Below are 72,089 nucleotides of genomic sequence, written 5' to 3' on the forward strand. Positions count from 1 at the left end.
AAAGCACATGAACATTTTTTGGGTAGATAGACAAAATGACAAAATCATTATAAACGTACACATATAAATGAAGGTGTCGAGATTCGAATCATAACGTCCAATCTATTAATTTCGTCATTTTTGTCTACACAATTAAGAGCAATTCTCTACAAAATTTCGCTCTAACTTCAATTGGACTTTCCATTAGTAGACATTTGGGTTGGTCTCGCAAATCCGTCCTAATGATGGTCTCGCAAATTAGTCTGTCCTAACGATATCAATGCTTTATTTATAAAAAAACATTGTCATGTTAAATATACATTTCCTTACGCAATATTGAGAGGAAATAATCTTCTAGTACTAACCATCAGAAACCCAAAAATATTTGGACACCTAAGGATCAAATTGTTATAATCTAAAATAAAATAAAAATTTGTCAACAACGTTGAGATATCTGCTCTTTTTTTTTAATAGGTCTCAAACTTGTGAAAATGGTAACGAGGTGAGAAACACAACTTATTTTGGTCCCTTAGATTTTTCACTAAAAGCATGTTTTGATTATCCTGGGTATTCAATTTGTCCTTGTTGAATATGATATATGTTTGACAGGAGTGGATCCTTTCATGTGACACGAGGATTGACTAAAATCTCCACCATTCATAGCAAATGAAAGAGAAAACTTGTTTCGTAAAAAGTGAATTTTAATGATTGAGATCTAAACACATGATAAAACACAAGGAAATTTTTTTTAATCATAATGATGTGGGAACAAACTTTCCCACGTCAAACACATTTCAAAAGTGGATGTTTACCAAACAAAATGTAAAACTATAAAAGTTGACATGTGGATCGAAGAAATAACAAAACTATTAAAGGAAATTCTATGGTGCAGTCACCTAAATGACTTTTTCAAAAAAGTCAAACATTTTAAATCAGTTTGCACAAAAACCGGCTTAAAAAGTCTAAGATAATGGAATTTATTAAAGGTCCATCAGGAAATCTTATTTTACAGCACTTTATTTTATGTCCAAATTATCAAGATATTACACTAGTAAAAGCACAAATTAGATGGTGTGAACAAACGGCTGATTATTTTTTACAAAAATATTTATATGAAAGCCAAGATACTGAAGATCATTTTTTATATAATGAATATAAAGAATTAGCTAAAGATTTAAAGGATAAACTTAAAGAATTAGCTAGATAGTTTTATAAAATGAGTGAAGAAAACAATACACTCACAACTAGAGTCAAAACTTTGCTTGACGAAACCAAGAAATTAAATGAGAGATTTGAAAAACAAATTTCTTTTCTTGAAACCTTACCTCAAATCTTTAAACAAAATAGTTTATTCACAAAAGATTATGAGCAAGGATTAGAAAGGACCCATGAAACTTGGGTAAATATGGAAAAAGATTTTCCGTGTTACAACAAAAATGAGAACCATAAATATCCTCATATATATCATTCTTTTAACCCTCAGTTAAACAATATCACTGACATGATTAATTATCTGATAAAAAATTGTTGTAAACAACATCTTTCTCTTCAAGAGGGGGGGAAGAATAAGGAAAAAATCGAAAAAACTTTATTTACTAACTATAAAAAATGAGTATAGAAGAAAACATAGAGTATCAACTCGAAAAATTAGACCAACTTATGGCTACTTTAGACATAAGTGAAAAAGATTCCATTAAGGAAGAACCTGAACCTAAAGATCTAGAAGATTTTGTCTACGACTTTAGTTCTGATGATGAATCCAAAGACGATGGAAATTTCGTTAAAATAGAACAATTAGAAATGGGCGAAAGCTCAGGAACAAAAAGAGGACCCTCTTATAATTGGAATACAGATTTCCATAGAGAATTTTCCCAAGCTAAATACCAAAGAATTCCTATGAGTTATATTCCTAAACATAGTGTAAATGATGGAAGTGGAATTCTAAATATTGATTGTGTTGACAATCTTGTTCAAGCCATAAGGAACTGGTATAATAAAAATACTATCCAAATACAGTTAGATAGTGATTTAAAAAATCTAACTCCAAAACAGATTTTTAATTATCTTTTGTGCAGAACAGAGGGTAATGCATATAAATTTCTAGCTGAAAAACCTGACGAAGAACAAACTGCAGAAAATAGTATGGGAATGATCAATAAGGTCTTTGAATGGCTTTTAAATGAATTCAAAGGTTGGCAAGATACGATAGATTCAAATATCGCCTTTAATACTGAAAAATTATGGAGAATAATGAATTTATCCATATGTAATCCCTGTTATATAGAAAATTATATTTGTGAATTCTCACAATTATATTATGATTTAAATAAGGAAACCAGAGATGGTCAAAAGGTGGTTGAATTATTTTACCAAAAATTACCTATGGCAATGTCCCAAATAATTCAAACCGAATTTAATAATGCAGTTTCCTCAGAAAAGGTTAAAAATACTTTAGGAGCTAGAATTTCTATTCTTAGAAATTGGATGCAAGAACAGTGCCTAAAGAAACAATCAAAACGAGATGCACGAATAGGACTGTGTTGCGATAAAATCCAAGGGAAAATTGGAGCATATGGTTGTGAAAAAAATAGGAGAAAAAGAAAATATCCTAGAAGAAAGAAATTTAAAAAATTTTCCTATGATAAAAAGAAAAATAGGAAGAAAAGATTCTATAGAAGAAAAAGGGAGTACCCTAGAAAAAATAAAACCTGTCCTAAAGGTAAAAAATCGTGTACATGTTGGTTATGCCATGAAACAGGACATTATGCTAATGAATGTCCAAAGAAAGTTTCTAAAGAAAAGAAACAAGTTCTAAACATGATCTATAGAATAGGTTATGAACCAGTAGAATCAGATTCAGATTCTGATTGGGAGCAACAAAGTTTCTATGAACTTTGTACAGATTCCGAAGATGAGAAAAACCAAGATTTTGAGTAAAGGAAACCCTAGTGCTACCTTTATCAAAGTAAAACTTCGCAAGAAGGAAATTTTAGCCTATTTAGATACAGGTGCAACATTATGTTTTGGAAACGAAACATATCAAGAAATTGGGAAGAGTTAGAAAAACCCAAAGAAATAATTGTTGCAGATAAGTCAAAACATCAAATATGGTTTGTTTTGAGAAACATTTCAATTACCATAGAAGGCTATGAATTTTTCATACCAACAATTTATCTTCATGATTCAGGATTAGATTTAATCATTGGAAATAACTTTTTAAAGTTATATGCACCGTTTGTGCAAAATGTCAAAACTATTTCTTTGCTTTGGAAAAATTTAGCAAACCCCAAAGAAAAGACAAAAGTTATAACAACAAAAATTATAACTAGAAATGAGATTATTCAATTAATTTTTGAAAATCTTATAAACCTAAAGAGTATTTGGGAGGAAGGAAAATTCTTTCTAAATCTTGAAGAAATAGAACAAAAACTTGATACTGTATGTTCAGAAGACCCTTTGGATAATCTGAAAAATACAAATCATGAACTTGTCACTATTAAAGCCAGACATTTAATCAAGATTGGCATTTCAAATCATTCATATCCAACAAATGATGATAGAGATGTAGATCCAAGACCAGAATGTTTTCTGCATCAAATGGAAAAATTCTATGATACTCTCATCAGATTTGGATCAAAATTACCTAACTTCAGGGTAATCACGGCAAAAGAAAGTTTTCTAGTCTATAGTGACTCAAGAAAACAAGCTAGAGAAGAACACCTTCAACAAATACTAAAGTTCGAAGAAAACTTTAGTGGGCTTGAAGCAGACTTGGGCCATCTACCCGACCCAATTCAACAGGAGTGCTGCCGACACTTTCAAAAATACAAAGGACACCAATGCAAGTGGTGTGCAAAAGACACGAATAACGTGGCCGATAAAGAATCGTTGTATGATAGTGACGTATCACCAAACAACGAAGAAAATGTAGAAAGTTAGTGGGCATGGGACCCATTTAGAGATAAGCCTTATCCCTAAGGCAATTATGTAACATATTTTTCTACGTTTTCTTTTTCTTTTTGTCTTGTCATTTCTTTTTCGTGTGCTGTAAAGGAAAGAGACGTTGTGCCAACTATGAAGGCCAACTTGTGAGTCTCTCATCCTATAAATAAGGGCCTCGAAGCTCATTTGTAACCACCATGAATTGAAGCAATATAAGTTATATCAGTTTGATATGAGCTTGCCTCTTAGTTTTAAGAACTAGTGGTCCTATAGTGGTAAAACACTATAGCTGAGAATTCTTGAGGTAATACTCTGGAGGAATTCGCCCTGAGTTGGGAAAAACTCAACACAAGCAGAAAAAACTGCTGAAGAAATCAAATTGCTGAAGCAAAAATCAACCATATTTCTGAAGAAATAATCAGGTATGAATTTATTGCATATTATTATAAAACATGACTGAAATTTCATACTTTGAAGGAACATCTAGTTATTATGCTGATAGCATAATAGATAATAAAATAGAAGAAGCAGATTTGTCTTTAACTGCTGAAGAAAATTTTAAAAGAAAATTTAGTAAATTGAGAGAATTTCTTTCAAGAAAAAATATTCTGAAATTTGGAATAGTAACAGGGGAAGAAGCAATTCCTATTGAAACAGTAAATGGAAGAATAGCTATATCCACTATAAACAAAGAACAAATCATAAAGAGACTTGAAACGTTTTCTGAAAACGAAAGAAAAAAGATTGGTTATATTCATATATCAACCATTCAATTTTTAATCAAAAGTACCTTCATGAAAGGTATTAATTCATCTTTAGAAATAGCTCTAGAAGACTCTAGGATTCTAGATAAGAAACATGCAATGATTGCAAAAGGAAAATGTAATCTAAAAGATGGAAAGATAAAATTTGATATAAATTTACAAATAGGATTATCCTTAAAATATATAGATCTAGATAGATCCATAGTTTTTCATTATAAAATGGAAAATTCAAAATTCATGAAGGAAGGTAATCATCCTTTTACAATTTATTATAGAATTAATTATGCTTTGAGTAATTCACACCATATCATAGAATTCTTAGGAAAAGACACAATTCATATCGATGAGTTGTTTAAACCATTAGTTACTTTGGAATCACCAATATATAAAAATTTCGCAAGAAATAGCTTTTCTTTAATAGAAGCAGAAAAGAATCTGTTTGAAGAAACAGAAAAACCATTGCTTAAAAGCCAAAGCCTTCGAATAGCATCACCTAATCTAAAAGATTTTAATAAATCATCAAGATCTCAAAATATATTTGAAGACGAAGTCTCATCCTCAAATAATACTTCATTCGAACCTCCTAGGAAGGATTTCGAAATTAACAGAGAAAAAGAGCTCAAAGATCTTCATGATTCTATAAAAACTTTATCGATACAGGTTAATAAAATAAACCAAAAACTATAAGTCAAAATGCCTGGATTAAATCTAAAAACAGAGTTACAACTCTATGAGAAAAAATTAGAAGAAATAATTTCTGAAATAAATTTTCAAAATAAAAGAATTATGTTAAAACAAATTCTTTTTGCTGCACAAGATTTAATACTCTACCATGTAGATTCTATTTCTAATTTATTAAAAGAAATAGAAGAATTGGATACTCTTACAAGTATTCAGCAAGAAAAAGAAAAAATGCTTTTAGAACCCTTTCAAGGTTTAGCAAAAATCGAACAAATGTTAGAACAAGTTCGAAAAAACTCCGATGACGAATCTACCCAAATTCGTAAATAAATATGCCTGGTTTAACATTAAAAGAAGAATTAAGGTTATTTAAAACTAGGTTACAATACTTAGTAAGTGATATAGATTGGTATTATGATCTAATAACATTCAAACAAATAATATATAAAGCTCAATCTTTGATGAAAACACATATAGATCTAATTGAAGATCTAGAAAATGAAATTGAAGAAAATTCCGTCAACAACTCTATCCAAAAAATAGAAATTCAAAGAAAAAGAGCAAAAATACTTCTACAACCTTTTCAAGGTTTAGATAACATCGAGAAACTTCTAAAAGAAGCTCGAGAAAAACCCGCAAAAAACCCCACATCAAATCTGGTATCAGAGCCAGGAACACAATCCTAAGGGATAAAAATGAAAATAAAAATAAAAAAGAAATTAAAAATATCTTTTTTCCAAAAACAAATGCTTTTTAAAATCGCTTTTCCAATTAACCGATTTAAAAAGACATCCACGTGGCACTCTTCTATTAAGCCACATAAGCGACTTTTTCAAAAAAGTCACAAAAGTAACTTCACCATAGCAGTCCCCAACTATTAAATCTTAAGGTTTATGTTCAAAAGAAAAACAAAGAATGCAGCAAGTATCTCCTACTAATCGATCATTTACTCATGAATTAGTAATCTAATTTCCTGTATTAAGACAACAAATATCTTTTTTTACCAAACCAAATAGAAGCAAGAAATAATAAGACGCAACCTAAGACCGTGCCTCCAACTGTGGCCCAAAATTGACGAGGTTGTCCATCGAAGAGATCAATATGAATATTCATGCCGAACAATCCAACAACCACAATACCTGCATTCACTATCATGTTTATTGTGTTGAATATTATTGATACTTGTAGAAGCTGATTTTGCTTATCATCTAACATTATGTTGATGTAGTCCTCTGTATTATCCACATACTCACTCAACTTAACAAAGAACAAAAACCAATATCAGTGAATATCCCATGCAAGCTTAAAATGAATAAAAGAGTTCAAATGAAATAAATACATACACTGGATAATTTTTGCAAGATTCCATTTATCTGTGCAAAATATGCTTCTAAAAGCATCTCCAATTCTTTAACATCAAGCTTAGGACCATATGATTTGTCTTTAATCGAACCTGATTCATCACTAAAATTAAGGAACAAACTGTGAGCATGACTCATATAATTGCTGCTATACATGCAGAACTATGTTTCAAAAATAGAGCTGTTATATATTAATCGACTAATGTTAATAGTTTTTTTCGCAAGAAGCAAAAAGGATACATCATTAACAAAATTATAAGCATAAGACACTAATGGTACCAAAAGCCAATGACAACCAAGTGAAATCCAAAAAACTAGTGTTAATATATAGTTTGTACTACCTTTCGTCTCTATCTTCATCAGATGTTGAATTGTACCCTTCTTTTGCTGATGTTTGCTCTGATAATCGAGCATCAAGTTTTTGTGTCAAGTACATTTCAGCCATGTCATTATCATCATCCAACAAATTTTCTAGTTGATCTGCGACCTGTTAAACCCAAGAATGTTAGTATCCATTTTTAGTTTTTAAAGAACAAGAAATTTTTTTATAACAATCGAAAGTCATGAGCATATATACTCCAGTTGACAGCAAAAGATATTTTCACACATCTATTATGAGATTGTTTGTAACAAAAGCAACTTAATATTCAGGGGAGGAGCCATAAATTTTACATTGTAAGGGCTAAATATAAGTCCACATTCAAATACAATATTATGTACATCATTCATGACTGGCTTAGCAACACTCTCACCGACTTTCATAATCCTGGCCTCTGACACCATATTATGTACACCGTTCATTCCTTTTAAGCTATGTTGCTAATCTCAAATACGTACAATTTGCATAAGTGTAGTAGATTAATGAACATAAATGGAAGGTATGAAAAACGGATTTAGATCATCTCCTTTACTATTTTTCTACATCTCTCTCTTAACTCTTTATCTCTCTCTTAATCTCACTCCCTCTCTTTATAAAAATTAATCAAATTGTCAAGAGAGATAGTAAGATAAAGAGTTAGGAGAGATATGTGTAGAGAATAGTGAATGAGAGGATCCAATTTGATGAAAAGCATGTCAAAAGGAAGTCATGCATAAATTATTAGCCGTGAATAATCCGACTTTACATTGTCTTGTCCCATTTAGATAGTTCGGTTGGTGAACTAAGAAACACTAAAGGAATTTTAAGGAGGTGAAGGGTTTAGTCTCTAAAATTAACATAAGTACTAACTAACTTACAAACATTTTTCCTATTCAAAACTTTGAAAACCAAAACCTAGCTTTATTTACACTATCAGGTATTACAAGTTAGAATTGTAACCAAAAGGGTGCATTAGATGATGAGACATAACAAGAGATCAAACAAAGAGTGAACACATAAATGATGACTATATATTTACCTTCTGTACACGACCAAAAAGTGAAACCAAACGATTCTTGATTTGCCTTACACGTTCAAGGTTGAGAGTACTAATTCGAGAGGTCAATTCATCCAAAGCTGGATAAGCCTCTTTTTCTAGCCCTTGAGTCTGATATAATATAAACACAACACAAATCATATATAGACCTCATAAGTCATAATTAATAAGCATATAGAATAGAATGTGTTCCCATAATTCGACTGTAATTCATACATACAATACATTTATATCACATACCTCAGATTCAAGGCACGTACAAGTAGATTCAATACAAGCCTCAAGAGCTTTAAACTCAAAAGGTAATTGCTTAGGAGCCGACACAATGCCTGCAATGGCGGCGTTTGGTGAACCGGCCTCAAAAATTCCCTCAGATGCATTGTTAGGAGGAGAATCATCGAACAAAGGTTTCGCTTCATAATCACCATCCACATTATCGCTAGGCATTTGGATATTATTAGAACGAGGAAGGCGCGCTTGAAGATCTTGAAGGAAACGAAGAAAGAAAGGGTTTGTGGAATTAATCATAAGCACTTCATTGGAAGTGATAATTGCTTGAATGTGTTCTAAGTTAACAACAATAGCTTTTTCTCGTCCTAAGATAGAAGAAGGGTTAGAGAGTTTTGGATCAAGAGCTCTAAGGTCACGCGTAGGTAACCCTGTACGTTGCATGATGGAGTGTTTGTCAATATCTTCAACGCGTGATTCACCTGTCTCTGATACTACCATCCAACTCTTCACTACCATTCCATTACCCTTTCGTCGACACCCTCCTCTCATCGCCGTCGTCACCACCATTGTTGCTGCTTTTCCCTTCTCTTCTCTTCTCTTCTTCCAATTAATTAATATAGTGATTCCATTAATTCAATATATGTAGTCTAACTCTAATTAATTTTGATGAATAATAATAATAACTAGGTCTTTCTAATGTCCATAAATATTTACTGGTTCAGTTATAACAACACCAGAACTTCTCTTGATCCGTTTGATTTGATGATAAGAGATTAAAATCCCACCAAATTCGGTACGATCTGTTTATTGTGTAACAGATTTGTTCTTTTTATGTTTTGTTTGAATAAGTAACATATTTCTGTTTTTCGGCAAAAAATAATTGTAACAGATCAATATCTTTGCCCAAAAAAATATGTTACTAGCAGAAATAGGATAATAGAATAATTTCTCCTTAAAAAAAAAAAAAAACAGAATAATTTCTGGTTTGTTTGAATCTATACTTCCCTTTCAGTTCTTTTGGGCTGACTTTTCTTTTTAAAAAAATGTCATCATTTTTTCAATACAAATAACAATAACACATGTAACAAATACATAAGAATAAATTTAAATATTAAAATAAAAGCTTAACAAACACAATTGTCCATAAAAATTAAAATTATATTTTCTTTTAATCAAATTAAAATTATAATATAACAATAGTATCTTTTTTACAACAATAGTATTTTTTTTTTTGAGAGGTTACAACAATAGTATCTAACAATATAAAAAGTATAATATAAATTCTTATTTTTTGTTTTCTTCCAACTTTCAAAGATATTAACTTTCATTTTTATTTCCTTCCAACTTTGGACCTTCTAATTTTTTTTATAGTGCACTGTTACATGCAATAGAGCTTTTAATGTATATCGATCACATCTTTTAATCAATCAAAATATCACTACCTCTATGCTTTCTACTTTGTTTATCACCGCAATTGATTTTGACAATGAAAAATATTAACAAATGTCCTAAAACAAATATTAAAAAAAATAGTTCTAAAAAAATAGTTTTAAAACTTGTGTAATCAAGCTTTTAAAAGTGGAAATAATATTTTTTTTGTTTCTTTAACTAATGTCCATATAGGAGGAAATGTGACAATCATCATAAAAAACAATTATAGAACTGTCCTAACATATGGGAAATGGAAAAACAGTCGATGCCTGAGAACACGTAGATCCCTAGTCTAGGGTTACTGTTTTGGAGCTATGTGACACTGCAAAAGAGCCATTATTAAAAGCATAGACATTTGGAAAGCTTCTTTTGATCCCATACAGGGGTAAGGCATCCCATTTTGTCTTGAAAATTATTATGATATATGGGGACAAACCAAAACAAGTTGCTAAGTGTTGAGTATGATTCATATTCATCGATAAGTAGGCAGACGTTCATGCCTTGTGGAACAACCGCCTTCAGGTTTAGTCAATTATATGTTGGGTTATGATAGCAACGTTGCGTATGATGGCCGTGGTGCTTTTGCATTGCGGCGATTTAGGGTCAATTTTGTAATCTGAATTGTATTATTTGAACACTTTTATACTTTGAAACCCAAAAAATTGCATAACTGAAAAAACTACAACAATCTCATATCCTCTTAAATCATTTTTACTAGCTTTTCTTTTGACATCCTGCACAGTTATCAGTTAATTGCTTTACTAACTATAATAGTACAGTATATATAATACAACTTTTGGGGTATCTTACTTACAATCTCTGAACTAAATCAGAAAAACACTAACAATTTGTCAAAAAGATTTAGGTAAAGGTCTGTTTTCTAAGAATGACTTGAATAAAACGAGTGATCTTTCAGGTTGTGAGAAAGGAGCTTCATGGGAGGCACCTCTGATGGTGGCAAATGTGAGAGTATTTCCATATACTTGAGTCCATCCACCAACCTAAAGCAAAAAGATTGATAAACTTAAATTAGTTTATGATGTGCATATATTATCTAAGTTTGATTATGTTTTGATCTGAAGTGCTTTAGCTTCATGATAAAAGCTGTCTACAACTATTGTGCATAGATGCACGCATATATATGACAGTCGTAGCCTGTTTGAATTGATTTATTTGAGCTTATATATCGATATAAGCACTTGAGAGACTATTTCAGAGACGATATCGAAACTACTCATGACATGTTCATAAGCAGTTTTTAGCATATTTTCACAAACTCTCCTGGATAGCTGTAAGTATTTATATGATAAAATTTATATTATAAGCGCTTAAATTAAATTGTTGTTCCAAACATGCAAGATGTTAACTGTTAAGTAGTATTTATTATATACCTGATGACCTTCAAACCATACCCTGTAAGGAATTGTTGTTTTAAGTGCTAATTGTCTTGCTAGCTTGTGAACCAAGGTTCGGCTACCAGTGAGTGGAATTACTGAATCTTGATCTCCACTATAGTGAGAACAAAACAAAGTAAAATTAGTTATAGCATATATATTTCCGTCAACGAGGAAATGGAATGATTTAATTCTGGTTACCTATAAATTAATACCCTAACTCCAGCTTTTATGATTGATCCAACAACATGGAGTGTAGGTACTTCCAGGTTGAGCATATTGTAGTCCAAGATGCTGTTACCAACATAATGTAGCACAGTTATTACTGTTTGGTTAATTACAATTGTTGATCCTATTTGGATTGCGTTATCTACCGGCATATGCACTTATGAGATTGTTTGAGAGAGTTTATGGAAACAACTTGTGAAATATTTGTAAGTTGTTTGAAAGATTATTTCCATAAGCTCTTCTAGGTAGCTTTATGAAAACAATTTTACTTTATTTTATCTTTTGTTGTAGAAATAACTTATATATAGGCACTTATATCATTATATGATAAATGTTATTGCTATAAGCGCTTAATTCAATTGTTTATCCAAACAGACCTATATATAGTGTGTATTTGTTTTAGGATAGAAGAATATACTTGCTGCACACATCCCACTTTGGAACTCCAACAAGCTCGGCATGAAGCGCCTTTTGTACATCGCGTCTGTTTAAGTAATTTGTAACTTCGTCATCTACACATACATCTATACTCTCATTTGCATGCTGTTTGGAAAAATGAAAGAATTTCTCAAATCACAATGATCAAGCCAATTTGAAAACGCAATATCAAAATTAAGAGGTAACTTGGTAAAAGAAGTTGCATGAAAGAATCTCCAAAAGACAATACTTACATGGTTTTGAGGACAAATAACTTTGGATTGTGAAAGCACTGAGGAAATGCATACATCAAGGGTAACATCATATTTGTCCACAAACTTGCTGGTTTCTCTGCTTACTTGGGTCATAACCTTTGAACAAAGCGGGGAAATGGAGTTTCTATAGTACTCACTTACATACTGCGAATAATTGCAGCCTGCGGTGAACATTTTGTAAGTTGAATCTGATATCAATCCATGAGACCAGAAGAACTCAGCCCTTGAATTGAAGTCAGTGGCATATTCTAGAAGTGGATTTCCCAACTGCAATAAAAGAGACCACGTCGACATTAGCAATGTCTTTGGATTCCTGCAGTCAGTACCATTTGATCTAGATCGGACAATCTAGATTTTAACCTCGATATATTAGTTTTAAAAAAAATAATCAAAATCTGCATTGAAACTGGACCGTCCGATCTCAATCCAACAGTCACCAATACGCTGACTACGTGAACGCGTGAGATTATGCCCGGTTCATGCAATCCAAATACCTAAGAAAGAAGCATCAAAACATGGTTGATACATAAACGGTATAGTACTTACTGCTATGCCTTTTAGATTGAATATCTTTTCCTTTTTGTTGATTCCAATCATGAGATTTGCTAATTGTGGAATGTAATGCCCTAATGTTTATTGACAATTATGTGTGAGAAAACAAATAATATTGATGTCTGTATGTTAACCTGCTTTTGAAATTGAATTAATCTAGAAATGATGTGACACACTTACCTGCATAACTTTCTCCTGTCAAAAACAAATCTCTGTGTTTGTATTGGGGGAACTTGTTGAACCAATGTAGCAAGAACACAAGGTTGTCCCTAGCTAAAAGAAATCAAATTCAATAATTAATGTCTAATATTTGATTATTCCAAGATTGATATATCAAAACCATACCAAAATATAATCAAATGGAACATATCATATCTCTAAAGTTATGTTGCATTTTTTTTAGCTTAAACTTTTCTATTGTCTCAACTTTTTAAAAGCCTAAACATCATAAAGAGGAAATTATTTATCTCAAAAGATGAAATAAAAAAAAAACACAAAGGTCTAAAGTGATTGTTAATAATAGTATTAATGCAAGATCAATTACCTGTCACCTCATCATTCACTTTCATATTGGAGAAACTACCTTTAGCATAAGAAAACCCCACTCCAACTGGTGTCTCCAAATACAACATGTTTGCCTCTACATCACAAAGTAACTAAGTTTATATCATAATGGTAAATTCTTGGAAATCTAATGCAATGATCAATACAGTACCTCTATTCCAACTATGCTCATTTTTAATCAGAACTTCTCCATTGGGTCTGAAAGGTCCATTCTCCGAGAATGCACCTACTCCAAGAGAAGAACAACCTGGTCCTGTACAAAACAAAAATAAGCTTGCACATTTGAACTAAGAATTTATAAGTGTAGTGTAGTTGTGGCAAGTGAGAGATTGGGGACCTCCATTGAGCCAAAGGACTAAAGGTTTTGAAGATGGATCAGTTTGTGATTCAACAAAATAGTAAAAGAGATATCTGTGTTTTTTTTCATCCACTGTAACATATCCTGAGAAGTGTTGAAAGCCTATTTGGGGTTGTCCAGGAAGCTTATGAATTCTATCTGCATGAGAAGAGAGACAGAAGATTTCCATGGAAGAACTCAGCTGAAGCAACACCACAGTCATTGCCATGGCTTTCCATCTTTGCCAGCACATCTTTTTAGCACAAAAACTAATGAGAGTAGGACTTGGGAAAAGTTGTATCAGAGAGAGAGAGAGTGAGTGAGAGAGAGAGAAAGAGGTGGGATGTGTTTAAAATACACAATATTACTGGATACATAAATAGGGTTAATTTAAATGTGGTCCACTGAGTGGTCCAAGGCTCAATATTTCATTTTTTGACTATTTTGATTGTTTTGCAAGCCGGTGTTTAAGAGTCTCACATTTGATAAGATACAGTATTAAGAAGGTCTTTATAAGTGGCGGATAGTCCTCACCTTATAAGTCGGTTTTCTAGGAGTTGAGTTAGACCCAATCCAAATTCGAAGATGGTATCCAACCCAACATCACTTTTATTAACCTGCAATCAGGTCATTGCTATCGGACGACTCATGTCACACTCTAAATATATAAATTTTGAACGTGAGTAAGGTGTGTTAAGAGTTTCATATTAGATTATATATGGCTTGAAAATATGTTCACAGTGGTGGGTAGTCCTCACCTTACACACCGATTTTTAGGTTGAGTTAGGCTCAACCAAAATTCAAATACTAGAAAATGGATTTTAAAGAGATGTGAGTGAGGGATACATAATAAGTGTATTGGTTCTGTCTAAACCCTGCACTGCAGCAAAAGGAAAAATGTACACATAGTTGGAGCCTCTTAATGCATGAATCTGAGTAAGCATGTAAGTTTTCTGCCATTAATTGTTCAAAAAAAAGTTTTCTGCCATTAAAAAAAATTAGTGTTTTGAGAATTACAGTGTGTACATGTTGTTTTCTTTCCTTTTTTGTATTTCTCATTATAAAGTATCATATGCATCAACCACAAATACCCTGTAACTTTTTTTTGACAAATTTGGATCCTTACATCCGTTGCACGCTAGATGTAGAGTCGTTTGAATTTAAGAGGAAAATTTTCTCTCTAAATCTTACGGTTCTACAAACTGCTTCATTGTGCAATAGTTCTAGATGATCTCTACACTTACTTTTTTGACTACACCAATTGGGTAGTGTCCCTTTCAAGGTAAATGAATAAAAATGAGTAAGGTTTTGTTTGATAAAATTGTCTCATTTCTGTGTACTTTGCTGAGCTCTGAGAGAATATGAGCATATCATAGCATCCTGGGGTGGGGGATATTGCAGGGTGAAAACAGATATACACAGCTCCTTTTTTGTTTTTATCAAAAAGTTGTTTGATTGATTCTTGATCAACAAAAGTACATGCAAAACTTATTCATCCAAAAAGTAGTTACATCATGGAAATTCCAAGGAAAATAGACTAATAGAGCAATCTTACTTCTGTAGTAATCTAGAGTTATCAAGTACATCATTGATCATAAAAATTAATCATTAATAAAATTAGATGATGAGTCATATATTCTTGATATAGTTACAATGGGAATGACCTAGTTCCATTTGTTCCGCTGAGAAAAGGCTTTCCCTTATAATGACAATGTTACACATTTGGTTCCTTTTATTTTTCAAACTCTTTTTGTCCTCGTTATGGAAAGCAATTATTCTAGGCTCATACCCCCCACCTTTATCATCCATCACTTTTATTTTTCATGTACAAACTCACATGCTAGCCTATAGGGAACCACATGTTCCCATTGTGCCTCAAACCCTTCCATGCTAGGCTAGCCTTTCATTGTTGGGGTGTGGCGGGTCCTTCATCCATTCACCATATTTCAATTGTACATACAAGCTGTGTTAAATTTGTATGCTAGCAATGCAATAGTTCAATTTATGGATGCTTATGTTTTGGCAAACATATCTGAGTGAATATGAATGGACCCTATCCAAGTACAGTTGAAAGGAAAAAAATTGTCTAATCTAATCATCATATAATTGCTTGAAAGTCTAATCAACATTGCGCTGTTATATCTTTGGAATATAGTCTCGGCATATAATGAATTCACGCAATCATTCATTGGCTCAAGATCGAACGGTTTAAATTTCTAATTTTGGATTTTTGAAAAGAAAAAATCAATAATTGAATCTAACTGTCACCAATGCATTGATTGAGTGAGAATATATGAATATCTCAACTGATGGGAATCCATTTTCTTAGGAATTTTTTTAGAAGGGGAAATTCCATTAAGCTTAGGAAATAATTTAAGGAATAGCAGTGTGAACAAACAAACTAGAAAAGGACAAATATAATGTGGTGGATGGGGGTGTGATTTTGTAATATATGCGGTTGAAGTTCAATCAAATCAACGGAAGGAAGTGGTAAACGAGAAGAAATGGCCCCTACCTTAAAAGCTTTTACAAAAGGCTTCAGATTTTTCATCATTAGCTGTACCACTTTCACTTCCATTCATCTATATTATTTACAACTCGTAAAAAAAATCTATTTTATTACTAAAATAAAATTATTTTTGTACACTCGTTATTCAATCAACATTATGAGAGATAGAGATAGAAAATGATGTGATAGAAGGAAAGAAATAGAGAGAAAATAAGATGTATAAATATAAAGATTGTTGCCCAAATTTTCTCTTCACTCTAACATAAATAAAAAATTATCTTTGAACACTTGTACACAAGTATGTACACTTTGAGAGAGAAAGAAATAGAGAAAGTGATACATGATGGATTGATAATGTGATAGGAAGATAGAGATATCAAAAAAATGAGATGTAGAATAAATGTAGGGTGTACAATTTTGAGTTTTTTTTACTCATAGTTTTCTTGAGTTAGTTTGCTGGTTCTCCTCTTTTGGCAAATTAACTGCGAATTTTGGTGAACCAATTCGTAAAAGTGCTTGTAAACCGGTTTAGCGAAATATGTTACTACACTACATATTGAAACTCTAGTCTCAAGCACATCAAGAAATACTTTTATGGTTGCAACCTAAAATCAAAATAATTTAGACACACACGTAATAATATATATTATTTAATTATTTGAAAAATATTTTACATTTATGGTTGGTTGTGACCACACAAGTGTTCCGCAGACACATCTGTGCTCATATATATCATTACATGGAACAAACACTTACTACGACCAAACTCAAGTTTCATTCTTCATGCGTGTCATGGCATGCCTGAAGTATATCTATAGGGTTTAATTTGAAAAAATTGATACTTATACATGTATTCAATCAAATTGTATCATGTTTATGGAGATAATCTAGGAGTAATAGTTGATTTCATGTTTATGAATTATATGACCGCGATATGTATCAGAAGCATTATTCACTGGCAAGAAATCCAAGAAACATTAACAGGGAAAGTGTGAACGTGATCTTTATGAGTAATTTCTCAACACGGGTGCGGTGCTATGATCCACTTTCAGCTTCGAAAAACCTCTAGGCTGCTTTCTCCACTCCTTTGTCTTTTTGTTCAGACATATATTCATCTTAGAAATGACTGATTTACTCAATTTTATTTCCTTGCTAACAACATGGTATGACGTAAGTGGCGTTAGCAAATTCTAATTCAATTTACAAAAATGCGCTAATTGCTAGATCAGACGTCGTAATTAGAGTTCGATACGGGCTCCTCCCTCTTACTTCTTTTAACAGACACCATGTACCTATATTCTATGGGATCTTTAACAAACTTGAGCATCAATCAGTTACCTCACCCTTACCTGGCTTATGTATGCTCTTTGGTGTGATCAAACTTTCTAAAAACCACATTAGGCACAAGGATGGAACATTGCCATAATCTTGGCCTAAAAAGCAAATAACATGCTTATCTTATCTTGAGTCCAATAAATATATATATATATATATATATATATATATATATATATATATATATATATATATATATATATAAAACATTTTCTCTCACCATGCTTGCAACAAATAGCAATTTAACCAAGTTACAATGGAAAAAATATATTAAAACACCTTCCAAAAGAATACGCATAAGCACAAATAAGAGGCCAAAAATAAATTTACTGATGATTATCCCTAACTCAGTTCACAATGTATTTTCCGTAGAGCTTCCATTGGGTTCACCTCTTAAGCTTAATCTTTCTTTTGAATCAGTTTCTCTATCAAATCAGCTGCTTGTTGAATGGTTGTGATGTCTTCAGCATTATCATCCTCAATATTAAGGTTAAACTCTTCCTCTAAACCCATCACTATTTCCACCTGCCACATTAATTAAGAATCAATCAATTCAATAATACCCATAGCTCTAGCATAAACAACACAAACATCTAAGAAACATTGTTTCAAGTAATCAACCAAATGCACCATCAAAATCAAAACCAATAATGTTCATTCAGGTGTCAGCTCAGTGATAGGAACTTGACCTTATAACCAACGGAGTACAATATTTTTTTTTAAATAAATAAATAATCAAAACTAACAATGTTTGATTGATTACAACTGATTTTCTTACAGTGTCAAGAGAATCAGCACCAAGTTCTGAAAATTTAGTTTCTGGAGTAAGCTTGGTTTCAGGAGTCAAAGCAAGTTGTTTTCTCACAATTTTGCTCACTTTCTCCACTGTCTCAGGTTGTGCCTGAATCTTTTAAAAAAAAATTCAAAGTTGTTATTGTTCCTTGCAAGTTTTTTAAAAGTCAAAATGAATTTCAAAGGGAATCAAACTTACTGCACAAATGCGGAAACGAGAAGATCTCAAAGAAGGAAAACTTCTCTTTGTACATCCCACAGAAATTGCACCAAAACTTGAAGTTCTGAAAGAAACCTGCATGTATGTTTTAACCACTCAAATTAAAATTTTCACTTCTTCCTCACCTCATAAAAAAAGTATTAAAACCGTTGTTCATAAGTTATTTTCATAAGCTATATAAGATAACTTGTGAAAACAACTTATATGAATTTTTTTTGACTTATTTTTTCTTTTGTTGTAAAAATAGCTAATACATAAGCACCTATACGATAATTGTTGTTTATCCAAATAGAAAAACAACAAAACACAAAAGTGAACTTAAGATTTAGTCTTGAACCAAAACCTTAACATATTAATGTGTATGTTCTCTTACTATGCTCTGAACCTACCAATGTAACTATGCTATATACTTCAATTTCCAACACCTAAATTATCAATTGGACACTCCTTCACGTCCGTGCGTTTAATTTGCACGTGTGCAAAACAAAAAATTCACTATAGAGAAATTTCCAAAAGTGGTTTATTTTTCGGAGAAAACTTTAACCAAGTCATTTCATGCATTTAATATATATACCAAAAGCATAGTAACATTTTTTTTTTTCAAAGAACATTGCATATAATAAATGTGGAAAAGATGAACATTGCAAGTTCAAACCTGCGCCACAACATATCAAATGTCAAACATAGCATTTCTAATGACATGAACCTATTGAAGTGTAAATACAAAAATAAATAAGAAGTAAGTATATGCATTAAGAGTGGAAGATGAAAATCTGAACCTGGTTAGTCCTTGTAGAGAAATTGAAAGAGGGTTGAAAGGTAAGAGAGGTGGTTGAAAGAGAGGCCATTGTATTGAAGCTTAGGAAGAAGATAGAATAGTAAGTGATATGGATTGGGTTGATTAAACGGTAGTAGTAGTAGTAGTAAGGTAGATAAGTGTGTTATCTAGCTGGTGCTTAGTTGGAAAGTAAAGCCATGTCAGGAACAAAATTGGCTTATTATGGGGTGATGTATGTATGAATGAGTGGTGAACATTGCTCCTTGGAAGGTAACTATCTATCCAATCATGATCATCATGCTAATGCACATTTTCAATGCACATATGTGCAATTATCTTTTTTTTCAAAAATATATAGATTAAGAATGTTAATTAATGTATGAACAAATAAATGTAAAAATTTTATAAAGTCATCTTTATTAGCTATTGACTATTAATAATTCTAATATTCTACAACTAATGAGGTTCTTTTCGTATTCGAGACGCTCTCTTGTGAGGTTTTGAATATCCTTGTTATGATATTTTTTAGGCTTGTATGCCTAAAAATATTTGTAAATTTATGTAGTTCTCCTTTTTTTTTTTTTTGGGTTTTGTTCTCTTTTATTAATTTTTTTTAATAAATGTATAGCATAGTGTGATAGTGTGATATGATGACTTAAAAGTAATGAACACAATATTAACGATAAATTAATTAGTGAATAATTTATCAAAATTGTTTCTAACCATGTAAAAGGTTCTAAAACATGTCCATGAGATTATGAATATTTTAAAATGGTGTTTGATTACGTCAAATATTACTCAATTTCACCCTTCTCAACGTTCATTGATTAATGTCGTATTTCCCTTACCATCAATTTAGTCCCTATAATATACAACTTGTTACCAATTATATCCCGAACCTTTACCTTTAGTCAAGTATAATTTACCTAAGCAGGGCTACAACTAAATTGATTATTTTTAGTCAAGTATAATTTACCATGAAGTACATATATGGATTGAAGGTGTGTTCTATCAAAAAAAAAGTTTTGAAGGTGGTGCATTAACTGACATGTAAATTGGAAGCGTTACATAGTCAAATGGTAAACGAAAATAATGGACACGATCTCATATACCTCTCTACTCTTGAATTAATTTTTCTCTTCTCCTAACTCTCTCCCTTCATTTTCATTCATATACTCACACGTACACTCAATTTCCAACAACACTACCATTCCCATAATTTCCTAACCACAAACATTCCCATTTTGTCGCAAATTAATATATTACTACTTAATTCTCTTCCACTCTAACAACCATTTTCTGCCTTTTAATTTCTTTCCTAGAGACATAAACACTAAAACACACTCACACATAATAAAACAATGGCTTTGTTTGACCAATCATCTCGTCACTCTCTTGTCCCTGGATATCTTTACTCATCAAATGCACTCTCATCCCATTTGGATACTTTTTCAATCAACAACAGCAACATTAACCATGCTGGGTTGCCAACATCATCATCACATTCTTCATCACCACGACCACATGACTATACTAGGAAAAATGTTCCTATGATCCCTTCACCAAACGAGGGAATCCGCATGTTTTCTCCTGCTTACTATGCCGCATGCAGTGCTGGTGGCGTTTTCAGCTGCGGTCTTACACACATGGCTGTCACTCCTCTTGATCTCGTCAAGTGCAACATGCAGGTATGTATGCAATATTACAATTGTCTAAATGATCGTTAATGATTATTTTACAATCGTCCATATGATATTTGAACTGCGTCCCTCTATCTTAGGTCACACTCTGCTGGCACCTCGCACATAAAACACAAGATATTCATACATTATAACAATAATAATAACATTAAGCTTAGCTAAATTCAATTTAATTTTTTATTATTTCAAAATTTGATATACCACGTATGGTGTTTCAAATGAAATTCTAAATTTATTTGGTTCATCATTTGATAAAATTTATTTTATTTATAACACGATTTGATATCACTCAACACAAAATCATATAATTTGCAAAAATGGGGAAGGAATGAATGTGTATATGAGGAAAACAAGCATACAAAATAATTTGAGTTGTTATTTTCAGATTGACCCTGCAAAGTATAAGAGCATCAGTTCAGGATTTGGAGTTTTACTTAAGGAGCAGGGTGTTAGAGGTTTCTTCAAAGGCTGGGTGCCAACTTTGCTTGGTTACAGTGCTCAAGGAGCATGCAAGTTTGGATTTTATGAGTTCTTCAAAAAGTATTACTCAGATCTTGCAGGACCAGAGAATGCAGTCAAGTACAAAACTTTCATATATCTTGCTGGTTCTGCTTCAGCAGAAGTTATTGCTGATTGTGCACTTTGTCCTATGGAGGCCGTCAAAGTTCGTGTACAAACTCAGCCTGGCTTTGCTCGTGGTTTGTCTGATGGATTACCCAAGTTTGTCAAGGCTGATGGTGTTTCCGGGTACTTTTTTTTATCCATAATGTTAATCGCTTCTAGTCTTTTGTTGCTTCTTATCGTACATAAGATATGTAGCATCGACACCTCAAATGGATGGTGTGTATGTCTGTGTCGGTGCTTCATAGTAAATTAATAGTTTAAGATTTTGTACCCTCCAAATTTGATCAGAATTTCATATGATGTGCAGGTTGTATAAAGGACTTGTTCCTCTTTGGGGCCGTCAGATACCATGTAAGTCTCTTAAATCATGTCCACACTTTTATAACTGACTATAAGTTAACTAAATGGTTGGACACAAGTGGCTAACTAATGAGCTCCGGTTAAGGTTGAATCGATCGGGAGTACTTGAATTTGAACCATGGCTGGAACAATCCGAGGTTATGGTTAACTTACCTCTCGGCCAAACTTCATATTACTAAGGTCCGCTCTCTTGAAAAACAGAGAGTTAAGACAAAAAAACATTAGATCTAAGTTGTTAGATAAAGACTCGTTAATAGTTTAACTTTAGCAGTATTCTCTTGTTAAATAAAGACTCGTTAAAAACAGTTGTCTAGAAAGGTGAAGAAGGTACCTAGCAAAGACGTGAAAGAATGCATAAGGCATTAATTTGAATTGTGTTTGATTATCTTTGCTTTATTGTAAGGAAAGAGGACAACTAATAGTAAGTTTTTCTGTTTGTTTTTTGTGTACATACACATTACATATTCTGTTGCATTAAAAATTTCATGCTTCTTGTATTATGTAATTTTAAGTTGCATTCTATTTTGTATATATCTTTTACCTTTTTTTTGTTTTTCTCTGCTCTTCCCCCTTACACATACTTTTTGCCTTGTAACAGACACAATGATGAAATTTGCTTCGTTTGAGACTATTGTGGAGATGATCTACAAACACGCCATTCCAACCCCCAAAGATCAATGCAGCAAAAATAAGCAGCTTGGAGTGAGTTTTGCAGCAGGATATATTGCAGGTGTACTGTGTGCAATTGTTTCACACCCTGCTGATAACCTCGTTTCTTTCCTCAACAATGCCAAGGGAGCCACCGTTGGCGATGTGAGTTCATGCATGCTTGAATTCATACATACATATAGATAGGAGTAAAAACAGCATCCACCATGTTATGCTGTTCTTTTGTGTAATATTTGCTTACTTGTCTTTTCACTATTTAATTTGCAGGCAGTGAAGAAGATTGGGGTAGTTGGTCTTTTCACTCGTGGTCTTCCTCTTCGTATAGTTATGATTGGAACACTAACCGGTGCTCAATGGGGTCTCTATGATTCTTTCAAAGTATTTGTAGGGCTGTAAGTACCTGCTCTTATCTCCTATACCCTACTTCAATTACTTTCATCTTGCGTAGCACCTACACCTTAGATTAAAGACGTGTGAGACACTAACACGATACTGACACATGGAGTCACATTCAATCACTTCTAGTTTTTTAAATTATTTTTAGTGTCTGCGTGTTAGCCAGAGTCGTATCTAGTGTTGTGTATGTGTTTGTGACTCGTAGCTTTCTATAGTTGCTCCATAACATCAAATGTCCCAAGTTTCTGTGTTCTGTTTCTCTTTTCCTGTTAGTCATTTTGTTGTTTGCTCTTTCAGGCCAACTTCTGGTGGAGCTGCTCCTGCACCTACAAAATAGAAACCATTCAAACAACACATGCCTGGTTATGCAGAAGAGAATTTATTGACAGACAAATAATGTTAGGTTTTTAATGCTCCTTAGCTATAGCAGCTTTACCAAAAAAAAAAACCATTTAGTATATTATTAAGAGAATTTTCAAATTTTATCCTTCATTTAACTTTTTTCAATTGGTATTTCAATATGTTTGCCTGCCTAGTTGTCAATGTAACAATAGGTTTGAAATTTTCTAAGTTAACTACATATATAATCTTGTTAGTTGGTCGTGTTGATGCTATGATATTTTCTTGGGCGTGTGTCATGTAAAATATATTACCCATGTTACAAAATGATATAGTGTAAAAAACAACAGTACTGCACACTGTAAGAATTCTCTTCTTACACCCAATATACCTAAAATTTCATCGATGAAAATAGTAAAAAAGGCTGGCAAAAGAAAATTGGTTTTTAAGGAAAAGAAAACAGAGGATAAAACATGTTTGTAGTTCTAAGCAATTCTTGTTTACTTAAAAAATGGACTCAACTAGTTTTTCAATTGTGAATTGAACAATTCATATTATTGAACTTTTGGCAATGTAATGACATTGCCATCTGAATCTGTTGTACATACAATAATAATGTTAAATTTGGAAGTATAGCGTTTATATCACACCATAAGAACAATATGAAAGTTTCATAATGGATGAAAAAAATCTACAACTAAAAAAAAAAAAATTGGAACAAAAAATAAATAGGTGAATTTTGTTGGGGATGGATAAGTTTCCTCTTTAATGATTTTTTTCCGCCAACTATTTTATTTTTCAAGTTATAGCATGGTAAGTCCCACCCAGAAGCTGTTGTTGATTAAGGGCTTGAGCTCAATATTTGAGTCAGGAGACGTTGTGATGATTTCTGCAAATACCACTCAAATGTCAGATGCTGGAATCTTACCTTCACCGCACTTTGTTCCAAATTTCATTCGACTAGCCGTTCCCCTATGATTGAATGCTTATTGCAGCATCAATTTTCTCTCAATTTATATTAAAACTTCAAACTAGTGTCCTGAAAATTCAATGGTCATTTAGGACTGACCAAGGTGTAGTGGATATACAGTGTCAAATACAACCCTTGCAAACAAGTGTCGTATTTCTGGCAGGTCACCACGAGCCAAGGATTCGTAATCAATTTTTCTGCTTTTCTTGGACAAGAATTTCTTGCAAGAACTTACTTTCAGACAGTCAAAAATGCTTAGAGCTTTTAGGTACATTCCTAATGGGATGAACACCTGTCAAATTGTCAAAGATTAATAATACAAACGACATGGTGGTGATGTTAATCAGTATCATTAAACCAACATATCAACAAAGATAGACCCAAATTCATAAATAACAATCAGATTATCATACCTCAAATATCTGGTTGAGATGTTAAATTCTCTACCGTCATCATCAACCATTAAACAATGAATTCAAAATTACAACAATAGTTTAATTTTCCAGATAACTACAATTCCAATTCAACTTTTGAACTGATACCGGTAGTGCCACTAGGATAAAAAAATTACTCATTCTTTTTTTGCATGCTAGCAGATGCATGTATATGTGCTGTTTGTGAGTGGTGGATGAGGGTAGTATTGAATATTTGAGTATTATTTATAAGGGATGGTGAATGATTAGGTTCAGTAACATCCTACTCCAGTCCACTTGTTGGATAATAATATCAAGATGTATAAAATCAACAAAAAATATATGCTCACCATATCTGAATGAGGGGCTTGTGGATAGTCAACCATAGCTCGAGCTACCGAGTGCCTAGATGTCATCTGCAACAGTGAGACTTTAACAGACTCTGCAAGATCCAGAATCTCATTTTCCAAAGCCTTTGCATTCAGACCGCAAGGATCTGATAATTCAGGAAATCTGATATCATGTGGTTTGTTTATCCTCCTAGCTATGTCTACTGCTTCCAATAAATTTCCACCATTATGAACAGCAAGGCTAAATGCAGCAATCACCAAAGGATTCCTCGGTTGATCACTTAAAGATTTATGCAATGCAAGGATACCAACCCTGAAAGCATTGATTCCTTATGAGTCTTGACGTGATGACCCAACATGTAATCAGCTCGTAAATCTTTCTAATTGTGTATATCTGACCCAACATGTAATCAGCTCGTAAATAGCTCGTAAATCTTTCTAATTGTGTATATCTGACCCAACATGTAATCAGCTCGTAAATCTTTCTAATTGTGTATATCTGATATTTCATATCACATTCCACATGGACACTAATAGTTCATAGAACCTAGTGACCAAACAATTTAGATAAGGAAATTCGGGGAAATTTGGGTCCTAACTCATCCTTACAAAACCAGCTTGTAAGGTGAGGAGTGCCTAAAAACTCTACTCAAGAGTCCTATCTATCCGATGTGGGACTAAATCCACCCCCTCAAAGCCACCACAATGAAGGTGTTGGAGGCTGCAATGAAGGCTAACCAAAGGTCGCAATTTAGGCAACTAGGGGAGGACCGCAATTAAGGCGGAATTTCCAACATATATTAATATAGGGTCTTGTTAACCAGTGCCCCGGGGGCACTGGTTAAGGAAGCAAATATAGTAATATTTGCCTTGAAAGTTGTGTAATCAATGCATTAAAAGATTAAAAAGTGTGTTTTTTTTACTTTCACTTTCTTCTTTTAGCTTCCTTAACCAGTGCCCCGGGGGCACTCGTTAACATTTTCCATTAATATAACTGATTTCAATATAAGGCTTTCAAGGCAAAACATCAATTCGAAAATAAATTTCTGAAGAACTGAAACCTGTTAAATTTTAAAAATAAAACACGCACACACACATATATATAGAAAACATTTTTTCTTTCTTTCAAGAAAAAGCGTTATTTCTTAGACTTAGGTGCGACACTCTTCATCCTGGCACTCAAATCTGAGAAACAACTTTAACCTCATGGGAAAAAAATAGCTACCCCACAAGGCAAAAGATGGCATAGATGATTATAGAAACAATTATACCCTGATGGTTAACAACCATCTCTTTATGCAGAGGAAAGTAAAAAGGCATGGGTTTTATTTCGTGTAAGATCTCATTTCAGGAGGAAAGACCCCTGTTCATATTACCCACAAACCCTCTCCAAGTTAGACCCCATTGATGCATGCGAAAAAGTATCAGGCTAAGATCATGCAAAGATATTAAAGAATGTTCCATGGCAGCCATAGGCACTGGAAATTTAACAAAGCAAGAACAACAGGACAGTTTTATAACTTTCACTGCTTCACAAAACAAGAAGTTGTTGATTAAGGGATTGAGTTCGATAAATATGAGTCAGGAAACTACTAAAGTTAATTATATTAGGAAGAAACAGGCATTGTTGTTGCATGGATCTTACCATAAGCTGCTATGACACGGACTGTTAGGAGCCAAAAGTTTATCCAAATTGAAGAAGAAAGACTGCAGATGAAATTCCAAAAGTAAAATAAACAATGTGCCCATGTGATGTAAAAAGTTTGTGTTGAATTGATACTCGAGTAACACAGAATAATTTTGAGATAATCTACCAAACCATACATATTAGGAAAAATAATTCCCCACCCTGGCCCCTTCCATTTGCTGTTCGTAACTTGAAAGTCTTCTGTCTCTTTTTTAATAGGAATATCTTTACTAGTACAGAGCCAGACCCTAAAAATACTCGAATAAGAACCACCTAATTATGATGATAAGTAGTCTAGTTACTCTAGATGAGTACGATATATCCTCAGGTATTGGAACCAAGGAACTCAATATCATGCATATTCGGGTTTAATACTTATTTGCAAGGATTATGTAAAGGCTGGGTAGAAGGAATTGCATTAGTTGCCAAACACATACTCCCTCCATCCCTAATCTTTAGTCTTTTAGGCTTTTTATTTTTGTTCTAAAACTTCAAGTGTTTAAGAAAGCAAGATACAATGAAGCATGTTTTTCCTTGTATAACCTTGCAAGAACTAAAGCCATAGATTTAATAAATTTTATTTTTACGAAATGAATTACGGGTAAATAAGTTTATAGTTGTCTAAAATCTAAATTTATTGTTTCTTAATATGTGCGCTCAAACCTTAAAGGACCAAAGATCAGGATGATAGAGCGAGTACATGTTTATAACCAACAACTTCTGAGTTAGTTTAAGAAAATTGTTTTTTGTATGGTAGACCAGTGCATAACTTGAATTCTGCGTGTTTTCAGTATCAACTTCATAAAGAGGAATGGTTACCAAAAGCATATTGGTTCTTTTGTCCCGTCTTCGAAATCCATGACGAACAAAGTAACGAGCCTGTAATGTCAAAAGCAAACTGAGCTAGCATTCCATGATTAAGCTTTAGAAATTAGAATGCAGAATCATCAACTACCTGAAAGGGAAGAAGAATATCTAGAAGTCCAAATTTCCATAATAGCCTCAAAGAAGGTTCACCAGATCCATATGCCAGCATATAATTCATTTCCATCAGAAGCCTACCCTAAAAGGCTAAAACAGTTAAAGAGGCACCTAAGCCACATAATATCCTCGTCAATGTCGAAGTTAAAGCAGAAAGAAGAAATAAAATTAAAAATACCTTATCAAGTCTTAATACTGAATATGAAAGATGTTTAACAGAACGAGCGGTTTCAGTTGAAATAGTAAACCCCAAGCGAGCAGCAATTCTAATTGCACGAAGAATGCGAGCTGCAGAAAGAAATGGAGGCAGAAAGACCTATGTATTCACTATTCAGAAGAGTAGGTATGTCCGAGGAAGTTTACACTGCCCAAAATATGAGAAATGGTGACAAAATAGGTTTTCTATTGTGAATTATGAACCAAAACTCACCACAATCCTCTTGAAAAGAAGTAGCTGCAGGAACCATAGTTCGGACCTGTTCAATAAAATTACGATAGAAAAGTTTAAATTTCTGACTAAAAAAAAAGTAATATAAGAAACTACAAAATCAAAGAGATACATACGCACTTTAGCTTTTATAATATCTTCCATTCCTCCCATGTAATCATATACAATTTTGGCAAATGGATCAAACATGAACCTGAAAGAGTGTAAATTTGGTTAACAGCAGAAAGAGCTGTATTGTATAAACGTAAATGTCATAAAACAAACATTTGCAGCAAAAAAGAAAAGGGGGAATATAGTTTCTGCTTTTAAAATTGAAAGAACAGGTGCACAACCCATTAATTGTAAAATCTCTATTCAAGCAATTCCTCCAGCGAAGATAGTCCTCCTTGTCACATCCCTTGGGTGCCTCAATATCATGAGCAAAGTGTCTACCAGGCTTGCATTTGGCAGTGTTAAAACTTGAAACCTAATAGGAAGGGAGAATAAAGTTATCATGAAAAGAAGAGTAGGGGAATATCCTAGCAATCACCCCAGTAAAGATAACTAACCAGAGGTAAAAACAGATTGAGAAACATAGGAATACACCAACCTCAACGATGATACCATCCATATGAACGTGACATATTGGGAACCTTTTACCAACTATCTCACACCATGAAAATGTTCTCATCACCTAAAAATTGAGTCAAGATTCACTTAGCAAAGTTAGGATCAGAAGATGACAATCTCAAAACATATATTTCAATTCATAAATTAGATTTTATGCAAAGTCTGCATGCTACAACCAGTGCCTATAACTCAATTTCCCTTAAAGTCTAAATTTTAGCTTCTGTGAATGGAAAATACAAGGTTGGGAGAGGTTTGTTGCTCATTTAACTGGGTCAAAATGGTGTAGCAAATAGCAATAACTCAAATAATGCAGCATCATTAAAGGGAAAAATTAAAAGAGGAAAAAAAAGACCGTAGAAAAAGAAACGGAATCTGACAAATCAAAGCAATTCATATAGAAAAAAATCAACTTTATATCTTTAAATAATATGTTGGGTCTATGCACATGTCAGTTTTCGATTTTTCTATCTCTTTTATTTTTTGTTTCTAATCCAATGGTTTAGTTTGCAAAGGAGAATTAAGAATTTTGTGACACAATGGTAGGTAACAATGAAGGGGAGGAAGCATTGTCTCCCATTCCATAATACTGATAATAATAATCATAATCTAGACTGTTGGTTTTAATTAGTTTTGATCTTGCAGATACGATAGCACGTTTTCATTTCTCACAATGACCAAGTGTTCTCATCGGAGTCACTCCCTATACATATATAAAGGCATATAAAGTTCATATGTTACATAAACCAGATGCCAATATAAAAATACTTGATACCCTTCTAAGTTCTAACTGCTTATAACTTTGGCTCTTGATCTACGGAGTAATCCAGGTAAGCTACCATCTAAACAAATAATTTAAAATAAGATAGAAATAGGAAATGAAGGTAACCTCTCTAAGATCCGCTGAAGTTAAAATATCAAAATCTTTTGGCGTTTGCTTTAGTATCATGTCCCGGACACAACCTCCTACAAGGTAAACATTATACCCTACAGCAGCAACAACAACAACAACAAAAAAAGGTTACCGACCTAGAAAGCTTGGAATTTAAGTAACGCGCAGAGCAGAGACGCGACAAAACATACCCTTTTTCTTCAACATGTTGAGAACCTTTTTAATTGGACTAGCAATCATGGAATTTCGAAATCCAAGCTCTTTTGAATTCATCTTCTTCCATGCTGGAGCCTTCTTATTTACTTGATCAATTTCAACAAACCAACATATAGATAAATATAAATTTCAAAATCAAAACTTAAATAAAACTCAAAAGTTACACCTTTAATAAATATTAACACGAAATTAACAATATAGTTATTCAATTTATGACTAATTTGACTTGCCTTGTTTTAGATTTGAGCTTCTATAACATTCATCTGGCTCAACAGAAGGTACGGATCTTGGTACAACCTAGAAGCGGAAAAAAATTACAAAATTCAACAAAAAAAAAAAATGAATGCGAAGAATTAAGTTGAATGTTGAGAAATAAGTAAGATACCTTGCGGGCACATTGGGATGGGATAGGACGAAGATGAAGAAGATTGGGTTTGCAGACTAATTTTAAGGTCGAAATTGCCATTGAAATGTTGATACTTGATGGATAGGGTTTAGGGGTTTTAGTTTTGGGATAATTATTTATTCACATTTTTTATTTTGTATTTTTATTGATTTTTGGGTTAACTATGTTTTTTATTCCTATAAATATTTTAATTTTTCGTTTTAATCTCTCTAAAATTTTTTTTTTGACTTTTAGTCCTCCAAAATTTTTCATTTTCACTTTTAGTCTCTTCTTTAAAGTAAACTCATAAGTATAATTCATATTTTTGAATAAAATTTTGAATTTTTTAACAAAACATGAATTAAATATGAACTTTTACATTTTTGGCAGTTAAAAATACATATTTAACTTATGTTTTGTTAAAAAATTCTAATAATTTTTTGGAGTGATTTTTATAATATTATACACATTTTTGCACAATTTCGTTAAACAAATACAAAAATTATATATGATAAACAAAAATGGAGGGAATATGATGCAAGGTTTTATCCGTGTAAACATTTAGCTCATTTGACAGACACATTGCATTAGACATGAATGGATTAAGGTTTGAATACCGAACATCTCACTTACTCACCTTACAAAAAATTGATTATTTAGTCATTAAACTACTTGACTAAAAAAAATGCAAGGATATAAATTTCACGTTTTATAAATGGATCATGTAAAAAGTGGCGAGACTCCCGTTATTAATTTAACTTATAAAAAAAATGCAAGGATATAAATTTCAGGTTTTATTAATGGATCATGCATCCCTCAAAAAAAAAAATTAAGAGAAAAATACACTCACCTCCCCTCAAGTTTGGCCAAACAACACAAACACCCCCTTTAGTTTTCAAAATAAAAAAAACCTCCCTTCTATGTCACACGGCGTTAACATTTAACGTTTGACCTAAAACTTTGTTTTTCATCTCCTTTTCATGTGCATTGCTCCACTTCCGTAATATACACCAATAATAATGATTTATCATGTAATTCTCATTTTGAAAATGGGTTCAGGGTCACTATCTATTTCTTATTCTTTGTTAAATTCATTCACAAACTGATTATGATTTCACCTTCCAATCTAATGTTCATTTATCCATAAAAAGCTACACATGAACGCCACAAAAACTCAAATTGGGGGCAGCCAAAGGTCCAAGATAGTGGTTCTATTCAGCGGGTAGCTCATAGATTAATTTCCTTATTCATAGTAGCAAACCAGATTCTTGTATTGGTTGGTTTTGGTTCGTCTGCCTGTGCAAGTTGTCATGGATCGAGCAACCACACCACTACAATGAAAGTATGTAACTGGGTGTTGTCAATGGGATAAGAACGAATTCTTCAACAATGAAATATTTACCTAAATGTTTGAAGAATAGCTTAAATAAGCCAAAATATACATTCATGTGTTTTTGTATATTAACAGAGAAACAAACGCAGTTAAGAGTTAAGGGGGTTTCCATTCATTTGATGAGAACTTAAGGGAAGTTGGTATCTATTTTAAAACTAAAGGGGATGTTTGTGTTATTTGAAGTGACCTCAGGGGAGGTCAATGCAATTTCCCCAAAAATTAATGGATCATGCAAAAAGTGGCGAGACTCCCGTTATTAATTTAACTTATTAAAATGAAGAATGTTACTCGACATTTTTATTTACTTAAAATGTATATGTACATGTTTTAATATTTGTTTGGACGTTGTTAAAAAAATTGTTTATTTTTGTACGAATTTTTTTTTGTTTATTTGGTCTTAATCATGTTGTTATGGTAGACAATGGAGCTTAATAATTCGAAGTTCAGCATAAACTAAATAATCAAAGTTTAAACTCTAGCTCTCAAATGCACCCATTTAAGAGATCTAGGTCAAATAATAGTTCGCTTTAAGCTTTGGCACACAAATTAAGAAATAGAATGAAATAATCATTTGATATAACGCTTTTACTAAACTGTCCTTACTTTATAAGAAAAAGACAAAATTAAAGTTGTATTAAAAATTGCGTGAGAGAAAAGTTGAAGTATTTATTGAAGGTAAAGTTGGAAGAAAAAAATTAAAGTTGTATTGAAAATGTAAAGTGACAGTCATTTTGAAACAATTTTTTTAACGAAAGTGACACTCATTTTGAAACGGAAGGAGTAATTAATTCCCTTTTTCACTTTACATTGGACCATGAAATCACAAAGTATATGGAGTAAAGGAGAGAAAGGTTGCTCTACATTACATATATTCCAAGTTAGATGAATATATAATTCAAAATCATTTTTTTACATAATTACATTAATGTAATCAATTTTGTTAATATTTTAATTGATAATAAAGTCAATTGATTAAATCTTATTGAGATAATGCTAATTTTATATAGGATAACTAATTTTAACTTTCTGTTCATGAAGTGTTCATAAGAGTTTGATTTCATAATATGTAAAGATGAAGTTCAAATAAGCTTAGAAACCATTGTAAAAAGTGTCACTTTATTTTGTAACTAGCATGGACACCCGTGCCAAGCACGGGCTAGAATGTCGTTATATTTGATGGAGGGAATATTGTGATGTATCAGGTGTTACTTAAAATTTTAGATGGAGTTTTGGTTGTATCATTATCACTTGTGTGGTTTCTCTTTATCCAAATTGTCGATCTACATCAACGTAGGCTCCCACAGAAAGCCCAACGGTGGTATCACATCCGTGTTCGGCGTTGTGGGGGAGCGAGAGTTGTTCTTGGTGGTGGACTACAGACACAAAGATCCTAACACTTAATTGAGAGATGTTAATGTCTCAAGTGTGAGTTAAAATTCCGTATTGTATGCAAGAGTAGATGTGAGAAACATATAAGTGAAATGACTCATATACATAATGCCTTAAGACTTTGAAAGAAGATAGGATGTGAATCTCACTTCTGTGATTGATCTTATCTTAATGTGATAATACAATCCATTGTAGGATCCTAGCCTAATGTGATGATTTGTTTCATTATTTTTTGAGTGTCATTTGTTTAATTTTTCATCTTAAATTTTAGTTTTTGAATGTGATTAGATTTCATGCACAAAAAAAAATAACCTTTGTCATTTCAAATTCCTTCACTTATGGTATTTCATGGGAACTTGCAATGGAAAAATGTATATGTATGATGAGTTGACAAAATACATATTCGTTAGACATTTTAAATAGATGTACATATTTTCAATAAATCTAATATTTTGGTAGCATAATTGCCCAGTAATATTCAACTTCTTTAACAAATTCATAAAATCACCAGCAATTCATTATGTTTCCTATGCTCTCACGAATAAAACGCACACTCCTTATTTTTTTTTCTCTTTTCATTTCTATCAAGTTCAAATTCATTTTTAATCTTCTTTTCTTTTATAATTTACTTTATCTCTTCTCAAGAAAGAAAGAAACAAACACCCCTCTATGAAACTGCCGCCAACCCACTTTTTTTTACCATGTCGTGTCTCTGACCTTATGTGATATCTCACCAGATCACATACATAATAGTCTCACACTTAAGGGAGAGATGTTTATGTTTCATATGTGAGTTAAACTTGTGTGCAATAATATACATTGAGTAACATATAAGCAAGAAGAACAATATACCTAATGTCTTAAGATTTTACGCAAAGATGTGATGTCAATCTCACTTGTGGAGTTTCTCATAGTCAAATGTGATGGTCCAACCCATTGTAGACTCCCTCAGAACTCTAAACATTATAGTGAGTTAAACTTGTGTGCAATAATATACATTGAGTAACGTATAAGCGAGAAGAACAATATACCTAATGTCTTAAGATTTTACGCGAAGATGTGTTGTCAATATCACTTGTGGAGTTTCTCATAGTCAAATGTGATGGTCCAACCCATTGTAGACTCCCTCAGAACTCTAAACATTAATTTTTTTTTTGAATTTCATTTGTTTAACTTTTTATATCAAGTATAAGTTTTTGGATGTCATTTGCTTTCATACAATTTTTTTTATCCAATCAATATTATATCAAATACCTCCATATTTGGTCTTTGGGTGAACGAACATGCGAATGGAAAAATACAAATATGTTATGTTGAATTGAAAAAGTACATGATTATTAAACATTTTATAAAGATGTGGCGTTTTTTTAACCGAGTCTATTTTTTGGTGAAATATTTACTCTTAAATTTCCAACACTTTTTAACTGACCCATAAAATTGTCAGTAACTCGCTATATTTCCGATACTTCCATGGACAAAACACACACTATTTTTTTCCCTTATCATTTCTTTCATGTTCAAATTTCTTTTCATATTCTAATTTAATTTTATTGTTGCTAAATTTATTTCTCTTGTTTCATGAAAGATGGGAACACAAACTTCCCTCCGCAAAAACACCATTAATCCATTTTTTTTAACCATGTTGTGCCTTCGCCTAACCTTATTTGACTATCAACAAATTACAGATGCATTGAGTCTCACACTTTAGAGATATATGTTCATGTGTAAATTGTGACTTAAAGTTCCACATTATTGGATGCCAAAGTAGACGTTGAGAATAAGTAAGATGGCCAATACACCTAATGCCTTAAGGTTTTGGATAATGATCCTAATGCCTTAAGGTTTTGGATAATGATGTGATGTCAATCACAATTGTGTGGTTTCACTTAGCCTAATGTGATAGTCCAACCTACTGTAGACACCCTTAGAACTCTCAACATTACGATAAACGGTTTCGTTAGTTTTGGGATGCCAATTATTTAATTTTTATATCAAATTTATTTTTTTGGGTGTTGTTCACTTTCATGCAATATTTTTTAATCAATCTCTAAGATATTAAATTCCTTATCCTTTGATCGTTGGTGGAATTTAACCATAGATAAACACTTAAGTGTTATGCTGAGTTAACAAAATATGTGCTTAGTAAATTCTTTATATGTTGTTGCGTTTTTTTTACCCGAATCTAACTTTTTGGTAAATTAGTTTTTTTAACGCAATCTAACTTTTTGGGTAAATTAATTACACAAAAATCTTCAACTCCTTCAACAATTTCATAAAATCACTTGCAACTTACTTCGTTCTTTATAACCTCATGGACAAAATACACAATTCTTATTTTTTTTTTAACCGGTATCAGTTCTCTCAATCTCAAATTTATTTTTCATCTTCTAATTTCTTTGATCTCTTCTCATGAAATAAAGGAACAAAAACACACTTTTAGTAAATTACCATTAATCTACCTTTTTGATCATGTTGTACATCGGTTTGACCTTATTTGGCTATGTCACGTAATTACGGACACAGAGAATGTCACACTTGAGGGAGATATGTTATCGTGTAAAATAAGAGTCAAAGTTCTACAATGAAAGGAATAGTAGATATTGAATAAGATATAAGTGAGATGACTCACAAACTTGTGCCTAAATAATTTGGGAGAAATTGTGATGTCGATATCATTTGTCTAGTTTCTTTTAGCCTAATGCAAAGCTACAACCCAATGTAGGTTACACTTGCACTCCCGAAATTATGATGATTTGTTTTGTTAGCTTTTGAATGTCATTTGTTTAATTTTTTTATGTTAAATATTATATTTTGGAAGTCGTTCGCTTTCATGCAATTTTTATTTGTCAAGGCGATAACTTTTTTTTATTTAACCTCTATTATTTTAAGTTCCTTCACTTTTAGTCTTTAGTGGGATATGACAAAGGAAAAACGTTTATGTGTTATGCTGAGTTGAAAAATACATGTTTATTGTACATTTTAAATTGATGTGACATTTTTAATGAGTCTAATATTTTTGGTAGAATAATTACTCAGTAATATCCAACTCCTTCAACAAACTCATAAAACTACCCACAACTCACTCGTTTTCCTTGTCATTTCTTTCTAGTTCGAATAATTTTTCTAATTTAATTTCTCTCTTCTCATAAAATAAATGAGAGAAAAAAAAACATCTCTATGAAACCACCACCAAGCCACCTTTTTTACCATGTTGTGCCTCTGGCCTTATTTGACTATTTCATCATATCATAGACATAGAGAGTCTCACGTTTAAGGGAGAAATGCTTATTTGACTATTTCATCATATCATAGACATAGAGAGTCTCACGTTTAAGGGAGAAATGCTAATTTGTCATGTGTGAGTAAAAATTCTATATTGCCAGCAAGATTTGATATTTATGAACATATAAATGAGATGAGTAATATACATATTGTCTTAAGGTTTTGGATGAAGATGTGGGGTTTCTCATTTTGAAACACAATACCTTGGTATATGTTCCTCATCAATATTATTGGACATCCAACTTTAAATCTTAATTTGTGGTTTGAAATATGCAACTGTTAATATCATTCAAGAACTCAATTGAATATCATTTGCTTTGTAGCTTGTTATTTTGGTCAGATTGACAAACCGAATCAAAGCTAATATTTTCCTTCTCGTTTTCTGGAAACAACGATAGAATAATATTGTTAAAGTGCTCAAATGGGTCCAAAGTTTGAGCAAGTATCCCTCGCTCTTGATTTTTTTGGAGATCTATATATTTTCCAAATTATTTGGATAAACAAAGTCAATAAGGGAACACAATGAATAAGTTTGATCTAATCCACTTGTTTTGGCCCGGGACTACTTTTAAGGTCTCGTGTTTGATTCTCTCTGCTGCCTTCATATCAATTTTAAGGTCTCGTATTTTCTTTTCAGATCCATGTATCAATGCTTCATTGATTTTCAATGGAATATTGAAGGATGAACCGGTTGTACGAACACCTGGAATTAACATGTAAGCTATGACCCTAGGAAAAAATGGTCAAATTGATAATAGATTAGACCCTCGTAATTATGTGGATAGCAGTTCAATTTTTGCCTCATGTGTATGGAAAATATTCAGCTGAGATGAGAGAACTCGTCTTATGTATCCCACAGGTTTTCCAACTAAGATTAGTCACTGCTAAGCGGTGATGTAAGCTTTATACCAATTTCATGATAACTCGAAAAAATATCAAATATAAAATTAGTTACCAAACTTAATTGATACATTTAATTAGTATATCTAATAAACATTAAAAATCAATATTTATTATTATTAATAATAATATAATAATAATAACAATAATATTTAAAAATTGATAATTTCAGCAAGCATTTATTTTGTATTATTTTCGACCAAAAATTTTCATCAATAAGTTAATCGATTGTTAGAGCATCCACAATGGACCTCTCCTTTTGGTTGCTTAAATGAGTCTCTATGTACATGTCACTTGCTCTTATAATTAATACTTAATAAGATTTAATCTTTCAAACTTTAGGAGTATATATGTTACCAGAATAACTTAAGGACTTTCTCTTAGTTCGTTCCTTTTATTTTTCTTTTGGTTTTCTTTACTTTTTTCTTGGTTTGGTGTTTTCCCCTCAGCTTTTTGCTTAGCTTTATTGAGAAGGTTTTGGTCCATCCCCCAACTCCTTTTGTTCTTGTTTCCTTTTATTTATGCATTTATAAAGTGATGCAGCTGGTTCATAATTGAACCCCATTCAACTAAAAAAATAAAAAATCTCTCAAACTCAACACTTCAAAAAATATTAAATGGGTCTTAGTAATAAATAATTGTTGTGCATTTTATATTAAATGTGTAGTTTTTTAATAAATAATAGTTGTTGTCAATAAGAAGTTATTACTTTCAGTTGCTTTAACATGTGCAATATTGCATCTAAAAACCCATAGGTCTAGCCACTGTATATGTTCTACACCTAATTTTCTAGTTCTATCTAGTGGAGGTTCGGTTTAAAATTAACATAAAAAAAAATACACATTTGCTGGCTAGTGCCCCTTTTAAAATAGATATATTTTGATTAATGTGTATATACACTCTTTACAACTTTGTTTGTATGAGAGGTAGTACAATACTTATATTATTGAGTAAACGTGTTTTATTCAAAATATTGATTGTTATAATGATTTTTTTAAATTACCATTTACATGCTCTTCAAAGTCAAATGAGGTTTGGGTTTTATCATTTTTTAAAAGTGAAAACGAACCAAACTGAATCGATGGTGTACGGTTTGGTTCGACCAAAACTGCATTTAAATAAAAGAGGAATCCCCTCAAAAAAAATAAAAGAGGAATTTTTTTTTCTTCAAATGTTTGTATTTATTTAATACTGAAAATAAAATATATGAAATTCCGTGAGAACACATAATTCAGAAATAAAGTTGCAATAAAAATTTAGATTTTTTTTTTTGCAAAATTCAGAAATAATCATAGTAATAAAATTCAGAAAAACTTCTGCAACGTAAGAATCTAGAATATGTCAAAAAAGAAACTTAAGAATCCAGAAGAGAAGCTGCAACAAAGAAAAATGAAACCCTAATTCAAAATTCTTATAATATAACACTAATTCAAACAACACAAAGAAGAAAAATAAACAAAAGCCTTAAAAGACTAAAATACACACTTATTACATATGATTCGTGGTATAAAATGAGTAGATGACAAATTACCAAAAAAACTAAAGTTTCCTCCCAATTATAAAGATAGGAAACTACTTTGTTCTCAATATTATAAAGGTCTCTGCAAAATAATGAACACGTTGTAAACAAAACCGATAAAAGAAATTTCAATAATGTTGAGTTTCCTCCCAATTAGAAGAAACATAACCAAACTGGAAGGAATTAAAGTCGATTAAACTGAGATATACTTTAGTTATAAATCCGATAAGTTCTTTGTAAATTTGAGGAACATTGAGTAGCAATATGGTCATCCGCAAACAAATATATGGGAAAATAAATATGTTACATTAATAGAAAAAGAAATTTAATGAATAAAATCATATCGTTATATGATGAAAATAATGTCTCAAATGAAGCATTTTCAAAAATGATATATAGTAGACAATTATTTGGAACAAAATATAAATCATGAGAGAAGATTCAAGATCCCTTTCGTTTATGCCTTTCTTCAGCTTCAAAATCAATTTCTCAACAAATTATTTGATAACTAACATTCTCCCTCTTATTTTCTCCTGTACAGCTAAAAATCCAACTATTAGCAATAAAATCCTAAACCATGGCCACAAACCATGATGAAGGGGAACGGTCTGATGCAATCAACAATAAAATTTGATGAAATTGTAGGAACTAAAGGTGTTCTTGATCTTCTTACCGTTCTCAAAACCATTTTTGAAAAATAGTAATAGTGATGAGAATAGGATGGGAGATAAAGATCTGAGCTATTTTATTTCCTTTTTGTGACAAAAAGAGTCATTACCTTTCACTATTTTATTTTGGTTTTAATTTGATTTTAATAGGTGAGAAACAATTCAACGATAGTCTTGAATTAGACCAATTGTCAACATTCTTTTTTAGGACTGTTATAAGTGTTGAATAATTTGAATTAAATTTCATTAATTGGCAGTTGATAGTTTCTTGTTTGATTTTTTTATGGGCAGTTTCTTGTTTGATTTGATATCAGACAATTAAATTTCTAGATATCATTTTGATCATAATAATAAATCGAATGATTTCTTAAAATAGAGGCAGTATATGGAAGTATGTGTTGAGACTGAAATACCAGGTGCTAAGCATATACCATGTAATGGAAATTTGAATTTTTCTAGCATTAATTAGCCTGACATTAATTAGAATGAGACTATAACATGCCACGTGTACTTTTGAATGAAAATGGTTTCACTTGTTTATATTGTAGATGTAGATGTAGATTGTAGATGTGGATAAGGATACGGATAGAGATATTGATAGTTTAGCCGAGATTGTTGTCTTTTTTTTAATATAATTTAAAAAAAAAAATGGGTATGAAATAAATGCAAATAAATATTATCGATGTTGATGAGTGACTCAAACAACCATAAGTATGTGTTTTATCATGCAATTTGTAAAAAAATTAACAAAGAAGTTTGAGTATGTGTTGATGGCAGAAATAAATAAATATGGGGAGATAAAAATGGAATGCTTGATTAGGTGATAAAGAGTATTTGATGCATGTGAACTAATTTATCAAATGAAATGAATGGATGAGATTTGATGTTAAAATAATTTATGTGAAATAGTATATATCAACGCCATGTTTAGTGAAAATGAGTGATTGACAATAGAAACTAAAAAACTTAATAAATTAAATCAGTTCTTTTGAATAGGAGCAAATGAAAATAATAAAGAAAATAGTGAGGTTTAGATAAAATTCATTGAAAAAAAATAACTAAAATAAACTTTCTACATTTTCGCAGGGGTCGGTCTTGTTCTACAGCATACATGAATAGTTTGCACCACAAAAATGTAAGATAAAAATATAATATCTTGAGAACTATCAACTAATATGTTACCCAAAAATACTTGAGAATTCTCTGTTTTTTTTAAGGAAGAATTCTCTTTTATATGCACAACTTCAACGTTGGAAGAACAAATCATTGACATGCCTTTCACATATCTCTCATTATTAATAGTGGCAAAAAAAATAGTTTTGGAATGAAGAAATCTGATTCAAAACGTCTTTCAATTACGTCGCTTCAAATTAATAGAAAAATAATGAAATTCATTAAAACGTGAAGCAAACTTTTTCAAAAGGTGTAAATATATATGGGGATGAAAACCTTAAAATTAGCAGAGCCGACAGCTAAACCTATAAAAGGGAATCAAAATTCGGAAGGAAAAAAAAAGGTGCCTAAATCAATTTGATAATAATGAAATCAATAAAATTGAATTGGTCAGGAGGTAGAAATATTTGCATTTCAAATAAATGATATTATAAACAATTTGTACGAAAGGAAGATGCATATACAAATGATGAAAGACAAATTGACTATATATAGGAAAAAAAACTCAAGACTGGCTAACTTAATATGATGATGTGTTGATTACAATTTGATTGGATGATAATTAAGAATTATGTACCAACATGTAATTGGTACATATCTTGTCATAAGCCGTTAGAACTCGAGGGTATCATAGGATGAATATGTGAATTTGAACAAAATACATGGATATATACAACATGCAGTGGAGTAATATCATAAATTGAATCAATTTTTGAAATTAGAGTGATGAAAAAAATATGTTAAGAAGAAAAGTGTTTCAATAAAATAAAAGAGAGATTTTGAGAATAATTTTAAAATTTTAGTATGAAAAATTTTAGTATGAATTCTAAATGATGTGAAGATGTTTGAGACGGACAAACAATATTTATAGGAAAAAAGAAGCAAGTAAGTCACATCAATTATGCCATTAATTTAGTAATGAAATTAGTAACACATTAAATAGCAAAAATAATTTGAATAAAATATTCCATTCATTTTTTTGTCATTATAAGCCTTTTAGTCAACTTGCATAATCATGTTAATTACATAAGTCTTGCACAAATCACATAATATGTACCAATTACACAAAACATTAAATGCACCTTTCAATATAAGGATGCCATGTGTACTATCAAAATAAAATAGTGCAAATATATATAATAGAGATAGTTTCTCCCTTCTCTTAATTTATTTTTTAAAAAGTTAATTTAAATTTGAAGAATAGGGTTACCTTCGTCCCAATATATATGATCTTTCTGTCATTTTGTTTGCCTCTTTTTATAAGACCTTTTTCAATTTATACAAGATGCATTAATTATTTTTTCACAAAGTACCTCTAATATAATTAAATGAAGATAATTAAAAATTAACATTTTCTCTCTTGATCATTGAATGAAAATTTCATTAGAAAAAAAAAATTATAATTTTGGAAAGAGTATGTTTTTTTGAAGGATTTTATAAAGAGTATATTGTTGACACATTTTTTTGTGGTAATATCGTTGACATATTTAATATATCAACGTGTCTCTAGTTAGTAGGTTATTTGACAAAAAAAAAATGTATCAACGTCTTTTTTAATTTTTTTTTTTGAAACAGTGTCTTTTCTTAATTCTTACACCCTCCGGTCACTATTATAAGCAATAATGGGAATGGATTGTCTCCCGTTAAAATTCCTCCTGTTTTCTCCTGTGGGGCAATCTCAGCCCTCCATTCTTTTTAATGGCAGATCAACGGCTTACAACAAAACCAATTAAAATCAACATAAATTATGTCTATTTCATTTCCCTCACGTGACTCTTCCTATAAAAGATCATAACCCTGTCATCTTCAACAACAACAAAATCAGTGGTTTCAAGCAATTCTCAAGACATGATCTGAATTAGTGTTTCCAAGCAATTGTAACTATTTCCACACATGTGAGTCTAAAATAAAAATGATAATCAACTAATCAGAACTAGGTTAATCAGTTTATTTCAACCTCAGAGACAACCCAACCATTTTGCATCGAGTAAATTCAAAATTGGGTTAATTAGAACAACAAGAAATGGAAAGCATTTGTCAAAAAAAGAAAAGAAATTGAAAGCAACCTTAAACAACATCAAAAAATATACACAGAGAATGTGAGAAGGGAGGAAGAGGGAAAATAGAGAAGGATGGTGGAAGAACACCACCGTTGGTGCACCAACAAACAGATCCACCACTGCTTCAGTCGTAATAATGGATTTGTGAAGAAGGGGGTGTGAGGAATGTGTGAAAGGAAAGAGACAAAAATTCATCAGTTTTTGTTTTTTTAGGAAAAATCCAGCAGATTTAATTGGTTTTATTGTAAGTCGTTGATCTGCCATTAAAATGAATGGATGGTTAAGATTGATCCACAGGAGAAAACAAGAGGAATTTTAACGGGAGACAATCCATTCCAAGCAAAACTTTGTACTTTAGATTCATTCATTAAATGATGTATAGGGCCTACAATAAAGACTATATACATCATTAAATGAACTAATCTAAAATGCAAAATTTTGCTTATAATAGTGACCGGAGGGTGTACGTGTTTAGATCTTATATATAAAGGGTTTTGCTAGAAGACATCTTTTATGGAGGTGTCTTTTAGCAAGTTATTCTATGAGCATTTGCTAAAAGACACCAACTAATTTTTATGAAGGTGTTTTTTAGCAAAGTTATAACTAAAAAGTGGAAATCACACCTTGAGATGTGACTTGCTAAAAGACCTTTCATGGGTGGCTTCTAGCAAAGCAAAGCAACAGGAAGACGAGTGTATGTGTTATTGGAAAAAGAAGTGATGAGTTCCACTAAAAGGGATCTTTTAATCTCAACCATTAAATTGAATCCAATGAACACAAATAACTCCTCTCATCCTCTCATTATAACACTTCTCTCATTTGATACACCCTATATATATATATATATATAGAGAGAGAGAGAGAGAGAGAGAGAGAGAGAGAGAGAGAGAGAGAGAGAGAGAGAGATATGTTGTATTATATAAGACGTAAATTTTTAATATATTTCCGAAGGTATATGCCATATTTTTTTTGACGGGGTTTTTAACCCTACCTCTTAGTTGCCAGTTTCCACTCAACATGTGATTCACAAATTTAATCAAAAGAGTAAGAGTATAATACATTTCAGCATGTGTTTATCGTTACTATAACTATTGATATATGAAATGACTAATCATGGTATGTATTGTATACTACAATGAACTGGTTTTTTAAAACAAATTTAATCAAAAGAGTAAGGGTATAATACATTTCAGCATGTGTTTATCGTTACTATAACTATTGATATATGAAATGACTAATCATGGTATGTATTGTATACTACAATGAACTGGTTTTTTAAAGGATACTACAAATATTGAACTTGGGCTGTACAAAAATGTATAATATAAATATAGAATAAAAGTCAATTTAGTATAACCGATCACTCTCCCACAAATTTAATTTCTAAACTATTAGAATCAACTAAGAGCTTCTTAAACAATTATCCTGTCCCAGGGCCGTTCCTATGAAATAAGAGGCTCGGTTCTATTTTTAAAATAGGCCCCAATAAAATCAAAACGCAATTCTTTTTGTGTAGCCAAGCTTCATTAAAAAATCAAAATCAGAAGAACTTTTAAATACGAAACAAAACAAAATAAAATTAATTGAAACAGAGGTGAAATTTACCTAACCTTAATGTCACTCCTACGTCGTAGGAATGGGGAAAACGAATGGTTTATGCGAAAGAGAAATAATGGTTGTGATTTTTTTTTTGAACAAATCAAAATGATATATATATATTAACAAAGACGTTACACTTCCCCGCACAAGGTGTGCTAAGGAAAAGCAACGCTCAAAAGTTTACAACAAGATGATGCCAAAAAAGCAAAGACACCAACGAAAAAATTACAAGCTGAAAAAATAATTACAAGCTAACACCCATACAACGAAGAGGGTGTTGCCACCAATCATGATAACAGAAATGAAATGACGGCCATTTAGCTTTCAGCCACAAAAAAGAATGCAATTTGATTTTCTCAATGAGGACGGAGGGATGTGACCCCGTATTTTTGAAGACCCGGTCATTACGATCCTTCCAAATCACCCAGACACAAGCAAACCAAATTACTTTGCAGACACACTGAAAGCTTCGAGGAATACCTGGTAATAACGAGAATTGAGTATGATGCTCCCTCACCTGACAAGGAAGCACCGTCGGTATGCCTATCCATTGACGCACATATAACCACACCGTATTGGGCACGTGACACTCTAAAAATAGATGGCTAGCTGACTCTGGTTCTCCGCACCCATAAGCACACACAGTATCATCAACCTGAACAATTCTTCGCCGCAACAGATTGTCCTTCGTGGGGAGACGGTTGAGAAGAAAACGCCACACAAACAGAGACACTTTTGTCGGAATGAATCTGTGCCAAACATCATCAACCATGCTTCTATCTACTTGATCATTAGTAGTTAACAGACGGTATGCTTCACGAACTGTATAACCATGAACAGGATCTAACTGCCATCTCCACGTATCAGAAACATTTTCCTGCAAAACAATGTTATGTAATAATAAAATACACTCCCTCACACTATCCTCCTCCCATGCTAATAGACGCCGCCTCCACACCCAGGCACTCCCTCCATCCTCCCAACCCCTTGTCGCCATTTCCTCCACCGAACATTCCTTATTCACCGCAAGATTAAAGAGCCGAGGAAATTGAAGGCATAAAGGCCTGTCCCCAACCCATCTATCAAGCCAGAATAAAGTAGTACGACCATCACCAACAACACGGCGAGTGTTCTCTTCAAACCAGTTACCCACTCCAGCACCCACCCCACTACGCAACAGACACAAATTCCTCCACCACGAAGACCCCCATCTCCCACCCTCCTGCAGCCGCCCCCTACCTCACCATAACGGGCCTTTAAAACGCGGTACCAAAGGCCCTCCTTATCTATCAACATTCTCCAACACCATTTACCTAGCAAAGATAAATTAAAAGCACCCATCCTCCTAACCCCCAACCCTCCATCCTCCTTTGGGACACAAATAGAATCCCATTTTATCCAAGCAATTTTTCTACAATCCTCACCACCCCCCCAAAAAAATGATTTAAAAATTGATTCAATAGAGGAGATTATACCTGTGGGAGCCCTGAAGAAGGAAAGAAAGTAAACCGGGAGCGAAGACATGACAGATTTCAGTAATATCAAGCGACCTCCAATAGACAAAAATTTATTATGCCACAAGGACAGGCGAGTCGTAATACTATCAACCACGGGTTTCCAAAAACTCAATTTTCGTGAATCCCCACCAATAGGAAGCCCCAAATAAACAAAAGGAATGGAGCCCCTTCTACAATGCATCACTGAAGCCGCCTCCGCTAACCAAGTATCAGATATATTAACAAAATAATGGTTGTGATTCTTTCAATGGGGGTGGGTATTATAATTTTTTTTGAGGCCCATAGTTTTTAGAGGCTCGGTGCAGTAGCGCTTCTTGCACTCCCCAAGGTCCGGCCCTGTCCTGTCCAACTATTTAGTTTTTGAGTCAACAAAATTGATTGTTTTTCATTAAAATTGAGAGACTAAATTGATTTATTTTCCATAATTTAAAGATTTTTTAGTTAATTTTAATAGATATATTATGGACTAAATTAATAATAAAGTGATAATTTAAAGACAAAATATTAGTAACTCTTTATTCAAAATACATTGAATTGACACCATTTTACACATGCACATATATGAATCTAGGTGCATGCATGCGCCCCATATGTTACCTGGAAGAAGAAGAAGTAGAAGCCGCATGTTGTTCTCAACTGATATTGGGCGGGCGCATGATGAACCGACAGCAAATACGTAGGACATGTAGTACTACAAATTAATTAAAGTTTCCAACCCCTTAATCACAAGTTAAAGTTTCCAACCCCTTAATCACATGCTGTTGATTCTAGGATGTTTTAGGTACGGTTTGGTTTGGGTTTAAGGCTAAAATCATCATAAATCTAAGATATAAAAAGTATGTATATGAGTTTGATCCGATTGATTTGAGTTGATTCGGTTGTCGCAGTTTTTGGTGAGACAATATTTCTTTTATTTCTAACATTTAAATCGAGTTGAAACAACTTATTTTTCACAATATTTTAAATTTTATCGAACATTACAATTTCATTTTCATCCATCAATGTTTCCATCAATATTGATCAAATTATAAACATGGCCCAAAAAATAACCATCTTCGCTAAGACATGCAAAATGCTCATATTTTACATTATGTGAAAGTTGTCATTGAATTTATATGACTTAAGATATACCTAACATAAACTGTAGTGCTTGTAACATAAAATAAAAGCACATAAATACAATTTTGAAGTAAAAAACAAAAAAGAAATTGAACAAGAGAAAAAAATATGTCATTCTATAAAAGATCTCAATGAGTTTCTATGAGCACGGGAGTGGGGGACATAAGTTCAATTGATATTTCCTTAAAGTTGCAATTTGTTTTGGTTGTTAAAATAGAAACCGCAGACATAACCAAACCGCACGATTGAGTGAAAAAAAATGTCTGAATATGTTGGAATAATTCTCGAACACTTGAAATTATTGCTTGAAAAAAATTAGAGCACGAACACGAAAAATTGTTAGATAAAAAAAAATTAAATTGAGTCGCGGCTATGTCGCTTTCTTTAAAACCGTTCGCGGTTCTGCCTCAAAATGCAACAATTCTACGTTCTCTGGATAAAACAACCCTCCAAACTTGAGTATTCTCTACACAAAGAGAACTCACCGAAACAACACCCTAAAATTACTAATACTGCTCGAAATACTCAAAGAATTTAATAAGTTCTCTTCTTGTGGACGATACTTATGTTGGTTATGACTCACAATAACCCAACAGTTGTCGAACTTGGTTTCAAGTTTTGTGAGCAAATGTTTTGTTGTAACAAACTTAATAAGCTTTAGCCTAGGGGTGAGTGTTAAATAAACTAGAAATCAAATGTCATACTCCCTCCGTTTCAAAATGAGTGTCGTTTTAAGTGTTTACACACATATTAAGAAATGCAATGATTAAAAGAAAGAGAATGGTTATTTTACCAAATTATCCTTATTAACTATTGGTTAGTTTTAAAAGTAATACTTTGGAAGTAGTGTGCAGAGTATTAATTGGAGGGTACAATTGAAAAGAAAAAGTTATTATTGCATTGGAAACTGAAAGTGACATTCATTTTGAAACAAATTTTTTTAGCTAAAGCGACACTCATTTTGAAACGGAGGGAGTAGTTTTCTAGTTTTCATGTCAATTACTCCCTCCGTCTCTAAATAATAGTCGTTTAAGGTTTATGCACGATTATTAAGGAAATGATTAATTTTGTTGATTTTGATGGTAAAATTAGTTTCATTTACTAAAACACCCTTATTAATTGTAGTTAGTGGAGTAGTTAAGTTGGATGAAATTCAATAAATAAGGGTATAATAATGGAAAAAAATAATAAATGTTGCATTGGTATTCTAAAGTGGCAGTTATTTTGAGAAAAAGAAAAAGTGGTAAAGAGACAATTATTGTGAGACGGAGGGAGTATATTTAACTACCATTAATTGTAATTGATTTTTTTTATATTCTAAACAAGGCGTAGTCTATCTAAAAAATACAATATTTCACACATATCTCGCTATAATCTTTAAGTAGGAAGCAAATCATCTCTTTTTAATTTTTTATGGATCAAATTATTTATTTTTAATTATTGGTTAGGGTCTAATTGTCCCTTATTCGACGGTGGTTTAGAAAAGGATTAAGTTGTCCAGCTTTTTTTCAGGAACTGAAAGTTTTTTTTTTTTCTTTCTCAAGGACTAAGTAAGTATCTAGCAAATTTTCTAATAAAAATGGATGTTAATCATTTTAAATATAAATAAAAAGCCGGTCCAATTGGCCCACATCTCAAAAATTATTGAGTTATCAAATTATATACTCACACTCCTTCAAAAAAAATAATTATATACTCACACTTAAATTAGTTCGATTCAACCAAAGAGTGCTTCCGCTTACTTACTCAGTTTTCTTTTACAAAACAATGGAAAAATGTTCCCTACACTTCGCTCATGCATTAGAAAAAAGGATTTAGAGTGAGAAAATGAAAGAGAATAAGACTATGAAACTTGCCAATTTTTTGTGCATTCTGATGGGTATAGATCAAGTATTTATAACGCACGATACACCACTTCACATACGAAAAGGCAATCTTTCATCAAGAGTTGTAATTATTTTATATAAGAACTTTTGACTTAAAATATATATTGGTTCACTCTTACTCCCTCCGGTCACTATTATAAGAAAAAATCAACTTTTTAGATTCATTCATTAAATGATGTATTTGGTCAATAATATAAACCAAATACATCATTTAATGAATGAACCTAAAAAGTTGATTTTTGCTTATAATAGTGACCGGAGGGAGTAGTTATGTAATACTCCCTCTGTCCCTTAATACATGACCTAGTTGACAATATACATTATTGACTTAACATACTTTGACCATATTTTTCTACTAATTCACAAAGATAAATAATATCATGTAAGATGTCGTTGGATTCGTCTCGCTGAATATTTTTAAAATATTAAATTTTCGTAATTTTGTTTAGTAGAGAATTGAAGATATCAAAGATAAAACATATGCATTGATATGTGTGTTGGAGTCAACTAAGTCATCTAATATGGGACGGAGGAAGTAATAATGAAACAATATATCTAAATCAAAATTGTGAGGAGTTTCAACTATTGGAACTCAAAAACATGAGAAAAACACACAAATCAGAGGTTTATGATAGTCTAGAAATGGACATGTTTCCCGGACAGGCACCTAGTGCCCTATCTCTTGCGCCTAGCATCAACACTTGATTTTGTGCTTTTAGTGTGCAACGCTGTTTTCCGTCAATTTTCTTGTGTTTTTCATATGTGATTGGTCTTGGATCTTTTAATGAGTATCTTATGATTCCATTATAAAAGAGAAATTTTGACAACCATTTTTTGACAACTTTTGAACAACTTTTTCTCTCATACTCACATTTATCCTCTCTCTTCCTTTTTCTCTCTCCATTGTTTTTGACCAATAAGAAGTGAAAAAAACAAGGTTGTCAACAAAGTTGTCATCAAATGAATGTCAAAATATCATTACTCTTCCATTATGTTGGAAATCACTCACATCTAGAGATAGGAATATGCCAAACCGCCTGTCAACGGTTTATAACTCGACCTATATTTAAGGTCCGTTTCGGCCTAACTCATTTATTAGCTCAAACTTCTTTTTTTTTAAAAACTCATTAATTTAAACAGACCAAGCTAAGGCTACCAGACCTACTAGTTGGACCCATATATGTGTAATTATATACACTTCATTATAATAAATTGTTGGTTCCTTCATATTTTCAATACCACAGATTCTTATTTTTTACATTTTTATTTTTTGCAATTTAGGATTTCCAATGAGTTACAAAACTATTGGTACTACTATCTTATTTCAATGCCAACGAGTGCAGATACTATTGAGTATTACCCTATTAATCTTTTACTATGGTCATTCTCATCTTATTTCAAATTACAAAGTAAGGAACCATATCCCCAAAATAAATAAATAAAAGGCAATAGATCGGATCTATGTGATACACGCTTATTGAATATACATGCAATATATGTTTACAAGTGGAAAAAAAAATAGATGTGCATGCTTTTCAAAAATTTATTTACCTATTAGCCTTTTAGGAATATATGCTTATTAGCCTTTTTTATAACTAAGTCAAATGTTTTATTTAAATGTTTTAGTACTAATTAGACTTTTAGACAGACTAATAGGTCATACCAAACTTTTAAAAGTCATACTATGTTTAAAATAAGGCTTAATTACTCTTTTGGTCCCTTAATTTATTTTTTGGTTTCGTTTTGGTCTCTTAACTATTAAAAGTTTCGTTTCGGTCCCTTAACTTATTTTTGGGTTTTCTTTTGGTCCCTTAACTATTAAAAGTTTCGTTTTGGTCCCTTAACTTATTTTTTGGTTTCGTTTTGGTCCCTTAACTTATTTTTTGGTTTCGTTTTGGTCCCTTAACTCTAATACATTTATCCTACCATACAGGACAAAAGTGGTTGACAAAGGAAGAGTAAGGGACCAAAACGAAACCAAAACGTAAGTTAAGGGACCAAAATGAAACTTTTAATAGTTAAGGGACCAAAACGAAACCAAAAAGTAAGTTAAGGGACCAAAATGAAACTTTTAATAGTTAAGGGACCAAAACGAAACCAAAAAGTAAGTTAAGGGACCAAAACGAAATTTTTAATAGTTAAGGGACCAAAACGAAACCAAAAAATAAGTTAAGGGACCAAAAGATTAATTAAGCCTTAAAATAAAGCCTTTGACAAACTAATAAGTTGTGCTAAGCTTTAATTTTTCAACTAAGTATGACCTATTTAAGCAAAATTTGATTCGGTCTGGTTTATTCCCACTCCTTCTCACACCTAAAAAAATGTTGTGTATTTATTTCATCAACTGGCCACTTAAAAACCAAAGAGTGATATTAAAGATGAGTCTTGTTAACGAGTGTCTCGGGGGCACTCTTTAAGGATCCCAAATTTAGTAATTATTCTTTTAAAATGTCAATTATTACAGTTTCTAATGCATTGAATACACAACTTTTCATAAAAACTTACTACTTAAAATGTTTAAGGAGTGCATCGGGGGCACTCGTTAACATTTCTCATTAAGGGATTAAATATAAGAAAAATGAGTAGGGTATTAATTTAAACTATAGTGTTGAAGAAGATGTAACCAAAAAAGTGTGGAACAAGGTAAGCTGGCGCTGGACTAAAAACTCAAACCTTCTATTATGAAATTGAATTTTGTTTGGATTGTCATTTAAATTGAATAGGAGGCCCGTGTAAATAAACAAAGTCCTCTAACTAAAAGCTATAACGTGACTCAATCAATCTTGCAAAAAGGTCTCTTGGAAACTTAACTCAGTTGGTAAAGATAATGCATAATATATGTAAGATCGGGGTTCGAACCTCGAACACAAAAAAAAAATCTCACAAAAAAGAGAGTACAATTTTTTTTGCACCATGACCGACGAACATGTGATTACGTGGTTCTAGCGAATTAATGAGATTTTTTTTTTTAGATAGACGAGATGTCAAAGTCATCATAAACTCACACACACAAAATGGAGGTACCGGGGTTCGAACCCTGATCATGAAATCCTGCCTAACAATTTCGGCATTTTTGTCAGTTGAGTTAGGACTTATGAGACGAATTAATGAGATTTTAGTCCCTAACAATATCGTCAAGAATTTAATTTGTATAAATTGATAATGTAAAACCAATCAAATTACTCAATGATGTCATTTTCACCTTGATTTAATTCCTATGATGATGTTGAAAAAAACTTACGAGATATAAGTCCCTTTTTTCCCGTGGATAAGGGATATAAAAAAAAGGTGTAGATCCAACGAACCAAACATAACATCCAGAAACAATGCCTGGTGTTTTAAGATTATTAACTCTTATTTTCTACTGTTCTACCATGTGAAATTTCCGGTACATAACTGTCCGGTTTTTGTGGCAAGGACCGTTACAAGTGAGTAACATCACAATCACAATAAAAGTTCAACTTGAGTTTTGTCTCTCCGACACCTTATGAATAACGTTTTTCCTGCCACAATTGAAGCGCTTCTATATTTTTCAATATTAACAAAAACAATAGTGGATATACCCAATCACTCAATGATTTTAAATATGAAAAATGCTATTTATCACGATTGGCTTTATCCCGAGAGTGTCCCGACAGTGTATTTACACTTTATTTGTTAACTTTTTAATAAAGGTGAGACGATGTATAGCATTTTTTAGAGGATGTGCCTTGTAAACTTATATGTTGAAGCACTGACTTCCATTTTGTTAATCTAAATTCTCTATGTGTCATCACCTACAAAGAATACACAATATTTCAAAGCTTTTGAAGCCACATAAGGCATAGAGATACATATTTCACCGGTGCACGTGTTGTTTTTTTCTTAGTAGCTATATAAAGAAAAATTGATCAAAAAAGTTATCATGTAGAAGAAAGAAATATATACAAAACAACATTCGGGAAAATTTCGCTTGAAATTCCATCGCGATGTATAGCATGCCTCTTTAAATATATATATGTAAAAATCAAATTTGAGGGAAAAAGATAAACTGTGGGGCATTTGTTTCGCTTACACACAAATTATTCATACATTTTTTGAGAATGACAATGTGAAAATTTTGTTCGTGGGTATTTATTTTTAAAAATGTTTGACATATAGCTTGACGTTTCTGGTAAAATTGAAAGTTACTTTTAAAAAAAAAAAAAATTCTATGTAGAATTTCATGGGAGTACACGGTCTCAACTTCTCGCATGGAAATAAATCCATTAGAATAAAGGAAGTTACTTTATTCTTCAGATAAACTTTTATATCCAGAAATAGGCCAAATACCTCACCGGGTCCTTTAAGTTTCATGTTTGTTTTAGATAGATCCTTTAAATTTCTAAGGTTTCAGATAGGTTCTTTAAGTTTGGAGTTTGTTTCAGATAGGTCCTTTAAGTTTCTAAGGTTTCAGATAGGTCCTTTAAGTTTCAAGTTTGTTTCGGATAAGTCCTTTCTATCAACCTCCGTAAAGCCAAAGTTGATTTGATAGAAATGACCTATCTGAAACAAACGTGAAACTTAAAGGACCCACGGAGGTATTTGACCCCAGAAATATTTTTTCTCAACTTTGTACTAAACATGAGTATAGTCATTCTTTAACTATGTAATTTCGGGAATGTCATTCTTAAACTTGAAACAAATATATGTAACATTATTAAGGATGTGTTTGTTTCTATAGTGACAAAATAAATTTGTTTTTAAAATTTATTAAGTCCATTCTAAACTTTTTAAGGGTAATATAACTTCTGAGTATGCCTCTTTGACTCATGTAACATGGTCACTTTTTTGTTTGAGACTTTTTGAAAAGAAAAAAAATATTTTGTCCTAATAACTTAATATTCTTAATATTTTTATGTCAGATGTCACATTCTCATCCAAAGTAACCTAAGATATTGAGAAGGTGACATCGAAGACTAAAAATATCAAGAATCTTAAATTACAAGAATAAAATATATTTATTTATTTTCAAAATGATTGAAACCAAAAAGTCATCATATTACATGAACCAAAAATGCATATTACCCATAAAAAGTTTAGAATGGATTTATTAATAAATTTTAAAAACCAATTTATATTGCCATTATATAATTCAAAATGAAGTTTTCAGTTATCCTTGTCACGTCATCTAACTTGAATGAGAATGTGACGTCGGAGATTAAAATAATTAGAACTTCAAGGGATTAAAACAAAAGTGACCATACATGAAACAAAAGCATAAATTATCATATTTTTAAAATGTTGCCCTAGTGCAAAATGTCGTAAACGATTTTAATGATCCACAAAGAAGAAGTACAAGTTTATAAGAAAATTTATGCAAGCTAAGCAAGATACAGCTGGACCTCTCGATTCCCTTAAAAAAACTAGACCTTTAGAAGAGAAGAGTTGTTGGAGAATAGCATAGAAAACAGAATTCGATTGTATACAAATTGAGGAGTATATATACAAGTTTACAACTCTTAAATTTATAAAGGACTAGCTGGGTTATAATCTCTCCATTGTTTATATAAAAAAAGTGGATGGTTTCATTTGAAGAGAGAGTAACACAAATAAGAGATTACAATGCGTTTTATAAGATTAAAAAAAACTATTTTAAAATTGGATTTCACCGATCTTTTTACTTGGACTTGTCTCTCTTGTAAATGAAACCTAAAGAAATGGAGATGAGCTCAGAGTTGTTTGCAATCCCAAAATCTAACCACTTAGGTTTATTAAACATCAATAATGTGTTTTTTTAGTAGCGATTCTTTCGTTTCTATGGAAAATACTTAGGGCACATGTTAAAGATTAATGGATAGTAATTTTGTCTCAAAAAATTGTGTATTCAAATTCTTAAAAGCACAAACATTACTATTTTCAATACAAAATTTCTATTTTACGTTCTTTAACATGTGGCCTTGAGGCATACTAGTTAACAAGACTAGAGAAAAAAAATAGAGGGTTCTATAATTAAGATGTTCGTTGCCTAAAGACGTGTATATTACTAGAAATAATATGCACTTAAAATTTTAGTATAGAACCTTTCATTTCTATCCAAAAGCACTCTTATGAGATAGTAAGAGATCTCTTTTATGTTAACAAGAAGTCATGAGTTTGTATTCAAACGTGAGAATGCAACGATGTTAAATCTCTTGAATGATAGTACTGGCTCGTTGCGTGTAGTGATATCTAATTTTTTTAAAAAAAATTAAACAAAATCACCTTACTATCTAGAGTTAGGCATGCCAAAGACAATTATAGTGGTGGCAATATTTGCTCAACAAAAATCAATTGAACATTTTTTTATTCATGACCACAGTCCACAGGGCTCATTTATTATTGACAATTAAGTTATGTTAGAGCATCCACAATGGAGACATCCATTTTTGGGTTCTTAAATGGGTCCCACGTGTACACATCACTTATTTATAATTTTTTAATAGTAGTACCTAATAAGAACTCAATCTCTCCAACCCAGCATCTCACAAAAATTTCTTAAATGGGACCCACTAATCAACTATCAATAACTTTATATCATTACATTTCAATTTTTTAATATTAAAAGAGTGAGGGACCCGCTTAAAAGTGGGGGTCTTAAGTAAGACCCCGGGTCTTATAAGACCCTGGAAAAGATTCTCCCCAATGGGGGTACCTAATAGGTACCGGGTCTTAAATGGTTAAGACCCTCCCATTGGAGATGGTCTTAGAGAAAAAACATAGAGGTTGATGAGATTAGACCGGTCAAATATACATGTACTGGTCTCTCTGCATGGGAATGAGTTAATGGTTAAAGATTTCAGCTATTTTATTTGTATATGCCACAATATGTTTATATATAGGTCTGTCCTCTGAGTTTATGTGACAGACCAACTTTTGCGACTGAGTCCAACACTGATACCTGCTTCTGCTTTTGAGTATCATCATCACCAACACCAGAAACAGAAACCAGTGTTTGCCTTTCCTTCTATCATTTTCAAGAGTCCTCTCATATCTTGATAACTCATATGGCAGCTTTTTCATACCAATACCAACAACCCTTTCTTGTTGACTCTACATACTTCACCAATATAAACACTTCTCTTCCTTCTCATCTTTTTCATAATCATCAAGAACTCTCTCTCAGTAATCACGAAACTAGTTGTGTTGATCAAAACTCTAAGAATAGCATAAGTAACAACCAGAGTGCTGAATCATCCATGGTAGTGGACAATCTTGAAAAGGGTGAACAAGTTACTCAGAAAGCTGTTACTTCTATGGAGAAGAAAAGAAGAATCAGAAATAAGACTTCTTTGAGTTGCCCCTTGTCTAAGGTAAATTTGATGCAGTTTTTTTTTTTTTTTTACCCTTTTTTGAATATGTTTCTATATTGTTTCATGTTATTGATTTTCTTACTTTGTGGTATTTGTAGGATGTCTCAAAAGAAGGGAGAAGCAAAAAACAAAAGAAGAGTAGTGGTGAGGGGGTGAAAGGAGAGGAGAAGAAAAAAGAAGAGAAGAAGGATCAAAAGAAAAATATTGAAGAAGTTCCAACTGGTTATATCCATGTCAGAGCAAGAAGGGGTCAGGCAACAGATAGCCACAGCCTTGCTGAAAGGGTATGCAATACAGTTTTTGCCTATGAAGCCCTAACGCAAACACAAACACCGAACACAACACCGACACTTCCATCAGTGTAGTAATTTTAAAAAATTGAATGTAATAACATGTGTTAGTGTGTTGTCAGACAAAAGTGTCGGAGCTACATAGGTTATTACAATTTACAACGGAAAGGGAATTCCTCAATTTCCTCAAAGTTCATAACTCATTGTTAATAAATGTTGCAAAAAAATTGGATTTCAGGTGAGAAGAGAAAAAATAAGTGAAAGAATGAAGATATTGCAGCAACTTGTGCCTGGCTGTGATAGGGTGAGTCTTCATTCCTTTAATATAGATATCGGACATAACATTGATACTGACACATTGACCCTTGTAATAATTTTCATTGAAGAAGTTATTGTATGTATCAATGTTGTATCGGTGTCAGGCACTAACACCTATCTAGTATCGGTCACGCCTTCAATTTGAAATATCGGTTTTAAATAGGTTTACGTAGGCTCTTTTCACAGCCACATTTGATTTGGTTTCATATTAAATAGGTAACTGGAAAGGCCCTTGTGTTGGATGAAATAATCAATTATGTACAGTCCTTACAAAATCAAGTAGAGGTAATGCTGCCAAAAATATAAAAGTTGTACTTTTGAATCATTGATTCATAAACCAACAAGCTTAACTTTATAAACTTCTATATTTCTGATGCAGTTCTTGTCAATGAAGCTTGCTTCAGTGAATCCAATCTTCTTTGACTTTGCAATGGACCTAGACACACTCTTGGTTAGACCAGATCATCAGGTGAGGAAATATAACTCAGTAATTAATTTTCATGTACTTGAATTTATATTAGCTGACTCAAACAAATTTATTAATGATGAAATAATGAAACTCTGTTACTGAATTTTCAGAGGTTAAATAGCATAACATCACCATCAACACCAATACCACATGTACCATTGTGCAGCTCCAACCATGCCACACCTTTTGCTGACACAATTACCACAAGCTTCCATCCTGTTAATAATGACTATGTTTTGGATTATCCAACTTCAATTTTTCTTCAAGGGCAGAGGTCAAATACCTTCTTTGAGGTACCTTAGATCATAAGATTTTGATACTATATGATTATAATTGGCTCATGAGATGTCAGGGGATACAATTATGTAATTAGCATACTAGTAAGTTTGATAATTTTTGCCATTATTTTTCTAAATATAAGTCCAATACGGTGCTTCCCTTTAATAACTTCAACAATTAAATATATGTATACAAGTGACCAAATATCAAAATCGATCTCTTGCACCTTATCAACAAGTCTCTACATTATGGATATTTTGAAATGATCCTTGAAATTGCAAAATGTTAATCAAGTCTATAACACCTCCTTGAATATCAAGATTCATCTTTACGCTTGAATTTGTTATCAAATGGATCTCTGACATTATTCACTTAGTTCAAAATGAACCACTAAAAATATCAACTCAACATCGTTACAGTCCCTCTAATAACGCAAGGACAAATCTGATTAACATTTTGCAATTTTAGAGGGACTATAACGCTGCTGAGTTGGTACAAACCTGATTAACATTTTGCAATAATTATTAAGTAAAATATCCAATTTAGTCATTTTACCAAAACATAAAGTACTTTGATCATTTCCTTATTATGATGAAAAGCTAGCATATATCATTTTCAGCACACTGATGGACCATTTTGGGACGTAGAAGAGCAACGACAAAAGCTTCTTAATCCATATGGATTCGGCAACAACACATGTTCCTTAAATTAATATCAATTTCACATATCTGCCCTGCAAGTCTACAAACATGTTGTAAGCTTTCAAATCATACCTTGTAAAGAAATATTTATTATTAAAATATTTTCAATTTTTTCTTACAATGTACTAACCCTTTATATTTTAATCTTTTGTAAGGTGTTATCTTTTCTAGTATAGATAGAAGGAAATTCTAAACAAGTAGAAGAATGGGTGAAAAGAAGGGTGTTATGCTATGCACGAATAAATCAAAAAATGATCGATGGTTTGAATGAAGGGATTCTATCTGTTCTATGGCATGGTTCCTAGTCCACCAAATTAAAGTGACATATGAACATGATGAATAAAGTGTAGTAAAATTAATGGATGAGGAAGCCAAAAGGACAGAAAATGCCGACAAAATAAGACCATATCTTTTTCTAAGATCCTTTGTTCTAATAATAATAATATTTGACTCTAAAGTCTTATTCTGTTGCACAAATTTCAAGACACTCTGAATATGAATGAATGAATCCTAGAGATATCATATCAGGAGGACATTGAAATCTATGTAAATTATTACTATGTAAATTATTACAGTACTAGTAACAAGATTGATTCTTGTGTTGTGGTGTGGTGGTGGTGACAGTTATTCTGTTGAGACAGTTAATTTTCTCACGGTTATTGAGAAATGATTAATGGCTGATGCAACTGAACAGTATTTTGACTAGACATGCCATGCAATTTTTTTGGTTTAGTTAACTTCATGTATATTTGAAGAATCTTCAGAGTTTTGGAATTATTATGGACTTTTCTTTTCTTTTACTATTTATTATGGAAGCTCCTAATATGGACCTTAATTTTAAGGAACCATTGATGAACCTCATTAGTTTACCTGCTATAACCTGTCCACAATTTTTATTATGAACCATTGGATTTTGAGCTTAAGTTATTAACATTCTGCTTCTGGTCTCTGTGTTGTTCATGTATTTCTTTGTCTATCTCAAAGTCTAAAATCTACTTTGTGGGTGTTTCTCACCTTCAAAAACACCACCCCATTTCTTCCATTCTTGTGGGTCTCTCCCTCTTCTTCTCCCTTCTATGAGTTTGACTCATCATATATCTCTCCTTTCTGTATAATTAATGTGTGTGTGAGACTGCCATTTTTGTGTCACTGATTATATTTTGATTTAATTTGTTTTTAAGAGAACACTAAATATTTATTTGTTGTTTATTTTTCATAACTACAACCAGCACCACATCACACTTGTGTTTTAACTCCTTCCATTTACCCAAAAGCTTCAAAATTTCAATCACAACCACACAAACAGCACCTACTCCAGATCAATTTTCTTCTTCTTTTTTCCATTATTTGTTTGAAGACACTAAACAAATAACACAAACAAGAGAAAAGGGGAAATCTGTTTTGTAATTTTTTTCAATTGACAAACAATTACTTCACTATTGTTTGAAAACGATAGGGGCATGTCATGTATAATGAAGATGTGAAAGAAAAGAGTATGTGTATCTGTAAAAAAAAAAGAACGTGAGAGAGTATTGGGAAAGTGGATGTAACCATAAATGGCTGGAGAAATGGAGAAGGAGATGCGATTAATTTACACCTTTAAACCCAAAATAACCAATATAGGAAGAACAAAACAGTTGACAGGCTATAGCAGGTAAATTAATAAGGTCCACCAATGGTCCTTTAAAATTAAGGTCCATATTAGGGGCTTCCATTTATTATTGATAGATTTTTTACCGTTTATTTGGAGCCATTTTGGCTTTCACTTTCATATCATAGACAGATCCTAAGCTTAGGAGTTAGCTATTGTCCCCATTTCAATAGCCACCTTAATTAAGCACTTATAGTATAAAAGTTTATTATATAATAATATACGTATTAGTGCAAAATCTATTTCTATAACATAAAAATAAAATAACGCCAAATTTATTTTCATATAAATTATAAGTTGTTTTCCTAACTTATTATAACAAGTTTACATAAATAAGTTGACGTTGAAAGAAAAAGAAGTTAAAAATACCATATGAACATGACATAAAGTGCTTTCATAATTTTAGCTCTCTTATATAGTGTCAAATATTTATGTAAGTGAATATGTTCAAATAAGTCAATCTAAACAAGCTCAAATCATGCAATCGGTGTCATAAAAATGTGATCAACTTTTTTCCCAAATTCAATTTTATTATTGTTATTATTATTATTATTATTATTATTATTATTATTATTATTATTATTATTATTATTATTATTATTATTATTATTATTATTATTATTATTATTATTAAAGATGTTTTGCTGGCAACTTTTTATTATTATTTGGACCATGCCTACAACTCATGGTCATGGGTATTATTTCTTTAATCGTTTACAAAGGAAAATCTGTGTGCATTTTTGCTTTCATTATAAAAAAAAAATAATCATTAGTCAATCATGTTTATTTCTAAGTTTTAATGTATATCCTAAGGGCATGTAATAGTTGACCCAACTAGCTAGTCGACTTTTAGTTCATGGTGATGACAATTACTCCCATCTATTCCTTTTTATGTTTAGGCCTTTAGGGACACTCTATTCCTAAACAACCAACTATTCATAAGTAAGATTAGTCTCACATGTGTTAAGAAATAATAAATAGATATATGTGTAAACAGAAATATCTTTATTTAATGCATTATTATAAAACATTTTTATTTATGACTACTCTAACAAATATAAGACATGCACAACAATAAGAGTTTGTTTGACGGCCAGGATAAGATAGAGATATGATATGGAGTTGGATAACGACAAAATATAACATGAACGGATAAATATTAATCTTATCATATGTTTGATGCGCACGTAATAACAATATGATCACATTACTTTATCACAATTAAATGACAAGATTACTCTCGTAAATAATTAAATATTTTAAAAAAACATAAGGGAATTAATTATAATAATGAACCCATGATATCATTATTTTAAAAATGACAAAATATTTTAAAAAAACAGCAGGATATCATGCTAATAAATAACAAATGAATTTTTAATCATATGAGGATAGCTTCTAACCCTACCAATACTTAGAATAGAAATTACAAAGGAAAGTGATGATTTGATTAGAAAATGGTTTATTTTATCATATCTTTTTGCTGCATCAAACGAGAGATTTAAGTCGGATATGATAAATTTATAATATTTTGTCTTTGTATTCTAGCCATCAAACAGGCTCTAAGAGCATAGTTATTTTAGAGTGATTTGTTTACCTGCATAAGTAAAACAAATGAGCACCGACACATCCAGAAATTTTGAAAAGTGAGGACACCAATATATTAATTCTAAGAATTAAATATAATTTTGAAAACAAGGTTGTGTTGTTGTGTCTTGTGTCATATGTGAGTGGGTCATGAGAGAGATATTGTGTTATAAGTGTGGGCCATTTGGTCAAAATATCAATATATTACTTAAAAAATCTAAATACTTTGTGCAGCACAAGCATAAACATGCATCTGTCGGTGTAGATGTGCCACCATGCACAAGTGTTTTTCCACAATTTGATAAAAAAATCACTTCACTTAATTTAATGATGAAATTTATTGATAGGCATTGCCAAACAAAGTCTAAATTAGTTATGCATGTCTGATTTTTGCACAGATGATTAAATCTCTGTGATCCATGGCGACTTGACCATATTCCCCATTTCACTCCGTTCTCCTCATCTCTTTTAAATTTTACTCTATTTCTCAAATTTTCAGTAACTTTTTTGTCTTCTTGCACTAATTTTTTTCAGCTGCAGAACCAGCATAACTTCTTTTGAGTCTTTGCTGTATTTAGTCAATGATTTAAATGTTTGTAAAAGTTTGTACCACATGATGCCTAAAGCTGGGTTAATTAAGGCTAGAAAACCACATGGTTGTTTGGTTGTTACATTGATGAGTCTCTCATCTTATGATTTTCAAATCATGTTCAATCAATGCTGGATTAGGACACCAGGAACTATTCTATGGGCCGGTCGGTGCATATTTTCCACTTGACTTTTATTCCTATAGATAAGCAGTAGCAAACTTTTGAAAAGCTACGTACTAGGAAAGCAATATCATAATTTTTAGACACTTCTAAACCAAAACCAATTGAAGAAAGTGTTGCCAATTGTTTTAGGAAATGAGCAAACAGTAAGGTAATCTTAATACACTATTGTTATTACGTTTTTTAAGATTGATTATTTTTCATATCAACAATTTTAATGATGTTATCGAAGTTAAATTGGTATTTTAAATTAAAACACTAATCATAAAAATATTGTGTTTATAGCATTTCTTTCTTTAAATACCCAAAACAGCTAAGGTCGAATTTAAATTTTTAAAAAGCGAACCAAGAGAGTACTTTAAATCCTATTCAACATGTCAAGAATATCATAAAAGTGCACATTTCTCAACAAATTATAAAATCTCACAAAGAGACGGTTTGTTGCAACTTTTTTCAATATATATATATATATATATATATATATATATATATATATATATATATATATATATATATATATATATATATGGGTTATGTTACAAGCCATTTCATATGTTCTGATGGGTGTTTTGCTTGTTAAAAAAAAACATTTTATAAGACTTTGATAGTTAGATAAGGCAATGCTTCGATAGTTTTGTATCAGTACTAGTATAGCAGTAACAAATTTTGCATTATTAATATTAATGTTAAAAATCTTTCATAGTTAAGTAATTTAAATTGCTTTGTATCAGTAATATACTTTAGCATTCCCACCTATCAAAATATTTTAGCACAAGTCTTTCACACCATACTCTTCCAACAACCAATTAATTACACCTTCATAACCTGTTAAATTTTTCCCCAAAATAACCCTTCCTCATCAACCTCCAAATTTTATTACTTCCTAATCAGACTATTGAAATAAAACTCAAGATTTGATTAAAAAGAACACCACAAAATCTTGATTTTTCAGATGCAAACAAAAATTTGAGGTTGTTCAAATTATAAAATTCGAAGGATGGGTATTTCTTGGAACTTTAATTTGCAATTGTACCAGAGTAAACAAGAAGGAAACGAATAACAGAGAATACGGTTGGGGTCTTTCGCAGAAAACACGAATTAAAAGAAAAAGATATGTACTCCAAATGTGAGAGATCTGTAAGATATATTCCTTGGACTCTTCACGTTTTCTTACCTTGTTCTAGCTTTGTTTCACACAGAAGAGGAGATGGAAGACTGAGAGTCATGGTCAAAGTGGGAGAGAGAATGAAAGAGGGAGTCACGTGATTTCTATCAAATTAAAATCCAATCTGAACCGTGTATTTAATCTAAAGGCTGATGTTTTATCCTCTCACCCTCTCATTTAAAAAGTCCTCTCATTTGAAACACCCTATATATATATATATGGAAAATGTTAACCGGTGCCCCCGGAGCACTGGTTAAGGATGCTAAAAGAAGAAATTCTAAGTCAAAAAAAATACTTTTTAAGTTTTTAATGCATTGATTACACAACTATCAATGCAAATATTACTATATTTGCTTCCTTAACCAGTGCCCCGGGGGCACTTGTTAACACGACCCTATATATATATATATATATATATATATATATATATATATATATATATGTATATATGGGTTATGTTAGAAGCCACGCTTTGGTGGTGTCTTTTATCAAGTCACACCTTAAGGTGTGATTTTCACTTTTTAGTTATAACTTTGATAAAAGACACCTTCCTAAAAGTAAGTTGGTGTCTTTTCGCAAATGCTCATAGAGTAACTTGATAAAAGACACCTTCATAAAAGGTGTCTTCTATCATAACCCTATATATATATATATATATATATATATATATATATATATATATATATATATATATATATATATGGGTTATGTTACAAGCCACCCTTTGGTGGTGTCTTTTATCAAGTCACACCTCAAGGTGTGATTTTCACTTTTTAGTTATAACTTTGATAAAAGACACCTTCATAAAAAGTAGTTGGTGTCTTTTAACAAATGCTCATAGAGTAACTTGATAAAAGACACCTTCATAAAAGGTGTCTTCTATCATAACCTTATATATATATAGGGGGCTGCTAACGTACACCCACCTAAAAACACTAAGGTGCAAGTTAGCAAGCTGCACCCACTTATAATTTACTAAAACATCCTTTTGTTTATATTCTAATTAATTTTAAATAGAAGGTCAATTTTGTAACTAACTTAAAAAAGATCCTTAAAAAAAGAAACAAAAAAGACAATGACATGCTTAAGGTACAAAACATGTAATAAAGACAAACTTTTAAGGAAACACTATTTGGAATGATAAAAGTGGGTGTAAATTAGTGAAGGTTGCTAACTTGCACCTTAATATATTTTTTTTTTGAGCAAAAGTAAGATTAATTCATTTCATCCAAAATCATAGAGTACAAAGTAGTTGTTACATGGTAGAAAACATGGGGGCTAGGGTGTGATAAGGATGCTCTTGCAATGTTATGAGCAACCTTATTAGTTTGCCTCCGAATATACGACACTACAAAGTCGGGATTACTATTCAAGAAACTTCTGCATTGGATAATAAGATCACCAAACTCGTTTTGAGGTGTTGCATTTGATTTGATGACATCTACCAGAGTCTTACTATCTGTTTCAAACAGAACCTCATGCATTCCATTTGTTGTAGCCATTTTTAGAGATTCTAGCAATGCAATGGTCTCTGCTTCTAAAATGGTGGCGGAGGAAAGTAAGAAATCTGATTTACCGATCAGCAGCTCCCCCAAGTGGTTACGGAAGCATATACCATAGCCAGTGATGGAGTTATTGTGAAAAGTTGCAGCATCAACATTGCATTTTGTCATTCCTACCGGTGGCTTAGTGCAGGAAGATAGACATGGCAGATTCTGCACTTGTTTTTTCGCTCTCTGCATACAACTCCATTGTTGAAGGGTATCTTTAGCGCGAGAAACTGTGAAGGCCGACGATGTGTCCAAGGCATCCCAAAGTTTAGAATTACGGCTCTTCCAAAGGCTCCAAAGGAGCATAGTGGCTGATTGTTGTTGTGTGGATGATAACCTGCGGAAGAATTCAAACAACATGACATTGAAATTGTTTACCGTCCGTAATAGCTCGCTGATCAGATTGCCGAGTCCTACAAGATTCCAGCACGCTGCAGCCTTAGAGCATACAAAAAATGTATGCATATGAGTTTCTGCTAAAGCTTCACAAGTCACACATGAATCGTCGCACTGAATACCACGGGTGAGTAGATTTGTAGGAGTTGGAAGGCTTTGGTGAGCTAGGCGCCAAAGGAAAGATCGGACACGGTGAGGGACCTGCAAGTTCCATAGAGTCATCCAAGGATTGTTATCACTACGAGTTGTTGATGAGTGGAAGAGGTCAATGCAAATACGGTAAGCTGATTTATAAAAATGAGTGTAAATAATCAAGTGGGTGTAGGTTGCTAACTTGCACTTTAATAATTTTAGGTGGGTGTAGCTTGCTAACTTGCACCTTAGTGTTTTTAGGATATATATATATATATATATATATATATATATATATATATATATATATTAGAAAACATCTTCAAATGAAAATCTAGAAAAGGCAATGACACTATTCCTTAATCTTCAAATAGATTAAATATTTGTCAACGATATAGACATAACTATCTCTCGCAACACCCTACCATGCTCATGAGCATGGTATGAAACACGGTTCATTAACGCATAATAAATACACAACCAACCCTAAATATCAAATCACACATGTTCAAAAGATAAGATAGATAGACACTCAAAAAACAATTGGTGTATAGTTTTTTCAACTACACAACTTCTAACACAAAGTTCGGATTCTTGTTGTAAAATTCCGAGACTTACCAAGTTATCATTCATAGGTAATTAATCTGTTGTTCAACAACTTGCAGGTAAACACGTAATCTTACAATAGAACCACCTTGTTCTAGACGATACTATGTCATAAAAGGGGAGACATCAATGGCATTATCAATTCTTTGCACGTTGTAAGCCTCTTTGAGAGTGTAAACTCTCCCACAACATTATTTTGAGTCAAAATATTATTCGTAGAAACATGCAAAGAAACATTAGCCAACAAAATTCTACACTCCTCCACTAATTCATCTACCCATTGAAAAACTAATGACCATGGGCCGAACCACGGTTTGTTAATGCTACATACGTGTGGGTCATAAATTTTGATTTTTTTTAGTAAATCTTTAATATTGAAGTTGAATATAAATAATATCATAACTCCTTCTTTACCAATTATATTTTGTTTGTGAAAACACTTCCAAATTCATTAATAATTATATATGTTTTGTTGCAAAGAATAGAGAAGTGGTCGAAAAAGGAATCTGTTATATATGAATATGTGATGTTGACAGAAACAAAAAAACAATTTTGCTGCCAAACAAACACAGGACATGTCTTCTAATCAGACAAACGTCACAACACAAACAATGTCTGTAGATCATCTATTAATAGCGTGTGCGTACAAGCTATTACCAGTCAGCATCGATCCAAATTCTATCGGACTTTTATGTAAATCAATTACTCCCTCCGTCCCGGTTTAATTGACCTACTTTGGTTTTTCACACAGATTAAGAAAAGTGTATAAATAAAGGGGAAAGTGGAATATATTGTATTGGGAATGATAAAAGTAGTATTATTTAGTGTTATATTGTATTGGGAATGATGAAAGTTGTATTGAAAATTGAAATGAGTCAGTTATTTTGGGACACTTTTTTTTAGAAAATAGGTCAGTTATTCCGGGACGGAGGGAGTAACATTCATAGCTTGACACATGTCTAAGTCTACCATACCCCTCCCTCAAGTAGCACTTTGGTTTTTCATGTTTTAATTGACGATTTGACGGTAGCACTTTGATTTCATTCAAATTATTTTTGTCAAAATTATTATAATACTATTAGAAAAAATAATAATATTATGACAATTTAAAAACGATAACTCGCAAACAAAATTAATAACAAATTTTACTTTTTTTTTTCTTTTGTAAAAACAAATTTTACTTTTTTCCTAATTAAATGTTTATCGATATTTCAATTTTTTTATATTTATGTGAATCTCTCAAACTTAACCAAAGAATGCCTAGATAAGATGATATGAGTCTCTTCTATCTTAACCAAGGTCCTGGTTTGGATCTAGTCTTGGGCATGCAGCAGCGTTAAAACTCTTAGGGAGAGCTTGTCACCCATTAGGATCTCACAATGCTCGAGAGATTAGTCTCTGTAATTGCGCGTGGAGGATACCCAATTTAAAAAAAAAAAAAAAAAGTCACTCAAACTTACTATCAATCCATAAGATAAGAAGTACCATCAATTTAATCACAAATCGCTCAATACAAGACTAACTTTATATATAAGTATATAATATTTGATAATCATGAGAGTCTAAAGTTGGTTTGGTCGTTGGAGTGTGAGATAAAGAGATTGGCAATTTGTTCCCTACTCCTAACTAACATAATTCGTTAACAATATTAACATTAGGAAATTGGTAAATCATGTGTAGATATAGAATAGTTTTAAATTTCTTATTTTTTATTTTGGTACAAATGGGGGGTCCTTCAAATTAAATTTGTAGTTTGCTACGTACATATTCCGTGGGTCTTCTCTTCCCATTTCATATGGTGTGTCTTGTCCCAAACTAAAATCGAAAGAAATAATATGGAGTGCAAAATGGGGCTCAGGGCCATCCTTCTTGATCCTTGTATTGTTTGGTAACAGTCCTGGCTATTGATCTCGTGCGTAGGGGCAAAAATTGCAAGCAATTTGCTTGTGTCTTATGTGCTTTTATGCGATAATGGGAAATATGAAATTTTATGTCATAAAAGACCCAACCATCCATGACAAGAAGTTGGGCTATAGAAGGATAATTTGGTCAAGGGTGTAACAACTTTTTTGGTTTTTACTTTTTCTGTCACCATTTTCACTATTTCTAGTTTTTTTTTTTCTTTTCCCTTTCCTTTTCATGTATACTAATAAAAAAACCCGTGCTAACGCACGGGTACAGTTATAATTTGAGAATTAAAATTTAATGCATATTTTAATTACCAATATGACATTAATTATTTATGCTACTTTTGAGTTAATTTAGTTAGTGATAACTTATCCCGTGTATTTGAGTTACTTTTGTAATTTGCCCATTTCTCTCATGTATTTACGTTATTTAGAAAATTTTAGACAATGCTCACTTATCCCCTGCATTTTAGTTGATGAGAATTCAATGTCATTGTAAAATTTAAATGAGGTGATATTCTAAATAGTATGAACGCTTTATCATGAACAATTATGATTTGATGAGGATTCAATGTCGACATAAAATTTAAATGAGGTGATATTCTAAATAGTATGAACAGTTTATCATGAACAATTTTGATAAATGACAACATGTCCTGTGTATCAAAGTTAGTTTAATCAACATGTCCTGTGTATCAAAGTTAGCTTAATCAATTCTGTAAATTTATTAGCTAAAAATTGTCAAGTGCATTTTTGAGCAATGACAACTTGTCTCGTTTATATCAGATATTTTAAAATGTGTATCAGTGACGACTTCGCCCGTGCATTAGAGTAATATTTTTAAATATTGAGCAATGACAACTTGTCTCGTCTATATCAATTATTTTAAAATGTGTATCAGTAATGACTTCGCCCATGTATTAGAGCAATTTTTATATTTTTAGTAGGAACATTTTTTTGTTAATTGCATGTATCAAATTTAGTTTAGTTAGCGACAAACTTATCCCGTTCATTTACATGACTTTTGAAATTTTAGTCAATGCTCACTTTTCTTATGCATTTTAGTTATCAACAAAATTTTATTGAATGTCCACTTATCCCATACATTTTTGTTGATAAGTGTTCAATATCATTGTAGAATTGAATTGAGGTGATGATATTATCAATAGTTTAAATGTTTTAACAGGAACGGTATTTACAAATGACAACTTGTCTTGTAAATCAAGGTTAGTTTAGTCAACGACAAATTATCATGTGCATTTGATTTATTTTGGAAATTTTAGTCAATGCAGTATATCTCGTGCATTTTAGTTCATGAGGGTTCAATATCATTATAGAATTGAAGTGAGGTGATATTATAAATAACATGAACAGTTTAGCAAGAATAATTTTTTATAAATAACATATGGTTCCGTATATCATAGTTAGTTTAGCCAACGACAACTTATCACGGACATTTACGTTTCTTCTAAAATTTTAGTCAATGCCCACTTCTGCAATGCATTTTAGTTATCTACGAAATTTTAGTCAATGTCCACTTATCCCGTTCATTTTATTTGATTGCTATTTAATATCATTGTACAATTGAATTGAGGGGATGATATTATAAATAGTTTAAACGTTTTAGCTGAATCAATTTTTTTTATAAATGACAACTTCTCATGTAAATCAAGGTTAGTTTAGTCAAAGAGAATTTATCTCGTGTATTTGATTTATTTATGAGATTTTAGTCAATTCTCACTTATCCCGTGAATTTTAGTTAATGAGTGTTCAATATCGTTATACAATTGAAGTGAGGTGGCATTTTAAATAGCATGAATGTCTTAGTATGAACAATTTTTTCATAAATATCGTATCAACTATGAATATCTTTGATAAATTTAAAATTTAATAATTATATTAAAATTTGTATCAACAATAACTTTTCAACGTTTATTTTTTATTTTTCTTTTTAAATCTTTATCAAGAACAACTTGTCTTCTATGTAATAATTTTTTATTTTATCTGTCATAAATCTTTATGTGTTAGGTAATTAATTTCAATTAATGAATCAATCTGATGCATTGAATATGTGTTTAGTAGTTTATTTCTTTCGATCAATATTATAAGAATAAATCATATTTTAGATTTATTGAATAATTAATATTTTAGAATAAATCACACTTTAAACGACTATTGAGTTTTAATGAATAAACCATCAAATTGGTCATTTTCTTTTCAAGACACTCTCAAATTAGTCAATCATTCTATTTATATTTCAAAATAATATTTGTTTTTTTTTCAATTGTTTCTTAATTAAGTCCTTCGTCTTGTGAGAATAACATAAAAATAGAGATTTAATTGAAAAACTTTGCTTATACTTTTGTCAAAAGTTGCTCAATTAAATAATTCGTTGTGTGGCATAAACAAAGATATAAAGATTTAATTGATTTTTTTTGACAAAAACTATTTTTAAAATTATTAATAGAGTGAGTTGAGTAATTTAAAATGACTTCAAAGGACATGGAACAAATTGGTAATTTACTCATTAATTAACTATCCCATTAAAAAATATTAATTAATTGTAAATTTGTTTGGTAAAATTACACTTTTAGTCCCTTAACTTTATTTTAGGTAACAGTTTAGTCTTTTATCTTTTTTTCATTTCATTTTTGTCCTTTTGATCCATTTACATAAGAATTTTTAAGCTTAAAATTTTGATCCATTTAATTAATTTTTTATTTAATATTATTTAATAATTTGTTTATTTTTAACAAAAACCTATCAGTTTCAGCAAAGTCACGTATTTTCCCTTTCTCTCACCCTCTCTCGCCTGAAACCCATCCATTTCCATTCACATCTTATTCCTCTCTACCATGAACCGCCGTCATCGCCAATTTCCGACCAGATCTACATCTTTCTGGCGACCTTTACCAAAAAAAAATACATATTATTAATCACCTCATTCTCCTCTATCTTTCTATCCAATTAGATTTCCAAAAGGAAACATCTTGAGAATTTCTCATTTTTAAAAATGAGATTTCCGGCCACCGTTTGGATGCACCACCACCACCACTAAACTAATCTATCCATTCTATATAAAACATGCTTTTTTATTTCTCCAATTTGTCATAGTGATTTTTCAGACCGCCTGGACCATTGACAATTTCCTTCCAACCACCGCATCGGAGTAGTGTATTTAATTTTCTTGGTAAATCGTCCACCTCTCTTCTTTGTAAATCCATCTTATACATGGTTATGTGATTTTGTTTAACTATATGATTTATCTTTGTTTGTTTACCCAAATCATTAAGATTTGATTTTTACTTCAAATCCCAACCTTTGTCCTGTTCAAATATGAAAATGAACATGTTGTATTTTTTGATCAATTTGACATGAAAAAAAATATGCTCTCACTCTTCCCTCACAAAAAAATAAATATGTTATCACTTTGGATTTTGTAACAATAACAATAAATAATATTAGATTTAGAGTTCTGTAAAAAAAAAAAAAAGATTAGATCTAAAGCAATAAAAGAATGGTTATTTCTTCTTGATCTGGATTTTCTTTCTTACAAAAGAAATTATAATATATTTTACATAAGAAATTATAGATGTTATATTCAGTTGTTGGAGTGTTTACTTGCATCTTTTTTGCTTCTAGATTCTGTTCAAATTGTTTTGTATAATTTTCATAATGATATAATTGAAGAACCTAAGAAAGAAAAACATGTTAGTATGTTAAAGAAGATATGAACAAAATAAGAGAATAATGAAGAATGCATGTGTTTCTAAAAAAATGGTGTTATTGTCATTTACTTACCCATTTCCTTCTTGGTTTTGAAGAGTTGAAAATCTTTCAAGTTTTCTGCATAAAAAAACAATCATCAGTTAGAGATATCAAAGTTTAAGATTACAAAGGGAGGAGGAAAATGAAGAGCAAAATGATAGAAATAGAAGAGATGTAGACAGAAAAAGAAACTGAAAAAGGGATAAATAGTGTGAAGAAAGAATGAAGGATTGAATTTCAAATTTGAATTTCAAATTTGAGAGCCAAAATTTTGCAGAAGGATTGAAATTGAAAATGTTTTACTGGTGTTGAGAAGTGTGATATTTTTGACATATACTCCCTCCGTCCCTTAATGTAACCACCCATTTGATTTTATTTTTGTCCCTAAATGTAACCCCCTTTTCAAATTACTAGATGCATTTATTACTTTTTTTCTATACATAC

General features: G+C 31.7%; 6 protein-coding genes across 6 annotated transcripts; 2 read left to right on the plus strand and 4 right to left on the minus strand.

Annotated features, from left to right (window-relative positions):
* Positions 1-6,295: 6,295 nt before the first annotated feature.
* LOC146934055 (magnesium transporter MRS2-F-like) lies at positions 6,296-9,173 on the minus strand. The gene is made up of 5 exons (XM_085705897.1): positions 8,383-9,173; positions 8,125-8,253; positions 7,069-7,214; positions 6,710-6,830; positions 6,296-6,623 (listed from the first exon to the last, which is right to left on the minus strand). Exons 1-5 carry the CDS (start codon positions 8,938-8,940, stop codon positions 6,345-6,347), a joined length of 1,233 nt encoding a protein of 410 aa, XP_085562023.1. The 5' UTR covers positions 8,941-9,173; the 3' UTR covers positions 6,296-6,344.
* A 1,324-nt stretch (positions 9,174-10,497) lies between these two features.
* Positions 10,498-13,910, minus strand: LOC146934056 (serine carboxypeptidase-like 45). Its single transcript, XM_085705898.1, has 10 exons — positions 13,572-13,910; positions 13,386-13,487; positions 13,215-13,310; positions 12,851-12,943; positions 12,665-12,744; positions 12,098-12,385; positions 11,845-11,969; positions 11,400-11,492; positions 11,196-11,313; positions 10,498-10,805 (listed from the first exon to the last, which is right to left on the minus strand). Exons 1-10 carry the CDS (start codon positions 13,822-13,824, stop codon positions 10,656-10,658), a joined length of 1,398 nt encoding a protein of 465 aa, XP_085562024.1. The 5' UTR covers positions 13,825-13,910; the 3' UTR covers positions 10,498-10,655.
* A 3,701-nt stretch (positions 13,911-17,611) lies between these two features.
* LOC146934057 (acyl carrier protein 4, chloroplastic-like) lies at positions 17,612-19,363 on the minus strand. The gene is made up of 4 exons (XM_085705899.1): positions 19,207-19,363; positions 18,407-18,502; positions 18,194-18,322; positions 17,612-17,940 (listed from the first exon to the last, which is right to left on the minus strand). The coding sequence occupies exons 1-4, from the start codon at positions 19,273-19,275 to the stop codon at positions 17,815-17,817; spliced, it is 420 nt and encodes a 139-aa protein (XP_085562025.1). The 5' UTR covers positions 19,276-19,363; the 3' UTR covers positions 17,612-17,814.
* A 1,098-nt stretch (positions 19,364-20,461) lies between these two features.
* On the plus strand, positions 20,462-23,568 carry LOC146934058 (mitochondrial phosphate carrier protein 3, mitochondrial-like). The gene is made up of 6 exons (XM_085705901.1): positions 20,462-20,893; positions 21,291-21,652; positions 21,837-21,880; positions 22,488-22,702; positions 22,826-22,950; positions 23,252-23,568. Exons 1-6 carry the CDS (start codon positions 20,567-20,569, stop codon positions 23,289-23,291), a joined length of 1,113 nt encoding a protein of 370 aa, XP_085562027.1. The 5' UTR covers positions 20,462-20,566; the 3' UTR covers positions 23,292-23,568.
* Positions 23,569-23,818: 250 nt separating this feature from the next.
* Positions 23,819-30,352, minus strand: LOC146934059 (tRNA nucleotidyltransferase/polyA polymerase family protein). Its single transcript, XM_085705900.1, has 14 exons — positions 30,242-30,352; positions 30,087-30,153; positions 29,832-29,942; positions 29,638-29,735; positions 28,732-28,815; positions 28,475-28,608; positions 28,263-28,335; positions 28,125-28,170; positions 27,873-27,982; positions 27,669-27,776; positions 27,533-27,592; positions 26,672-26,733; positions 25,027-25,339; positions 23,819-24,555 (listed from the first exon to the last, which is right to left on the minus strand). Exons 1-14 carry the CDS (start codon positions 30,320-30,322, stop codon positions 24,352-24,354), a joined length of 1,551 nt encoding a protein of 516 aa, XP_085562026.1. The 5' UTR covers positions 30,323-30,352; the 3' UTR covers positions 23,819-24,351.
* A 25,257-nt stretch (positions 30,353-55,609) lies between these two features.
* On the plus strand, positions 55,610-58,897 carry LOC146934060 (basic helix-loop-helix protein 80-like). The gene is made up of 8 exons (XM_085705902.1): positions 55,610-56,056; positions 56,155-56,340; positions 56,585-56,650; positions 56,881-56,949; positions 57,044-57,133; positions 57,244-57,426; positions 58,032-58,166; positions 58,269-58,897. Exons 1-7 carry the CDS (start codon positions 55,751-55,753, stop codon positions 58,122-58,124), a joined length of 993 nt encoding a protein of 330 aa, XP_085562028.1. The 5' UTR covers positions 55,610-55,750; the 3' UTR covers positions 58,125-58,166; positions 58,269-58,897.
* Positions 58,898-72,089: the final 13,192 nt, after the last annotated feature.

This window comes from Medicago sativa, chromosome 4, assembly GCF_051527215.1.
Source record: "Medicago sativa cultivar Bolivia chromosome 4, Bolivia_mono, whole genome shotgun sequence".
In the NCBI taxonomy this organism is placed as follows: domain Eukaryota; kingdom Viridiplantae; phylum Streptophyta; class Magnoliopsida; order Fabales; family Fabaceae; genus Medicago; species Medicago sativa.

What these genes read in the sequence shown, in the direction of transcription:
- LOC146934055 (XM_085705897.1), bottom strand. Translation starts at nt 8,940, where the DNA reads ATGGTGGTGACGACGGCGATGAGAGGAGGGTGTCGACGAAAGGGTAAT. An exon ending in GTACGTGCCTTGAATCTGAG is followed by an intron (nt 8,254 to 8,382) that starts GTATGTGATATA and finishes ATATTATATCAG; the next exon opens with ACTCAAGGGCTAGAAAAAGA. An exon ending in TCTTGCAAAAATTATCCAGT is followed by an intron (nt 6,624 to 6,709) that starts GTATGTATTTAT and finishes TTCTTTGTTAAG; the next exon opens with TTGAGTGAGTATGTGGATAA.
- LOC146934056 (XM_085705898.1), bottom strand. Translation starts at nt 13,824, where the DNA reads ATGTGCTGGCAAAGATGGAAAGCCATGGCAATGACTGTGGTGTTGCTT. An exon ending in AGTCCTTTGGCTCAATGGAG is followed by an intron (nt 13,488 to 13,571) that starts GTCCCCAATCTC and finishes TGTTTTGTACAG; the next exon opens with GACCAGGTTGTTCTTCTCTT. An exon ending in TCAATCTAAAAGGCATAGCA is followed by an intron (nt 12,386 to 12,664) that starts GTAAGTACTATA and finishes CTTTTATTGCAG; the next exon opens with TTGGGAAATCCACTTCTAGA.
- LOC146934057 (XM_085705899.1), bottom strand. Translation starts at nt 19,275, where the DNA reads ATGGCCTCTCTTTCAACCACCTCTCTTACCTTTCAACCCTCTTTCAAT. An exon ending in TCTCTACAAGGACTAACCAG is followed by an intron (nt 18,503 to 19,206) that starts GTTCAGATTTTC and finishes ACATACATGCAG; the next exon opens with GTTTCTTTCAGAACTTCAAG. An exon ending in CTCGTTTCCGCATTTGTGCA is followed by an intron (nt 18,323 to 18,406) that starts GTAAGTTTGATT and finishes TTTTTTTAAAAG; the next exon opens with ATTCAGGCACAACCTGAGAC.
- LOC146934058 (XM_085705901.1), top strand. Translation starts at nt 20,567, where the DNA reads ATGGCTTTGTTTGACCAATCATCTCGTCACTCTCTTGTCCCTGGATAT. An exon ending in TTGGGGCCGTCAGATACCAT is followed by an intron (nt 21,881 to 22,487) that starts GTAAGTCTCTTA and finishes GCCTTGTAACAG; the next exon opens with ACACAATGATGAAATTTGCT. An exon ending in AGGGAGCCACCGTTGGCGAT is followed by an intron (nt 22,703 to 22,825) that starts GTGAGTTCATGC and finishes TTTAATTTGCAG; the next exon opens with GCAGTGAAGAAGATTGGGGT.
- LOC146934059 (XM_085705900.1), bottom strand. Translation starts at nt 30,322, where the DNA reads ATGGCAATTTCGACCTTAAAATTAGTCTGCAAACCCAATCTTCTTCAT. An exon ending in CAACATGTTGAAGAAAAAGG is followed by an intron (nt 29,736 to 29,831) that starts GTATGTTTTGTC and finishes TTGCTGCTGTAG; the next exon opens with GGTATAATGTTTACCTTGTA. An exon ending in AAGATATTATAAAAGCTAAA is followed by an intron (nt 28,171 to 28,262) that starts GTGCGTATGTAT and finishes TTTATTGAACAG; the next exon opens with GTCCGAACTATGGTTCCTGC.
- LOC146934060 (XM_085705902.1), top strand. Translation starts at nt 55,751, where the DNA reads ATGGCAGCTTTTTCATACCAATACCAACAACCCTTTCTTGTTGACTCT. An exon ending in TGAGTTGCCCCTTGTCTAAG is followed by an intron (nt 56,057 to 56,154) that starts GTAAATTTGATG and finishes TGGTATTTGTAG; the next exon opens with GATGTCTCAAAAGAAGGGAG. An exon ending in GCCACAGCCTTGCTGAAAGG is followed by an intron (nt 56,341 to 56,584) that starts GTATGCAATACA and finishes ATTGGATTTCAG; the next exon opens with GTGAGAAGAGAAAAAATAAG.